Genomic DNA, 58,204 nt, shown 5'->3' on the forward strand with positions numbered 1-58,204 from the left:
AAAGTGGCTTGAAACCACTTTGACCATGTAGTTTATCCCATTTTCCATAGCACTGATGAAGAAATTTGTTCGTAAACACTTAGTTTAAGCCGTGGCACTGTAATGCAGTTTTACATTAGGCCTGAGAAAGTGAGCCTTGAAATGCTGCTTTCTGTGAAATTGCAGACAGAAAGTGGCTTGAAACCACTTTGGCCATGTAGTTTATCCCATTTGCCATAGTACTGATGAAGAAATTTGTTCCTAAACACTTAGTTTAAACCGTGACACTGTAATTCAATTTTATGCTGTATTTGAGCTTCTGTCGCTGAGATAAGGCTGTTTTTTAAATAGCGTGTTTCCTGTGATATTGTCCACCCAAAGTGGCTTGAAACCACTTTGACCATGTAGTTTATCCCATTTTCCATAGCACTGATGAAGAAATTTGTTCCTAAACACTTAGTTTAAACCGTGGCACTGTAATGCAGTTTTACATTAGGCCTGAGAAAGTGAGCCTTGAAATGCTGTTTTCTGTGAAATTGCAGACAGAAAGTGGCTTGAAACCACTTTGACCATGTAGTTTATCCCATTTTCCATAGCACTGATGAAGAAATTTGTTCCTAAACACTTAGTTTAAACCGTGGCACTGTAATGCAGTTTTACATTAGGCCTGAGAAAGTGAGCCTTGAAATGCTGCTTTCTGTGAAATTGCAGACAGAAAGTGGCTTGAAACCACTTTGGCCATGTAGTTTATCCCATTTGCCATAGTACTGATGAAGAAATTTGTTCCTAAACACTTAGTTTAAACCGTGACACTGTAATTCAATTTTATGCTGTATTTGAGCTTCTGTCGCTGAGATAAGGCTGTTTTTTAAATAGCGTGTTTCCTGTGATATTGTCCACCCAAAGTGGCTTGAAACCACTTTGACCATGTAGTTTATCCCATTTTCCATAGCACTGATGAAGAAATTTGTTCGTAAACACTTAGTTTAAAGCCGTGGCACTGTAATGCAGTTTTACATTAGGCCTGAGAAAGTGAGCCTTGAAATGCTGTTTTTCTGTGAAATTGCAGACAGAAAGTGGCTTGAAACCACTTTGGCCATGTAGTTTATCCCATTTTCCATAGCACTGATGAAGAAATTTGTTCCTAAACACTTAGTTTAAACCGTGGCACTGTAATGCAGTTTTACATTAGGCCTGAGAAAGTGAGCCTTGAAATGCTGTTTTCTGTGAAATTGCAGACAGAAAGTGGCTTGAAACCACTTTGCCATGTAGTTTATCCCATTTGCCATAGCAGGCTGACAGAAAGCGTGTTTCCTGTGCTTGTCCAAACAAAGTGGCTTGAAACCACTTTGGCCATGTAGTTTATCCCATTTTGCCATAGTACTGATGAAGAAATTTGTTCCTAAACACTTAGTTTAAACCGTGACACTGTAATTCAATTTTATGCTGTATTTGAGCTTCTGTCGCTGAGATAAGGCTGTTTTTTAAATAGCGTGTTTCCTGTGATATTGTCCACCCAAAGTGGCTTGAAACCACTTTGACCATGTAGTTTATCCCATTTTCCATAGCACTGATGAAGAAATTTGTTCCTAAACACTTAGTTTAAACCGTGGCACTGTAATGCAGTTTTACATTAGGCCTGAAATGCTGTTTTCTGTGAAATTGAGACAGAAAGTGGCTTGAAACCACTTTGCCATGTAGTTTATCCCATTTGACATAGATAAGGCTGTTTTTGAAACATTGTGCTTCCTGTGAAATTGTCCAAACAAAGTGATTTGAAACCACTTTGGCCATGTAGTGTATCCCATTTGCTGAGTAGGAAACTTGGTTGTAAACACTTAGTTTAGGCTGTGGCACTAGGTGCTGGAATAGTTTATCCCATTTGCCATAGTACTGATGAAGAAATTTGTTCGTAAACACTTAGTTTAAGCCGTGGCACTGTAATGCAGTTTTACATTAGGCCTGAGAAAGTGAACTTGAAATGCTGTTTTCTGTGAAATTGCAGACAGAAAGTGGCTTGAAACCACTTTGGGCATGTAGTTTATCCCATTTGCCATAGTACTGATGAAGAAATTTGTTCCTAAACACTTAGTTTAAACCGTGGCACTGTAATTCAATTTTATGCTGTATTTGAGCTTCTGTCGCTGAGATAAGGCTGTTTTTTAAACAGCGTGTTTCCTGTGAAATTGTCCACCCAAAGTGGCTTGAAACTACTTTGGCCATGTAGTTTATCCCATTTTCCATAGCACTGATGAAGAAATTTGTTCGTAAACACTTAGTTTAAAGACGTGGCGCTGGGATGCAGTTTTACATTAGGCTGAGAAAGTGAGACTTTTTTCTGTGAAATTGCAGACATAAAGTGGCTTGAAACCACTTTGGCCATGTAGTTTATCCCATTTGCCATAGTACTGATGAGAAATATTGTTCCTAAACACTTAATTTAAACCGTGGCACTGTAATGCAGTTTTACATTAGGCCTGAGAAAGTGAGCCTTGAAATGCTGTTTTCTGTGAAATTGCAGACAGAAAGTGGCTTGAAACCACTTTGGCCATGTAGTTTATCCCATTTGACATAGATAAGGCTGTTTTTGAAACATTGTGCTTCCTGTGAAATTGTCCAAACAAAGTGATTTGAAACCACTTTGGCCATGTAGTGTATCCCATTTGCTGAGTAGGAAACTTGTTTGTAAACACTTAGTTTAAGCTGTGGCACTAGGTGCTGGGATAGTTTATCCCATTTGCCATAGTACTGATGAAGAAATTTGTTCCTAAACACTTAGTTTAAAACGTGGCACTGTAATTCAATTTTATGCTGTATTTGAGCTTCTGTCGCTGAGATAAGGCTGTTTTTTAAACAGCGTGTTTCCTGTGAAATTGTCCACCCAAAGTGGCTTGAAACTACTTTGGCCATGTAGTTTATCCCATTTTCCATAGCACTGATGAAGAAATTTGTTCGTAAACACTTAGTTTAAGCCGTGGCACTGTAATGCAGTTTTACATTAGGCCTGAGAAAGTGAGCCTTTAAATGCTGTTTTCTGTGAAATTGCAGACAGAAGGTGGCTTGAAACCACTTTGGCCATGTAGTTTATCCCATTTGACATAGATAAGGCTGTTTTTGAAACATTGTGCTTCCTGTGAAATTGTCCAAACAAAGTGATTTGAAACCACTTTGGCCATGTAGTGTATCCCATTTGCTGAGTAGGAAACTTGTTTGTAAACACTTAGTTTAGGCTGTGGCACTAGGTGCTGGCATAGTTTATCCCATTTGCCATAGTACTGATGAAGAAATTCGTTCGTAAACACTTAGTTTAAGCCGTGGCTCTGGGATGCAGTTTTACATTAGGCCTGAGAAAGTGAGCCTTGAAATGCTTTTTTCTGTGAAATTGCAGACAGAAAGTGGCTTGAAACCACTTTGGGCATGTAGTTTATCCCATTTGCCATAGTACTGATGAAGAAATTTGTTCCTAAACACTTAGTTTAAAACGTGGCACTGTAATTCAATTTTATGCTGTATTTGAGCTTCTGTCGCTGAGATAAGGCTGTTTTTTAAACAGCGTGTTTCCTGTGAAATTGTCCACCCAAAGTGGCTTGAAACTACTTTGGCCATGTAGTTTATCCCATTTTCCATAGCACTGATGAAGAAATTTGTTCGTAAACACTTAGTTTAAAGACGTGGCGCTGGGATGCAGTTTTACATTAGGCTGAGAAAGTGAGACTTTTTTCTGTGAAATTGCAGACATAAAGTGGCTTGAAACCACTTTGGCCATGTAGTTTATCCCATTTGCCATAGTACTGATGAGAAATATTGTTCCTAAACACTTAATTTAAACCGTGGCACTGTAATGCAGTTTTACATTAGGCCTGAGAAAGTGAGCCTTGAAATGCTGTTTTCTGTGAAATTGCAGACAGAAAGTGGCTTGAAACCACTTTGGCCATGTAGTTTATCCCATTTGACATAGATAAGGCTGTTTTTGAAACATTGTGCTTCCTGTGAAATTGTCCAAACAAAGTGATTTGAAACCACTTTGGCCATGTAGTGTATCCCATTTGCTGAGTAGGAAACTTGTTTGTAAACACTTAGTTTAAGCTGTGGCACTAGGTGCTGGGATAGTTTATCCCATTTGCCATAGTACTGATGAAGAAATTTGTTCCTAAACACTTAGTTTAAACCGTGGCAATGTAATTCAATTTTATGCTGTATTTGAGCTTCTGTCGCTGAGATAAGGCTGTTTTTTAAACAGCCTGTTTCCTGTGAAATTGTCCACCCAAGGTGGCTTGAAACTACTTTGGCCATGTAGTTTATCCCATTTTCCATAGCACTGATTAAGAAATTTGTTCGTAAACACTTAGTTTAAGCCGTGGCGCTGGGATGCAGTTTTACATTAGGCTGAGAAAGTGAGACTTTTTTCTGTGAAATTGCAGACATAAAGTGGCTTGAAACCACTTTGGCCATGTAGTTTATCACATTTGCCATAGTACTGATGAGAAATATTGTTCCTAAACACTTAATTTAAACCGTGGCACTGTAATGCAGTTTTACATTATGCCTGAGAAAGTGAGCCTTGAAATGCTGTTTTCTGTGAAATTGAAGACAGAAAGTGGCTTGAAACCACTTTGGCCATGTAGTTTATCCCATTTGACATAGATAAGGCTGTTTTTGAAACATTGTGCTTCCTGTGAAATTGTCCAAACAAAGTGATTTGAAACCACTTTGGCCATGTAGTGTATCCCATTTGCTGAGTAGGAAACTTGTTTGTAAACACTTAGTTTAAGCTGTGGCACTGGGTGCTGGGATAGTTTATCCCATTTGCCATAGTACTGATGAAGAAATTTGTTCCTAAACACTTAGTTTAAACCGTGGCAATGTAATTCAATTTTATGCTGTATTTGAGCTTCTGTCGCTGAGATAAGGCTGTTTTTTAAACATCCTGTTTCCTGTGAAATTGTCCACCCAAGGTGGCTTGAAACTACTTTGGCCATGTAGTTTATCCCATTTTCCATAGCACTGATTAAGAAATTTGTTCGTAAACACTTAGTTTAAGCCGTGGCGCTGCGATGCAATTTTACATTAGGCTGAGAAAGCGATATTTGAAATACTGTTTTCTGAGAAATTGTGAACACAAAGTGACTTGAAAACTCCTTGGCCATGTAGTTTATCCCATTTGCCATACTACTGATGAAGAAACTTAGCAAAGAGGGAAATGAAACAAGGAGAGGAAAACAGGCGACACGGTTAGCAAACAAGGTAATGAAGCAAGGAAAGGAAACATGGTAATTAAAAAAGGAAAGGAAACAAGTAGAGGAAACAAGGAGTCAAGGAAAGTCAGTAAGGAAACTTGCAAGGAAAAGAGGAAAGAAAACAACAGAAGTAAACAAGGAGAGGACAACAGTTAATGAAATAAGTTAATGAAGAAAGTAAAAGACAAAAAAAAGTGGCAAAAGGTTTAACAAAAATGTTCGAGATAAGGCAATTACATTTATTCACAGCGCAAAAGTAAACAAAATCCAACTGGCAGAGAACCCCTACAACAGCTTCACCAAAAATAACAGTTCTGTTGTCGATGCCCCAGGTACGGCAGTACCGACTCTCAGTGGCAGCAGCAGCAGCGTGCCAGGAGAAAATCAGAAGAGAAAGAGCAGCAGAGGATCTGGAGTTGATATGCAGCTCCACTGATGAACTGAGGACTCTCAGGTGTGGGTGTTTCAGCAATCAGGAAGGGGCGTGGCAGACCTGAAACACAAACACCCAGCTCTCTTCTAAAAAGAGGCATAATTAAGTCAGGGGGCGTAACAGAAAGGAAACATAGGAATGAAAAAAGGAAAGGAAACAATGGTCAATGAAAGGAAACAAGGGAATGAGAAAAGAAAAGTGAAAAAGGGGCCATGGAGAGGAAACAAGGAAATTGCAACAGCAGACAAATGTTAGGAAACAAGGTAATTAAGCAAGGGAAGGAAACAAGGAGAGGAAAACAGGAGACACAGTTAGGAAATAAGGTAATGAAAAAAGATAGGTATCAAGGGGTCAAGGAAAGGAAACAATGAGAGAAAACAAGGGGTCAAGGAAAGGCAGAGAAAACATGTAAGGAAACGAGGAAAGAAAACAAGGGAAGGAAATAAGGACAAAAGGAGACACGTTTAGGGAACAAGGTAATGAAGCAACGAAAGGAAAAAAGGAGTGGAAAAAATTAGAAACCGTTAAGAAATACGGCAATGAAGGAAGTGAAGGAAACAAGGAGAGGAAAACAGGAGACACGGTAAGGAAATAAGGTAATGAAAAAAGGACAAGAAAAAAGGGTACAAGGAAAGGAAAAGAGGAAACATGTAAGGAAAACAGGAAAGAAAACAAGGGAAGGAAATACGGAGGGGACAAAAGGAGACACGGTTAGGAAACAAGGTATGAAGCAAGGAAAGGAAAAAAGGAGAGGAAAACAGGAGACACAGATAGGAAACATGGTAATAAGCCCAGTAAAGGAAACAAGTGGAAGAAAACAGCAGACACGTTTAGGAAAAGAGGAAATGAAGAAAGGAAAGTAAACATGGAAAAGAAACAAAGGGTCAAGGAAAGCAAACAAGGAGAAGAAAAAAAAAAAAAAGTAAAGGAAACAAGGAAACAAAAAGGAAAATTGGAAAGAAAACAAGTGAAGGATATAAGGGGAGGAAATAAGGAGAGGAAAACTGGAAACACGGTTAGGAAACAAGGTAATGAAGCAAGGAAAGGAAACAAGGGGGTCAAGGAAAGGAAATAAGGAGAGGAAAACATGACACAACATAAGGAAATAAGGTAATGAAGCAAGGAATAGAAACAAGGAGAAGAATACAGTAGACACGGTGAGGAAAAAAGGTAATGAAGCAAGCAAAGGACACAAGGAGAGGAAAACAGGCGACACGTTTAGGAAACAAGGTAATAAGCCAAGGAAAAACAACTATGAGAAGAAAACAGGAGACACCGTTAATAAATAAGGTAATAAAGCAAGGAAAGGAAACAAGGAGAGGCAACCAGGAAACACAGTTAGGAAACAAGGTAATGAAGCAAGGTAAGGACATAAGGGTATGATAAAAAGCAAAGTAAAAAAGGGGTCCAAGAAAGGAAATAAGGAGACGACAACAGGAGACACGGTTAGGAACCAAGGTAATGAAGCAAGGAAATGAAACATGGGAATGAAAAATGGAAAGGAAACAAAGGGTGATGGAAAGGAAACAAGGAGAGCCAACAAGGGGTCAAGGAAAATAAAATAAGGAGAGGAAAACAGGAGATACCGTTAAGAATTAAAGTAATGAAGCAGGGAAAGGAAACAAGGAGAGGAAACCAGGAGACACAGTTAGGAAACAAGGTAATGAAGCAAGTTAAGGAAATAAGGGTATTATAAAACACAAAGTAAAAAATGGGCAAAGGAAAGGAAATGAGGAGAGGAAAACATGAGACAATGTAAAGAAATAAGGCAATGAAGCAAGGAATAGAAACAAGGAGAAGAATACAGTAGACACGGCTAGGAAAAAAGGTAATGAAGCAAGTAAAGGACACAAGGAGAGGAAAACAGGCGACACGGTTAGGACACAAGATAATAAGCCAAGGAAAGGCAACAAGGAAGGGAAAAAAGGAGACACAGTTAGGAAACAAGGCAATGAAGCAAGGAAAGGAAATAAGGGAATGATAAAAAGGAAAGTAAAAAAGGGGTCCAGGAAAGGAAAGAAGGAGATGACAACAGGAGACATGGTTAAGAAAAATAGAAATGAAAATAGGAGACACAATTAGGAAATGAGGTAATGAAGCAAGGAAAGGAAACAAGGAGAGGGAAACAGGAGACATGGTTAGGAAACAGAATGAAACAAGGAGAGGAAATCAGAAGACATGGTTAGGAACTGTCATGGGTAGATTTTCTTTGAACAGACTGTTCACAGATGAGGTTGGAGTCGAAGATCAATTCGTCAGAATTCTTTATTGGACATGCAGCCTGGGAAGAAAATGCAGTTTGCTGGACTGCAGAATTTCTTCGACTGATGAGTATCTAGGTAAGTAAACATATATGATGGCTTCACTCCAGGTACAGACCCTGAAATAGTAGCATTGCATAACTAATAGCAGGTCAGGAATGGCCCATGACAGGGCTTCTAGAAATAAATGAAATTATACCGCCATTAGAGATTATCCTGACCTGATATCGGCGCTGTCGTCCTCCACTCCCCAAATCTGATGTCTACGGTAGATCAGTTTCCCTCTCCTCCGGGTTTCTCAAACCAGGAGATCTTAAATCTGGTAGCGGTGCAGGAGAAGGATGACTGGCCGCGGTTTCTGTCCCGGCCCAGGTTTTGTGACGAGTGAGCAGTGTGCTCTGTCTATCTCCGGTGGGGTTGGCAGAGTCTTCTTCCCAAAGATCTCGCATTGGAGACCTGACAAGCATTCTGTGAGGCATCCGCTTTCACTGGATTCCGCCAGGCTCAAAATGCAAAGATTATTCAGTGTGCTTCGATTTTCCAAGTCGTTAACATTAGCCATAAGCTTGCCATTAGTTTCACTCAGAGTTGAACAAACATTTTCCAACTCACTGACACAGTGATGCCACAGGTCGTCTGAGGCGAGCTCCAGAGATGATAGGCGTTGACCGTGTTCCTCTACCGTTGACTGGACTTGATCAAACTTGATTTCGAGCATGCGGAAATAAGTTTTGAAGTCCGTAGCTAGCGCCTCGTGGTGTTGGTCCAGTAGAAAGTAATAATAAATCTATGCTATGGTTAAGAGAAGGACGTTTAAGGAGTGCAGAAAAAAGTTTAAAGTAGGTAGGAGTGCCTCTAAGCTGTTCCTACTTCATGCGTATGTCAACCGTAAGTCATGGAAATATTTAATTTTTTGGTGAAAATTATTCAGGCAATTTTTTGATCCTTTGACCATGGCAATACCAATATGATAAGATGAAAATGAAAAGATTTGTTTTCTCTCTATGAATATATACATATGTGTGTGTGTGTGTGTGTGTTTGTGTGTGTGTGTGTGTGTGTGTATATGCGTGTAAAAATAAAAACAAAATGCAACAAAATTATTAGTTTTAAGTCAGCTGCGTTTATTTATAATTTGTTGTTTACTTCAGTCAACTGAGATAACAGATAAGTAGGTCTACGATGATCAAACTCATACAATGACAGTTCAATTGTATTAACTTCCTTAACATCATAACAAAATTCCTAATTTACATGCATTCTCTATATTCCTTATAAAGCTAATGTAGTAAGAACAGTTTTACAAGCAGTCAATCTGATGCATACTTCAAATCAATATCACAACACTGCCAGGGGGAAATGTTACTGTCCAGGCCATGAGGCTCTGAGATTGAGGAGAATCAACACATCACATGATGCCAAGCAGTAAATCCCCAACTCATTCAGTGCAGACTTTGGCGGAGGATCCCCTGCACTGGCCCAATCTCTTGTCTCCTCCTCTGACTCTTTAAGGAGAGTCCTTAGCAGAATAGCAGAGCCCACATTAAGACACAAGATGATGCATGCCTCCTTAACACTGTAAGGAGACAGAGATAGCACATTGGAAAAAAGATTATTCATTATGCACCCATAACCAAAGTTATCTTGGGCTCTTAATCTTCCATTGTCTTTTTTGTCATACCTTACCGGTGTTTTCTATTTTGTTTTCTGTTATGATAATTGGTCATTCATTTTTCATTAAAGTAGCATGTTAAGAATAGAGAGCATTTCATTGACAAAAGATAGTTATTGACACTAAAACAACTTTCAAAGTTTCTGTATCACACTTGTGCAATTTGAAATTTGGACAATAATACTTAGAAATCTGGACAATAATACTTAGAAATCTCAAAATCCTGTTTTGTATATAGATTTTTTTTAAAGGACAGCTTAAAGAATATTTTCTTTTTGTCGATAAAGCCCATGGAAAGCAACCAAAACAACAAAACATATCCTAACAACAAATATTTTCTGTGTATCAAAAGCCGGATTGAACTTTTTCATCAGTGCTAGCAAGCTCCTTTGTTGTCCAAAAACTATTAATACTACACTTGTACTGGGCAACATGTTTCTTCATTATGAAACCAAACTAGCTCCAAACCTAGTCTTTGGCCAGACGGGGTATGAAATGCTCAATGGCTTAATTTGAAACGAGGGAATAAATGGTGACTTGATGTGCCATTTGGCCCACGAAAGGTGTAACTTTGATCACTTGGTCAGTCACTCAGCCAATGACAAGCATTTTCATCTTTATGGCCAGCCTCACTGTTGCGGTTGTATCCTACTGGGCTTACACCTTAGGTTAATTCTTAAACTATTGGAGTGCTTCAACCAATCAGCATGCCATCGGGCATACAGGTAGTGCAGCATTTTTGTTAACAACAGATGGCGTAACCCTGGTCATATTAATGTAAAGGGGAAGATCTGCTGCTGGGACATTGAACTTTTTGGCTGTGTTAGACCTTATTGTGTTCTGAAGGAGTTCTCACACACCATTGCCATCATTCTTTACATTAAACCGATAGCCAGGGCTACAGCAGTGTGTGATGTCATCCATGAGACTGTGGCATGAAGGAGGCATACAGTGCTTCAGCTCTACCACCACATGTCTGATCAGATCACAATCTGGCCTTTCTTCAGGCATTCTACAAACCCTATGTGCTGAGGCAGCATGCGACCACCCGCACATTCTGGAAGAGAAAACCTGAGGTCAGCGAGTCTCTGAGGGGCTGTGTTGTTGTGGGCTAACGGGATTGCCGTAGAGAGGAAGGCAAGAGGATTATGGGTAATCTACTTGTATTGTGATGACTGTCAGTCCCTAGCCATGCTAATGGAGAATATGGCCGTTGTTGAATAAAAATGTTCAGTCAGAGTCCGAGTCCGAGTCATAACTTACGGTTAGCGTGTAATTTAAACAATCTGGGATGTAATAGACTGTCTCGAATGTTCCGACTAGAATGTGCTACTGAAGTCAAATGGAAATGGCATTGACTCTGATATCAATAGAATGGCTGAATGCTACATGGACTAAATTACCTTTAGTACGGTCATTGTTGTAAAAGCATGGACTACACTGCTTTCCAAATAACCAGCAAATCACCAGCAACATCAGGATATTCCTCAACCACAAATAGTAAGCTTTCAAGAATGGAGATGGTAGGAGCTCAAGTGTGTGCAATGGGGCCCGAAGAGGAGATTAAAGCAGGTAAAGATGGACTATAAAATGAAGGTTGAGAAAAAATTGCAGCACAGCAACAGCAGAGAGGTGTGGAGGAAAGAATGGTCAGGCACCAGTCGGTGATGAAACAAGGCCTTTGAATTCAACCAGTTCTTTAACCAGTTTGACATGGTGGTCCACCCTACTCCAACTGGTAAAGCCCCATACGTTCCTTCTCCCAACACTTCAGCTGCAGCTTTCCCTTCATCATCTCCCTCAAACTGTTACTCCCCTTATACTATTGCTGTAACCACCCCTCACACCAGTGACCCCCAACCTGAATCCACAGCAGATGAGTTGAGGGTGGAGGTTAAGAGGCTGCATTATGGAAAAGCAGCTGGCCCAGATGGTGTGTGAATGCCGTGCAGCCCAACTGGCTGAGCTTTTCCAAAAGATCTTCCACCTGAGTCTGCAAATGGGGAGGGTCCCGGTTCAGAGGAAAACATCATGTTTTGTACTGGTACCTAAAGTAATTTAGTCTAAGACGACCGGCTAAAATAAATGACTACAGACTGGTGGCTCTCACATCATGCAGACCCTGGAGCAGCTGTTTCTTCGCCTTCTAAGATGGCATGCATAACATGCACCTGATGGATGCGTATTTTAGAAGGTCTAAACCCCTCTTTCAACCAATCACAATTCATAGGGAGAACATTGAGGCAGTGTAGACCTACAAATACTTAGGTGTGCATCTGGATAATTAACTGGACTGGTCTGGTCTATGTGGACTCACTGGGGGCAGTGATGGAGACGAGAATACGGAGGAAGTACTGGTTTTAATGAAGAATACCTGCCAACATCCTCATTTCACTGTGATGCAGGACTGAAACGCTTCGATGATCTTTCTTACCTCCACCCATCAGGCTTTACAACACCTCAGCCAGGGGCTGTGGCTCATAACCTGGACTGTTGCTTGTACTCCTCCTCTCCTGCCTCTTCGCTCTCTCCATTCTGTTGGACTGTGCATCAGATGTGGTAACCTTTTTGTTCCCTGCTGTTTTTGGCCCACAATTGAGTTTTTAATGTTTATTTATTTTATTTTTCTGTATTTTGATTCACATGTTTTTGTGTGAGAGCTGCGGGACATCCCTGTTAGGATGCATAAAGTATCTATGTATCTAACTTTGTATATATGTATGTATCTATCCATCTATCCACCCATCCCATCGATGCCATCCATCCATCTGGTTTTCAAGATATTGATCAATAACATTTACAAGGTGATAGGCCTAGCAGGACATTGGCTATAACTTGTTAATGATTTGTCCAATCATTCTAAATCTTGGTAGATATGTTCAGACCGTGTTTGGGAATATGCATACCAAAGCATTTGAGCTTGACCTATATTGGGAACCACAAAAGTTAATTTCTCGTTAGCGGCAAGACGGATTCCCTTGAAATTCAGTTTGCAATATCTAGGATTCTGGATTCAGCCAATGCATATAATTTGGGAAAAATAGAGGAAAGTAGGCGTGGCTTATTGCAAGAAAAGCTACATTTCACCATCTAAAGTTTTACAAAAATTAAATAAATGAGGTGAAAAAAAGTCATATGGGACGACTGCCGGAAATGGCTGCTTAGCGCTGTGCTCAGCAAAGCTAAGCACAAAATGCCCCTCTAAAAGTACCCTCAAGCATTTATAATAACCCATTTTCAAGTATAATATTGACAAGAACTGCTCAAGAACATGTCTGGTGAAGAGGTAAGACAATCCTCGTGGGGGAAAATGAAGGACGAAAAAGATTCAGCCGCGATGGGGGATACTCTGTGTGATACAGCTATCAGGCTGGCTAGCGTCAAGACCATGCTGCAAGGAATCGTGACTGATATCGGAGGGCTGAATAAAAGTATGGACTCCTTTCAGACGACGGTCCATCACCTCGGGGCTAGAATCGCTGAGGCTGAAACCCGCATCTAGTCACTGGAAGATGGATACAACACAATGGAGGAAACGGTAACTCAAGTTTCAAAAGTTGTGGCACAACTTCAGAAAAGGGTGACCTATCTGAAGGATGCCGGTCGCCACAAAAAATGTTCGTGTAGTTGGAGTTTTGGAACACTCATAAAAAGGGGACATAAACAGATTTTTGTGTACTTTGTTGAAAGAGGGATTAGGTCTGGACATTGACAAAGGCTTAGAAATCGAGCAACCGTACAGGTGTGGGCCAAAGCCGAATCCTGAAGTAAGGTATGGACAGCACATTCTGGTCAAATTCCTACGATTTAATGTGAGACAAGCGGTGCTGCGAACTGAGCGACAGAAGGGAAGTGTTGTGTGGTAGGGAAAGCACATATATTTAAGACAAGGCCTATCCAAAGACACTGTGCACAAGCCCAAACAATATGATTAAGTCAAACACCAACTACGAGCAATGGAGGACATTTTATATGCTATGCTCTATCCAGACACATGAAAATCTCTGTGAACAGTAAGAGTCATCTCTTTACATCCCCCAAGGGGCCACAGGCTTTCTTCTCCGCACTGCATCGATAGGGACATCTATTCATAAGTCCCACATAGCTATTGATTCTATTTCAGAGGAACTTGGTTTGGCAGATATACGGAGGCTTTTGCATCCAAGTAAAGGGAATATACCTTTTCTCAAATCCCTATGGATCAGATTCCAGAATTTATTACTTTTTGATATCAAAACAAATTGTGTCTATAGTGCAACATACATCAATAGGGAATATTGTGATCAGTGACCATTGACCTGTGGACATGATATTACAAAGACTGAGAATAAAATGGCTTTACTCGCTGGAGATTTAACATATTGCAGTTTCAAAATAATCACACTCCTGACTTTATTCGACAACAAATGTTAGCATTTCAGGAAAGCAACCTAAATAATTAGTTTCTCATTGTCAGGAAGGATAAATACCTTAAAGATGATTGGGATACCCCAGATTAATTACATAACATACCTGTTACTTTTGGATTTCCCTTCTCCTCTCCCTACCAGGTTTAATAGAGTCGTGGCTAGCCTTTTATGGAAGGACAACAAGCCTTCTTTCAACAACAAAAAATATACAAGCTTTCCTTACACAGACTGGGGGTAATATACCCTATAGGAATCCTGTCTAAGCATTTACTTGAGACAGTTGGAGGAGAGCCCACTATATTTGTAATTGAAGATCCTTTAGTATGCACTAAAGGATCTTCAATATGGTATAATATTGAAAATCAACAACAACAAAAAATCAATCATGTGGGAAAACTGTGTGAAAGCAGGAATAATACCAATGGAAGACCTGTTTGAAGTGAAAAATCAAATCTCCTTTGAACAGCTAGTATCTAAATATATAAGATATTTTATATACGTTTGTGCCAGTACAGAGTTGTATTACAACAGCAGAGAGAATGAAAAACTTCACGTCTGGTTCTTGCATCCAGGGGAGATGGCATATTTGTGGGATGGTTGAAGGGGGGACATCTAATATTTATAATAAGTTTAGAAAACACCAAACCCTCAATTATGCAGGGTTATAACTTGCATGGGAAAAATATATAGGAGCACCCATTTACAGGGAAGCCTGGATGAAAATAGTACATTCATGGTCTTTTACAGCTCGTGACATGCAGACACCCCTGATTTCATTTAAAATAATTAATAGAAATTAAAACTGCAAGCAGTGATGTATGGGCCCTCGCACCCCATTGCGCTGCCTCCCCGAAGCCGCCTCCCCGAAGCCGTCTCCCCGACGTGCAGCGCGCGAGGGACCGCATATCCCCGCTTCTCGCAAAATAGGTATATAATGTATGGTCTCACCACGCCGGATGTACAGGTATGTCACACGTTTTGTGAGGTTTCAAACATCCCTTGACCTTAAACATCAACTTCCTGTGTCACGGCGAGCGAGCTGTTTGGCCACGCCCACTCGCAAAACACATATCAGATGTATCGTCTCACCACGCCGGATGTATGTCACACGTTTCGTGAGGTTTAAGCAGATAAACCTACAATCAGCAGGTTCTTTCACATACAATTAGTCCCCAACATGTTATCACTAAATATAATATTCCAGTCATACTCTCATTTCTATGACGTTCTATGACTTTCTTGTATATATATATATATATATATATATATATTTGAAAACTTTATATGCAACTGTACGTTTATATATTTGCAAAGCTGTATGTTAAAAAGTTAAAATAATAAAAAGTTTATGTTGGTGTTACTTATGATGACTGACAGACACAGAAAGACAGAGAGACTCACTGTTTGAAGAAGTTCTCAGGTCGTTTGCAGTAGTGACCAAACAGAGGAAATAGGTTTCTGGTCATGTCAAACTGAAGCTGAGCTGCCCCACCATCACTGAAATGATTAGACAGGATCACCTGACAGAGAGCGAAATGGATATATTAATTGTATCGTTGAAGGGGAGCCACATGAATCAGATGCTTAGTGGCAAACACTGGAAATCTTTGACAACAAGGGTATATTAATAAACTGTAATTAATTCTGTAATATTCATTAACCAACACTTTAACTGAAGTCAATTAATTTTAGCATTATGGCACTTATTTAAATACAGCAAATATTGCCCAAACTGCTGCACAACATCAAAGAACATTTCAAAATAAAATACACAATTAAAAAGAAAAAAAAATGTAAAGAAAAATGAAGCCAGAACAACACACAAAAAAATTACCTGCATTCATACTAGATATAATGCTATTTGATGTTGTCATTGATTTTAACAAGCAATGATGATGACCTAATCAGTCAACCAAGAGCAAGGCTTATCTTTGGGAAATTGACACAGCTGTAGATTAACTGCATGTATTTTGGGGTGAACCAAAAACAAGCCATGGCGACCCAAAGCAGAGTTTTCACTCCAACTCCAACGTAGGACTGGTATGAAGGAAGCATTACAGCTAGCAGAAAGGCTAGCAGACAGGAACAGTCCAGGTCAAGAGCCACTGCCCCTGGCTGAGGTGTTGTAAAGCCTTATGGCTGTGGGCAGTCAGGAGTCTGAGCATGGAGAGAAATAGACTGGTACCTCTGATGGTGGACACAGGGAATGACACAGAGAAATACAATGGACCACAGGTGAGTAGAAAGCCTATCCCAGCTGCCTTGGGTGAAGGCGGGGCGGGGTACACCCTGGACAGGTTGCCAGACCATCACATGGCCAACATGGGAAGACAGCCAACCAATCACACTGACATTCACACCAATAAGAAATCACAGTGTGGATAAAAAATAAAGAGAAAAACGGTCGCTTCAAGCATTTTTACTGAGGCCTGACTCCACTTTCCATGCAAATGTGCCAATTCATATCACTGGTGAGTCAAGTCAACTTTTAAGCATGTAGCCAACGTGACGAAAAGGTCCACTGTTTTGCTATGTTAAACTCAATTGACTTATTCCAAAAAATATTACCGTGGGCTGCAATACAAATTAGTGACATGTAAAATTCCATCTAAATATGCTAAAACAGTTGGAGACAAAAACAAAACTTGCTCTGATATTGGATAAAGCAGACATGTTTTGGTGGTGTATTGAAGAGACTTTTCATTATTTTGATTGACTTTTTGCAATACTTGTGTCAATAGGTTTAGCTTAACTGCTGGCTGTAGTTCTGTAGTGAATTCCACTAGCTAGTAGTTTTACAGTTTCCAGGAATTTAAGAAAATTGTAACTGATTACATTTGGAATTGTTATTCGTGTTTTTACCAAAGTACTAGCTCTCTTAACCATTTCAAGTGTTTATGAATAAAAATTTGATTGCCAGATTGAACTGCCTATGTTGTACAACAGTTTTTGAATTGAAGCACGGAAATTAATTCATTAGCTTTATTGTGAGATCAGTAATGCGTATAGGATTAGCATTAACCTTATTCATTGGTCAGTTTTTCTCTTTTAGTGGCATTCTCTTAAGACGACCCTACAATTCAGAGGAGAACTCGCAGCGATCAGACTTCAGAGATTCAAAAGACAATTTTGGAGAGTCCACAGAATCCCTTTTCCAGTGCATGATAGAAAGCCCAGCCCACAAGATACTGAACCTTTTTCTTACAACAGGTGGCCTTGAACTAAAAAAAACCTCTACGGTATCCCACATCTACAATCCTGTTTCCAAAACACAGTGTTATCTTGTAAGAGGTGATGCAAGTGTTAACATGTTTGCCTGCTTGTGGTTCCCAGAGTTTCCAAAAGTAAAATGGGAGGCAGATCCTTCTGTTTCCAGGCTCCTCTCCTGTGGAACCAGCTCCCAGTTTGCGTTTGAGGGGCAGAAACCCTCTCCAGCTTTATGGTTAGACTTAAAACTTTCCTTTTTGATAAAGCTTATAGTTAGTGCTGGCTCAGGTGGCCCTGAACCATCCCTTATTTATGCTGTTAAAGGCCGAGGCCACTGGGGGACCTCATGATGCACTGAGCTTCTTTCCTCTCAAACTCTATAACTCATATCTCACCATTACATCTCATTAACTTCATGCTTTTTGTCTCCAATAGTTTTTGCTTATTGTCTTTTGTCTCCATTCAGTTCTTTCGCTCGCGTAGTTTCTGTTCTTTCTTTTGCAGATGTCCCGCCATGGAGCTGCATGTCTCTGCTCTGTGATTGTCGTCTCCACCAACAGTTCTTCTCTTGGATCTCTATGATGTCCTTTTCTCAATCTCTGCTCTCCTCTCACCCCAACCGGTCGAGGCAGATGGCCGCCCACCTCTGAGCCTGGTTCTGTCGGAGGTTTCTTCCTGTTAAAAGGGAGTTTTTCCTTCCCTCTGTTGGAGGTTTTTCTCCCTTAAAGAGGAGTTTTTCCCTCCTAGCTTACGTGGGAATTGTTGAATTGTTGGGTTCCTCTATATAATGCTGTAAAGTTCTGTTGTAAGGACTTTAATGTGTTAAGTACCATGAAATAACCCGTGTTGTGATTTGGCGCTATATAAATAAAACTGAATTGCACTGAATACGTCAAGTGCATAGGATTGAACTATACACTTGGATACAGTTCTGGAGACAGAGAACTTGCATACCACTCCTACACTGGAGGGAGAACTGTGATTTCTGACAAAGACTTTGAAAAATAGCCTTCATGGTTTTTTGTTGTTGTTTATTTTGTTTGTATTTTCTAACTGAATGTTTTGGATGCATCTATATTGCACTTTAAACTTACCGTGGGCCCCCCTGGCTTATTACTGATTTAACTTTCAATACATGCAGTTAAATCTGCAGCAGTGTCATGTGTTTCTGTTTCATTATAATCCTCTCAATTTATGGAATTATGGAAGGTCTACTGTGAGATAAAGACACAAGGAAACCTCTGCAAGAAGACCATTGAGTGTGTTCACTGATCACAACCTTTAACAAAAATAAGTCATAAGTTGGAAGATAGACAAGTGGTTAATCATGACCCTTAAATCAAATAATAAGAAAAAAGGTTTTCTTCCAATGAAATAGCTCAGTTATGAACTTCATGACAGGCATGTTACATTATATATTTATCAACATCCACTAATATTAGTTATTACCTTAATTAACATTTAAACTATTATTAAATGTAAAGAAGAAACAATGATGAAAAGTTACTTAATACTTATTATTGTATCAAATAATAGGTAATGAATTCTTATAACTATTTACTCATGTCAATAGCATATTAGTAAACTACCAGATAATAAAAACAAAGTGGGAGAAGTCACTGGCAATCCAGCAACAATCTAACAAATTGGCTTCTATTAAATGTAATGCATCAAGTATATCTTTTTTTATACAAAAAGCTGAAGAAAATATAATAGCATTGGGCCATTTTGAGTTGATGTAATAACATCACCATAAACCTACATTATGTTCTTTAAGACAGTTAGTTTTCAGTCACAATAGCAGTGTGACACAAGGCTACAGTAAAGGAAGGCTTTTGAGGTTATTTACATTGTAATTCCCAGAGGATGTAGTTGTGGTGTGCTCCAACAGCCAGAACGTAGCATCTCTGAGGCCATATGACAAAGTCAGTTAAACTGCCAACGATAAGCTGCAATTGCAGGGAGAGGCACATGGCCTCGAGATTTAGGGCATTTCAATGTCTACTCTTGGGGGATACTCGTATACTATGGGCCACTGTGTAATCTTTGAATAATATAAGCCATCCCCAGGGAGCCTACCGTTCACATGTTTACATTGAAATTTGTGGTTAGTACACCATTGTTTCCAAAAAAGTAGGGATGCTATGTAAAATTGTGTGTATAAAAACAGAATGGTATGATTTGCAAATCATATTTCTTTAAAAATGGACCCAAGACAACAAATCAAATGTTGCAACTGAGGAATTTTAGTGTTTCATGAAAAACATATGCTCATTTTGAATTTGATGCCAGCAACAAGTTTCAAAAAAGTTGTGACAGGGGCATGTGTTGTAAAACATCTTCCTTTAACAACAAACATTTGGGAACTGAGGAAACCAGTTTCTGGAGTTTTGGCCTTCCCTGAAAAATACATTGTCTGGGTGGCAGCATATGAAAAAAATCTGAATATATCGTTCAGCATTAATGGTGTCTTCCAAGATGTACAAGCTACCCATGCAATGTATTCTCATGCATTCAGTGTTTTCCCGGGATGGAGTTGTTTCAGCCAAGGTGAGGAACACTGGTGTGGTGTGTGAAAAAAATATTTGTTTGAGTGTGTGCACGTGAGAAATAAATCTTACGCAAGTTCAAAAATGGAATAAAAAAATCTGTATAATGACTTGACCATAAATTTACCCAAATCAAGATGACCGTTTACATCCATCTGTCCTCAATCATTCTTCCAGTTCTTCATTCTTAACTGTCCTTTTTTCCAGAATTAATTTTCATCACCTTACACATCAATGATCACCTTTTGGTTTTACTACAATACTTTGTTTGGCATCATGTGCTTAAACTTAATTTTGAGTATTTTTTTGGTGGGGGGATCTTCAATTCAGTTTAATGTCCCCTTAATAGCTGCTCCTGTTGGTTATTTTGCAATGAGCATTTATATTGGAAAAATAAACAGGATCATTGACATGTGAAGTCATTTTAGTGACAAAAACAACACTGAAAAAGACTTAAGTTATTGAATATTTTTCCAACTAAAGAAATCCTTAAAAATTATGCAAAACCTTATTTTTACAAACTGAGTCGTATATCTTTGCCAAAAAGGGATCATCGATGTGTGAAGTGAACATTACACCGATCAAATATTTGTAAATGTATTTCTCTTTACTTCGGTGTTTCACTTTGTTGACGGCCTCTGACTGCCAACTGTACAAACACATATATGTTATCTGTTTAGCTCCGAGGACGGTCCGTTTTGATTAAAATTAGGTTGTAGTCTGTGATTGTAGCTTGTTGTCTACCTTCTTGCGGGAGGAATGATATGTTTGTGTTTTAACAACTTTCAATTTACCTGTTATTGATTCAGGAAGTTTTAACCTGCTTATATATTTTTCATCTTTACCAAAGTTATGTCTCCTCGTCCTACTGTCAAATGAGTGTGTTTGCTGTGCGACACACACCTGAGGCTGCAGGAATGTTTTCTGTTTGGTGAATAATAATGTTAAAAACACGATTACCTTCGCTGCATTATTGTGGACGTCTACCTGCTGCTGGCTGTGGTCGTTGTGCTCTCATTATGAGCTCAATGCAAACTTTGTGCTTTACTCACTGGTGTGTGAATTGACCTGCATACGATGTGTCCATTGTGCAAAATAAGGCAACTTTTGTTTTTGAAGGAGATGAGACAGCGGTGTCTTCTCTCCTTAAAAGAAAAAAAACCAAGTCACAGCAGAGAGGGTGCCCAACTGCGAAATGCATATAGGGGAAAAACTGGTATACCAATATTGGCACAGATGCTGGATTTAGAACTTTGCACTGAAAACAAGCTGAATGGTCCCTCTCCTTTTTAGCCCAGAGGACGCGGAGTCCAAATTTGGCTTTTTCAGACAACAGGAGTTTTCCTCTTCCTAAATAAGCTCGGGCCCAGAGAGGGTGGCGGCATTTGCGAATCATGCTTATATATAATTTCTTCTTTGCATGGCAGAGTTTTTTTTAAATTACATTTGTGGATGCAGCAAGAAACTGTTTTTACAGTCAATGTTTTTTTGAAGCTTTTCTAAACCCATGCAAGGATTTCTACAACAGAATTGTGTCTGTTTTTTAATGCAGTGCCACCTGAGGGCCTGAAGATTTTTTATTACACAACTTTTTCAATCTTTTGTTGCCCATGTCCCAACTTTTTTTTAAATGTGTTGCTGCTGTCAATTCAAAATGAGCATATATGTTTCATAAAACAATACAATTTCTCAGTATCAACATTTGTCTTTGGCATATTTTCAATGAAATGGGTTTACATGATATGCAAATAATTACATTCTGTTTTTAATAACATTTTACGCAGCCTCCCAACTTTTTTGGAAACAGGGTTGAATGTTCTGCCATTGAAACACAAACAGTGAGGTGAGGTGTGGTTTTAGTGAGTATTAAGCTCTTACATCTTGGTAGAGAAGATTGTCAAGTCTCTCCGCCAGGCCCTGCCAAGCCAGTTGAAAAAGAGACAGACTCAGGACCTGCTGAAGGTTCAACAATCTGTCTCTCACACATAGCATCATGGGGCATGCAGATGTAGACAGGGACATGGTAGACTGGTCATGCTGGGATGGCAGGGACAACCACCTAAAGGAAAGACAGAGCACAAACAAGACTAAATAACAATAGGGTCTTTGCCACCGCTTGGTGCTCTGGCCCTAATAAAGAATACATTCGTGTAAACCTTATATTTTTTGGCAATCCTGTTCAGTGAAAATAGTAGAACAGAGACAGAGACAAAAGCTGGGCAATAAAATAGGCAATGATCTTTTAGATTTCAGATCTTCTTACCCTTTTATCGCAAGTCATCTGTACCTCTTAGTGCTAAATCACAGTGATCTTTCACCATCTTAAAAAGTGTTGTATCTTCTCCTACAAGTTTCGATTAGGGTTTTAGGCAGCATGCATCTGAGACCAGGCCTAGATCTTACGTAAACTAGATCTTGGAAATTGAGTCAACTGGTCACTAAGCTAACCTCAGTTTTAAATAAAAAACAACCACATTAGCAATCCAGTGCTTCAAATTGGCAAATAATAGCTTTAAACAACATTAAACACCAATAGGCATTCAAGTTTGAAGGCGAGAGGCGACAAATACATCTGGTGAACTACAAACCATTTCTTCAACCACCATAACCTAATGGACATAATACAGAACAATAGATGGGTCAAACATTGGCAAAAATACATCCCTTACTTTTCCAAAAGGGATAAGGGATGTCAACAAATCAGTCTTGGCCAATTTAAAATATCTTTTAAGAAGAAGCAATAATCTATCTTTTTCACAATTTCTTTGCTTTACTCTATGACATACCAAAGGCAAGCAGGTATACTTTAAGAAATTAGATTGACTGGTGACCATCTGTACCTCAGCTGAAGAAAATAAAGCTAGGCTTCCTTATTTTTCTTTCTCTCTCCCTATCTCTTTGGACAGCTGCCATCACCCACTGGTATTTATTGAGTTGAGCTTTCTTTTGTTTTCTCACTACTTTTATGATTTACTGAACTAAAATGTTACTTTAAATTACCATGCTTTAGGAAGCCCTGAGATACTGTGTTCACAAGAATAGCATGGACACATGAAGGGACCTACAAACAACTCAGAAACATAAAGCATATGTTGCCCCTGTAAACTCCATGTGCCCCTGGCCACAGAGGCATAGCAATTTTCTTCCTCAAGAGCCTATTTCTACCCTGTGTGAACGTTACATATTTGTAATTATATTAATTTCTTACATTTAATTTATTATCAAATATTTCAAACAGTGTTGTGCTTCATCCTCCATAGCTGGTTAAAAAGCTTTGAGATACTTTTAGTGCTCCTTGGAATAAACTGTAGATCATGCACTACAATCGGTAAAAAAAATATCTACACAATATTGTAGGGTGGCCCATGGTGTAGTGGTTAGCATTATCCCCTCACCGTGAAAAGGTTGTAGGTTTGAATCTGGGCCAGGGCCCATCTGTGTGTAGTTTGCATGTTCTCTCTGTGCCTGCGTGGGTTCTCTCCAGGTACTCCTGCTTCCTCCCACCATTCAAAAACATGCACCTCAGGTTAATTGGTGATCCTACAAATTGCCCTTAGGTGTGAATGGTGTTTTTCTACAAGTGTTGGCCCTGTGATGGACTGGCGACCTGTCCAGTATGAACCCTGCCTTCACCCAAAGTGAGCTGGGATAGGCTCCAGCCCCCCGGTGACCCACTTCAGGATAAAGCGGGTATAGATAATGGATGAATGGATGGACAAATACTTCAAACAGTGTCCTGCCTCATCCTGTCAAAAGTACATTATCTGTTACGGATACTTGTTTCAGCCGAGCACTCATCTCATCCTTAGTTGGGAAATGTTGACACTGAGAAAATTTATTGTTTCATGAAATATATATGCTCGTTTTAAATTTTATGCCAGCAATACATTTCAAAAATGTTGGGACAGGGTCTTGATTACCACTGTGTTGCACTTCTTCTCACCAGTTCTTTTTGCAACACTCTGTAAAAGTTTGGGAACTGTGGAGACCACTTGCTGGAGTTTTGAAAGAGAAATGCTGTCCTATCCTGAGATAGGATTTCATCTGCTCAACAATTCAGGGTCTCCTTTGTATTTTTCATTTCAAGACGCGCCAAATGTTTTTAATGGATGATACGTCTGAACTACAGGCAGGCCAGTTCAGCACTTAGAGCTATGCAGTTGAAATACGTGCAGAATGTGGTTTAGGATTGTTTGGTTGAAATAAACAATCTTCTTCCCTGAAAAAGATGTTGTCTGGGTGGCAGCATATGCTGCTCCAGAAGCTGTATATATATATATATATATCATTCAGCATTAATGTTGCCTTTCCAAATGTGCAAGCTACCCATGCCATGTGCACAAATGCACCCCTATACCGTCATGGAGGCTGGCTTTTCAGCTGTGCATCGATAACAAGCTGGATGGTCCCTCTCCTCTTTAGCCCAGAGGACATTCATGATTTCTTAAGAACAAATTTAAGAAAAATCTTAAAACGATATTGGTGAATGATGCCTGCTATTCTTAGATTGTTGCACCAGTTTCCCATGCAGTTCTTCACAGAGTGGCGAACCTCTCTCCATCTTTACTGCTGAGAGACTCTGTCTCTCTGGGATACTCTTTTGAAACCCAATCATGTAACTGATCTCTTGCCAAATAACCGAATTAGTTGTGGGATGTTTTATCAGTTGTTGTTTTTTTGTGTTACAGAACTTTTCCAGTCTTTTGTTACTGCTGTCCCAACTTTTTTGAGACGTATTGCTGCCATCAAATTCAAAATGAGCACATATTCTTCATAAAACAATAAAATGTTGTCTTTGGTCTATTATTGATGTTTTACACAGCGTCCCAACTGTTTTGGCAACGGGGTTGTATAATAGAGTTATGTCCTCTAAACTGACATTAAGAAGCTTTACAATATCAGTTAATATAGAATGTATCCACAGGTTGATGTCTCACCTGTCTTGGCAGTATGGTTTGGCTTTTTCTGTGATTTCTCTCATGGTCCATTCTAGCAATCTTCCCAACATGTCTCCTTTCAATCGATCCAGCAATGCCAACAGACCATCAAAGAGACAACCCTCCAGTGAAGCCAGGCGACCCATCTCCATCATGTCCATGCCTCCCAGTGCCATTTCCTCACTGAGTGAAACTGCTGCCTGCTGCAACTGCAAGAAAAACTGAAGACAGAAAAAGCCCATGTTAATCACACAATGGTCAATGACAAGGGAGGCTGTGGCTCAGACGGTAGGGTGGGACGCACACTAATTGGAAAGTTGGTGGTTCGATCCTCCTGTCCACATGCCTAAGTGTCCTTGAGCAAGACACTGAACCTTAAGTTGCTCCCGATGGTGTACCATCAGTGTGTGAATGTGCTCCTGATGGCAGCACCTTGCATGGTGATCTGTCTCATTAGTGTGTGAATGGGTGAATGGGAAAACCATGTTAAAGCGCTTTGAGACCGAAAGGTGATTAACATAAAAAATATTTGTAGAAAAACATCTCTATATCCTTCAAAATAAGCTTTAAGATCCTGGTAAGAATGAGATTGCTGAAGTCAATGAGATGCCACTAACTTCTCAAAGTCAGTGCCAATTGACTGGATGTGATGAAAACCCTCATAGGGCCTGATTTACTAACATCTGAAATAAAGGGTACTAAATTGCATGTTAATTCCAAAACTTTATACGTTTCTTTTTGCACCTGTTTTGCAAGTGATTTACTAAGAGTGATTGCGTCACTGATATCAGGTGCAAATTGCTCTATTTAAATAAGGGGTTTGCATTCCAGCCTTGAAAAACCAGAACGCCCACAAAAGGAAATTGTATCCCATTGAAATGAAAAAATATAAATTGTCTATAACAAGAACAAAATGCTATATAGATTATTATCAGCAAGAGAGTCAATGTGGGAAAAACAAAAATATCAACAGGTGAAATTAAGAGAAGATGGCAAGATATTAAGTGCAAAAAAAAGCTTAATAACAAAATGTCAGCAGGGACAGTGGGTGAGATGACTTTAACACACTGAGCAGCAGATCTAGCTCTTTCTGTCATGAGCAGGTGACTTGGTTTCATTCAGTGCCTCGTAAGTGCTACAGCCTACCTGTGAATTCTGCGGAACAGAGCATTCAGGACCTGGGACAACTCACCTGAAAAACGGGACTGGGATATCCCAGCAGCAATATATACAGTATGCTGGAATGACCCAGAGGCAAGAAAATGCAGAGTCCTAAGAAGTTTTGCTTTTGGTGGTATTGTGTGGCTCCTCCTTGTCGTTGGCTGTAAATCAGCTTTCAGTTCATTTAAAAACTCAAGAATGTCATCGCTGGACAGTCTGAATATTTTTTGCCTCTGACATTAAAAATGTTTCTCTGCGTATTCTTTGGTTTCCCCTGCATCTCCTTCTCACCACAATAAGAGTACCTGTTCATCTGATTAATACATGCCCTTCAGTTGCACTAAAATACACATGCAATCACTTCTCCTATTTCTACTTTCAGGTTTAGTAAATATCATTGCAGGTGCTAAATTGATTTATCTACATTTCCCTTCGCAGTATTTTGCACGTTCAAATAGAAACGCCCAATATTACATATGCAGTCGGGCAAACACACAGAATAGACATCGTCTGTTAAATTGCACCCCAATATTAAAGACTCAATCTTCACAGCACATTGTTAGTAGATTAGGTGGACATTATTTTCCTGGTGGTGTGAGGTTTGAATGTGCTTTTACACACGCAAATGTTTAGTAAAACAGACCCATATTGGCTTACTCTGAACCACATCAAGGCCTACTCCATCTGCTTTTCCAGCCACTGCAAGAGCCATCTGCAGAATGGGACTAAATGTGCTACTCAGCTGTTGCTGATCAATTCTGTTACTGAGCAGGATATACAAGGATCATTCAACTACTTAATACTTAATTCTGATTTAACATAGATTTAATAAGCAATTGTCGGATAGCATAAAGTAGTAAAATTATATTTAGTAACTACTCATTATATTGTGTTAGTTTACTTAGGGTTGCAAAAAACAAATAACTAATCAGTTACCTACACAGTATTGAATTAGTGTTAATTCGTTTTTGCTGCTTAGTCGCATATTGAGTTTTTCAGGAACAACTTGTGAACAAAGTAATTGTTTTATGTTCCATTAATACAGAGTAGTGCAGTGTACATTGAAAAGCGGCTGTTTGGCAGTATGAATGTCTGGCTTGTGGTATTGCTGTGTAGCTTTCTTGAGAGCAGCTCACTGCGGACGTAGGTCAAGAAGCGCTCGAACTACATTGCCAGACATTTTCATTTTATGTAATTGTATAATTTAATGGAGGAGATAGAGAGGGTTCACCATCGGCATGTGATGTCTCTCTGACCTAAAGAGGACCATGGCCAGGTTGAAGAAATCGGTGAATCTGTGTACTTTTCGCTAGTAATGATGTTAACAGAGCTCCCCAACAACAGGTCATGTAGCAGGGTTCAACGTAACATTTTTTTTGTTGAGAGATCTCAGTGTTTCCCACAAGTTAACAATAAACTTGTGGTGGTGGGTGGAGCGACCTGTGACTGATGTGTATACAGGAACTTGTAGTTTAGAGGGGCAGAGTGTAACCGAGATTATTTTCTTTACCTATAATTTTCAGATGTCCCCTAAATGTCTCATACAGCATGAGTAGACACTAGAATTGAGGTAGACAATGCAATTTACTGATGTTCCCTAAATGCCTCACAGGTGTAGATGCCAGTTAGGGAGCTGCGCACAGAGACGCGTCATGACGCGCCAAAAACCCATTTTGGGTGTTACCTCACCCGCTACTTAGTTAAATTAGCATGCACACTGTGGATAAATAGTGGTGCCGTAAACCATCACGACAACCTAAATGGCGAAGTATTTGCTCTTCAACAGAACTGCCAAAAAAACATTCTTAACTTACAGTCACCAACACAAGTTAGTATAGACATCTTAGCTCCCATAGACAACTCAGCTTCTGACTGCTGTCAGTCAAACCCACCAGAGTCCTGACCAGCTCCCTTTCTGTATCTGTTAAACTGGCTCCCCACAGGGGAGGATTTTCAGATTAATTTATGACACTAAAATGCCCAAAACTTTGAACCGTGTCGTGATTCACATTAGTCAAATAATGCTGTATTCAGGAGAGGTCGAAAACAGGATGATAATATGTTCAAAAGCATATGTCTGCATACCGAGTTGATGTATGCTCCACTGTTAGGGTTGCCAGTGGGCGGGGGTGTGAAGGTGGGGCACTTCGTCTCCCCCACATGTATTTCAACGAATCATGTCTATTTAACGACATCATTTTAAACGTGCTCTCACTGTAGACTGATTGATAAATTGATAAATTGGTTTGGGTTTCATGGATATGTGACCCAATTGAGAACCTTCCCGTCTTGGCCACATTCTGCTGGTGCGGTGGCAAAAAGTTAATTGATAAGAGTAAAATCATTTTAAAAACTCACGCACCACATTATCGCCCCAGTCTCCCAAGATGGTAGAAATGTAGTTGACCGCATTAAGGATGGCACAATAACGGACACCCAGCGGGCAGCGAGACTCCTCCTTCATCACCTGGAAAAAACAAAAACAATGTGAACCACCTTTATCTCATTCATTCATCTCCGGCCCTTTTCCTTTAAAACCAGAGCATTATTTTGACCCAGAATTCGACAATAATTACACAAACCACTGGACAAAACTAGAGAAGCAGACTTAAGTTACATAGTTTGGACTCAAGTTATAAATTTGATGACTTTAAACAACTTGATAAACACTAAAAAGACTTACAACTCAAATTTAACTTTAACAGAAAAACAACTGTTGGGAATCACTGACAATACAATGAGCTAGAATTGCAAGCAATTATAACGTGGTCTAAGAACCCCCATGCACCTGGCATTTTTTTGTTGTTCTATTAAATTTACCTGGGTGAGTCGTATGCGGAAGTCATCCACCAGTTCTCTCTGCAGTCCCAAAAACTTCAGTTGCGCAGAGGGAGAGGGCAAGGCTCTGTAGCGCTCTGAGTGGAGCAGGAAGACAAAAAACACAAAAAGTTTTATGTTTGTGTATGCCTTAAAGGTACCATGTCATATTTTCAACCACTAGTAAAGTTATGGAGTAATGTCAATATGAGAAGGTCCCTGTTTTGTTTGTATCTCATGAATGCATACAAGGTTTCACATTTACATCTATTAGTGTCCACAAAAAATGTGATCTCAGTGACTTTGACCATGGCATGGTAGTTGATTCCAGATGGGTGGTAAGTAAATATTTGGCAATTCTGCAGATAAAAATGCGTTGTTCAGATTTTAGAGTAGAATGGCCTGACTGGCTTGAGTTGGCAGAAAAACTGTGGTGACTCAGATGGCCATGCTTTACAACTGTGCTGAGCAGAAGAGGTCGCAGAAAGCACAAGGCGGCCAAACTTTAGGTAGATGATGTGAGCATAGGCTCAACAAAACTGGTCCTATCTAATCTCTGTTTCTCGGTTTTTACTGAGGCTGCAGATGGTTGGCTCAGAATATGGTGTCAACAGCATGACTCCACTGGCCCTACCAACATTGTGTTAACAATCCAGGGTGGTGGTTTCCACACCTCCTTCATTATAATTAAATCATTGTTTGAATTCTGCAGCCTTCGTGAGTATTATGTGAGCCATTGGCCACTTTTGCATGATAATGGATCATGTCCCAAACAAACGTTATCTCAAACTAGTTTAATGAACATAATCAGTTCAGTGGATGACATACAGTGGGTACGGAAAGTATTCAGACCCCTTTAAATTTTTCACTCTTTGTTTCATTGCAGCCATTTGCTAAAATCAAAAAAGTTCATTTTATTTCTCATTAATGTACACTCAGCACCCCATCTTGACAGAAAAAAACAGAAATGTAGAAATTTGTGCAAATTTATTAAAAAAGAAAAACTGAAATATCACATGGTCATAAGTATTCAGACCCTTTGCTGTGACACTCATATTTAACTCACATGCTGTCCATTTCTTCTGATCCTCCTTGAGATGGTTCTACTCCTTCATTGGAGTCCAGCTGTGTTTAATTAAACTGATTGGACTTGATTAGGAAAGGCACACACCTGTCTATATAAGACCTTACAGCTCACAGTGCATGTCAGAGCAAATGAGAATCATGAGGTCGAAGGAACTGTCCAAGGAGCTCAGAGACAGAATTGTGGCAAGGCACAGATCTGGCCAAGGTTACAAAATAATTTCTGCAGCACTCAAGGTTCCTAAGAGCACAGTGGCCTCCATAATCCTTAAATGGAAGAAGTTTGGGACGACCAGAACTCTTCCTAGACCTGGCCGTCCAGCCAAACTGAGCAATCGTGGGAGAAGAGCCTTGGTGAGAGAGGTAAAGAAGAACCCAAAGATCACTGTGGCTGAGCTCCAGAGATGCAGTAGGGAGATGGGAGAAAGTTCCACAAAGTCAACTATCACTGCAGCCCTCCACCAGTCGGGGCTTTATGGCAGAGTGGCCCGACGGAAGCCTCTCCTCAGTGCAAGACATATGAAAGCCCACATAGAGTTTGCCAAAAAACACATGAAGGACTCCCAGACTATGAGAAATAAGATTCTCTGGTCTGATGAGACCAAGATTGAACTTTTTAGCGTTAATTCTAAGCGGTATGTGTGGAGAAAACCAGGCACTGCTCATCACCTGCCCAATACAATCCCAACAGTGAAACATGGTGGTGGCAGCATCATGCTATGGGGGTGTTTTTCAGCTGCAGGGACAGGACGACTGGTTGCAATTGAAGGAAAGATGAATGCGGCCAAGTACAGAGATATCCTGGAAGAAAACCTCTTCCAGAGTGCTCTGGACCTCAGACTGGGCCGAAGGTTCACCTTCCAACAAGACAATGACCCTAAGCACACAGCTAAAATAACAAAGGAATGGCTTCAGAACAGCTCTGTGACCATTCTTGACTGGCCCAGCCAGAGCCCTGACCTAAACCCAATTGAGCATCTCTGGAGAGACCTGAAAATGGCTGTCCACCAACGTTCACCATCCAACCTGACGGAACTGGAGAGGATCTGCAAGGAAGAATGGCAGAGGATCCCCAAATCCAGGTGTGAAAAGCTTGTTGCATCATTCCCAAGAAGACTCATGGCTGTACTAGCTCAAAAGGGTGCTTCTACTCAATACTGAACAAAGGGTCTGAATACTTATGACCATGTGATATTTCAGTTTTTCTTTTTTAATAAATTTGCACAAATTTCTACATTTCTGTTTTTTTCTGTCAAGATGGGGTGCTGAGTGTACATTAATGAGAAATAAAATGAACTTTTTTGATTTTAGCAAATGGCTGCAATGAAACAAAGAGTGAAAAATTTAAAGGGGTCTGAATACTTTCCGTACCCACTGTACGTGCTCTCTAGATCTAAATGTAATAGAACACCTTTGGGAAGTCGTAGAGCGGGAGATTTGTAGCACGAGTCTGCAAAAATTATATGATGCGATGATGTCAACAAATCGTAAAATCTTTAAGTGCTGTTTCCAATATCTTGTGCAATCCATGTCATGAAAATCGGCTGTTTTGAAATCAAAGGGAGGCCCTAACCAGTATTAGTATGGTGTTCCTAATGAAGGGCCTGATTAGTGTGAATGATGCAGGTTTCAAAACTTGCAAAAAAAAAAAACGTTTTTGGAATTTTTAACTGTATCCAGATATTCTTTTTATCCTTTAATCATTGTTTAGTGAAATATCATTCTCGTCAAGTGAAGAGTTATTTACAGTTTATCACACCAAGGTGTCTCAAACACTCTCCGTACTTGATAAAATGAGTAAAATGAGAGGTAAAAAGTTGCTGTCCCACGTCCTGTGGCTATTAAGACTAGTGGTGCAATTAACTGTCAAGTCTTGCTATTAAACACAAATAACAAAGCGTTTTGTCCCTGATTTGCTGTTATCAACACAAGTTTGTTTGCCTCCCACAGACAGCCTCGGCGCCGGCTGTTGAAAGTCAAACACGCATCGAGTCCCAACCGACTGCCTCTCTGTGGGTTTGCTTGACCACACCATTCTTCCCAGGGGTGATTTTAGATGGACTTTGTGACACTAAAGTAACCCAAAAACTTGGCACTGCGTGGTGATTCAATTTAGGTCTGGCCGTCCAGGCCTGCTAAAATTCAAATGCACTGGTACAACCAATGAAAATGTTTGGTTGTACTCGAGCAACCAAAGTGGTCAAGTTTAGGAGTCATATTTTAATGGTTCATGTTGTGCTATCGTGGAAGGCTACTTTGACTTTACAATAGACACACTATACACACTATATTATTTTTTTCAGCCCAAAATATGACAAACTCTGGACATTTAATATTTCTCCTCTTTGTCCATGGGCACTTTCTCTGACTTTCTTGATTTTGGAATATGGGCTATGACGTCACATCTATCTCATATGTCCACAACATAAGTGTGATGATCAATTGTGCTGACAACTTTGGACTAAACAGAGCTTTGAAAAATTTGCAGAGATGACTTTTACTAATAAGTTACACAAGTTTCTTGAGGAATTGTTTCAGCCCTACACTACACACAGGTAGTCATACTCATTCAGTTGGTCCAGTTTTAACTGTTTCTCCCAATCCTTTTCCTGATGCTGGACTAGCCTAATATTAAAATATTACATCCATGCAAGTTCATACTGAAAGAATTAGTCTTACCAGTGATGACCTGTAACAGAGTCATGAAAGTCTCAGCGCAATCTGGAGCCTTCAGTTCATCCATATCACTGATATCTTTATACTGAGAGCTCCAAGCTCCCTCAGCTGACAGCATGGCATCCATCTTCTCCACTGCCACTGTATGAATACATAGATATATTGGGACATTGCAATTTCACTATTCTCAAACAATCCTCAAAAAACCATGCAACCACAAGTCCAAAAGTTGTGACTTGTAGTACGTTTGCATGGAATAGCATATTGTGTGAAATCCTATCTCTGTACTAGTGCCGATCTTTGGAATTGGATCAATTTTTAGTTTTGTGGGTATCAGCTTGTGAGGTCCCAAACTCTAAAAGGGTGAGCAATCATTTGTATTTAACGGTGTCAATTATAGTGGGTCAATTAATGTGTTAGAATGATAGTGAATGTGTGGTTAAAATGAATGTAGTAATTGTAAACTAAAGCAAGTGCTTCTATGAGGATATACAAGGAAATAAAAAATGGCCAAAGGCCACATGTTATGCATATTGTTTAGCATCTGTCAGTTCTTTTTGATGGTATATGGTTTTCTTGGTGGAAAAAAAGAGGCAATCTCGATGTAGCCTACAGGTTGCTTTCAGTGTATGTGTGTACACAGAAGGTTAGCCGTTTAAAAGTTCTTCAGGTCAAAAATGAATTGAAAATTCTGATGCTAACTTACAAAGTTCTTCATGATCAGGCTCCATCTTATCTCAAAGAGGTTCTTAAATGATATCATCCAAACAGAGGGCTTTGCTCTCAGAATGCTGGCCTGCTTATGGTTCCCAGACTTTTCCAAAATAGAGCCTTTGGCGTTCAGGTTCTTCTCCTGTGGAACGAGCTCCCTGCTTTGGTTCGGGAGGCACACAACCTCTCTAGTTTTGAGATTAGAATTAAGACTTTATTTTTTGATAAAGCTTATATCTTAGTTAAACCTTAGCTATGCTGTTGTATGTCCAGGCTGCTGTGGGTCTTTCCATGATGCAGTGAGCTCGCTCGCTCCTTCCTTCCTTCCTCTCTCTCTCTCTCTCTCTATCACTCTCACTATCTCTCACTCTCTATGCATTTATATGGCACCATTACATCTTGTTAACTTAATGCTCTCTCTCCCCACCATAGTGTGGCATGTTCCCTTGCTTGCGCAGGTCTGTGCTTTCTTTTGCAGATATCCCCGGCTCTGGCGCTACATTTCTCTGGTCTGTGATTACTGGCCCCACCAACATCTCATTGTCCTGGATCACTATGCTGTTCTTTTCTCTTTCTGCACTCCAGTCACCCCAACCAGTTGCCTCCCACCTCTGGGCCTGGTTCTGTCTAAGGTTTCCTCCTGTTAAAAGTGAGTCTTTCCTTCCCCCTGTTGGAGGGAATTCTTCCTGTTAAGGGGGGTGGGGTTCCTCCCAACCGTTCCTTGGGTTATGTGTATAATGCTATGAAGATTTGTTGTGAGGACTTTATAATGTTAGATAACATCTGTTATGATTTGGCACTATTAATACAAATGTATTGAATTGAACACAATAATAATAATAATACAAATTACATGAAAAAGACAACTAAATTAACTGAATTACAGTAAGTAGTTGGATGTGTGGAGGTGTCATGACATAAAGAAACAGCTGATATTTTAAACAAAGATGATCATAACTGCACTGACATTAATACAAGAGGTTTGCCATGCCACAGTCTTTCATCTTCCAGCAGATGAGACTGACCTGAATGCTAGTTGTTGCTATAGTGTTGTGGCTTAAAGAGTGGAGTATTCCTCCCTTGCCACTGAGCTTGGAGTGGTGTGGTTGACACAGTAAAATTGATGAGGGCTTATTTTTAGACAAATATAATTTATGTAACATCAACTTAATAATACTGACTAAATAATAATGGCGTGAAACATAACATTGCTACAGTCATTAATGTGGTACTCTCATGGTTAACTCACTCTTCTTCTCCACAGTGAGCCATTTCTGAAGGATTGCATCCTCAAGCAGGAGATGAAGCAGACCAGGCAGCACTGCTGGGAATGACTGGTTGCTTCGCAGCTCTTTCTCAAATTGCAACACCTCCTCCACCAAGTGACAGAATAGCACATCATCATACAGCAGCCTAGAAGCATCACTGGCCACCTTCTCTTGGACGAGAGACAACAGGCCTCGACACAGTTCCACCTACACACAAATACACATATTATAAGATAGATTGTTAGATAATTAGTTTAAACTTATTAATCCTTTATGGCAGATGTTTCCCTCATAAATGCAAAATGTCAAAAATCTTCCCCAGCTTTACTGGGTTTTTGGGTGAATTTAAAGAATATGTTAAGACTCTCAGACTTATAAATACTAAAAAGAGTAACAAGACTGTCCAACTGTATAATGCACTTCTTGAAGAGAAATAAGATTTCTTACTTTTAGTTTTTTCATCATAATTTCACATTAATTAATAGAGTTTATGTATCCAAATCCTTTTCCCTTTCTTTTTCATTTCTATGTTATTCAGTGTTTCCCCTTCCCATTGTCTTGGGAGGGCGGGCCACCCTGCCACCCCCCCCGAAAGAAACAAAATACAAACTTACTCATAGAAATACAGTTACTACCAATATCTACTATTTATTGACTTAGTTCCTGTGCATCCGTTTCATTTCAGCTCTGAGTGAAAGTCGCTCAAGCATCTTTCTGTCACAAAAGGGTCTAATTTGTCTGTTTCTCTGTGTCTGTGTTTCAAGAAACACAGGCTGAGCCTCAAGTTGACGCAGCCTACTATAGTTACGTGACAGTAAAAAAGTGTGATAAATGGACAAAATTAAGCTATCAATGGACAAACCTCAACCTCAAACTACTGAAAAAAACCGGAATATCAGCAATTTATAAATTGCTGTACAGAAAATAGTAAGGATGCTAATGAAACACCGTTATTTATTATTTTACTTGCTTATTTAAATGTACATTCTCGATTCTCTGTAAAATATTATATTGAGCTCTTGTCTGTGTTGTTTGTATATTTCATTTCTGTTCAATATAGTTAAAAAAACAAAACAACCTCTGAACAAAAGAGATACTATAAAACTATTCAATAATTTCAAACTTATTCAGTGTCACAGAAACATCAACAGTTGGTTATTATACAAGACAAAAATCAATTCATATATCAATGATCTTGTTTTTTCCCCCATAAAAATTCCTTGAAATTATGCAACAACACATTGTCAGCACAAAAAATAAATACATTTCTGAACTTTGTTTTGTAGTATAACCAACATTTATTGATGTGTAAAGTGATATGAATGACAGCTGACGGATGTAAACGGGCACCCAGTGGGTGATATGGGTCAAACAGAAAATAATAGATTGTTAGTCAAATCACATTTGAATTTTCAGATTTTATTGTAGATGGGTGGTTTTTGATATATACTTTTTGTTCAATAAATGTCAATACTTGTTGAAAAGTTGATAGTTGTATGTTCTGTAATATTATATATGTTACCTCGACAGACTTTTTTCCCTGCTCATCACTGTGTACACATGTACTGTACAATATGTACGTAGGCCTTAAGAGCCCTTCTGGTGCAGACAAATATGTACTAATTTTGAATTTGATACCAGCAACAAAGATTTCAACTACGCAAATGTTCAGGGTCTCCTGTGTTGTATTATTCATTTCATGATATGCCAAAGGTTTTAAATGAGTGATAGGTCGGGGGCCTCATTTATAAAACAGAGTGTAGGATCCATACTAACAGTATATGTGCGCAGAAAAGGCAAAAATGGCATGTACAAAAAATCAGATTTATAAAACTGTGCACATGCACACCCACACGCAATGTTCTCTTTATAAATCACAATCCATGTGGAATTGTGCGCATGCAGATTAGTCTCATATTCTGCCTCATTTACATACACATTCAACCATAAGTGGTGAATGCAAAACACATCATGAAGGTTGACGCAGCCTTGTGGTTCAGTGGGTTTTTTTTGGTGAATCGTGCCAGCAACTAAGAGGAAAGCAGGAAAAGGAATTTTTCCTACACAAAAATGGAGGTGTTTGTGGATGAGGTGGAGGATATAAAGCTCATAATGTTTGGTGGTCACAGCCGAAAGCAAATACAGTGAGTAGCGACATGCTGCAGTTGCAGTGATGGCAGTGCCACTGCGGTGTCTGTATTACGCTGTGCTCTGTGCACCCGAGAGCGCAGTTGTGCTAACAGCTCTTCAGTTCTTTAGCCTAACGTTATTTGATGTTATCTTGAATTTCTACACAGGAAGATGATGATCAGTTTGCCATGTTATCAAGGTGAAAAGGATGGACTATATTCAGGCTTAGTATCGAGTATAATTTCCTGAAACTGTAAGATGCCGGCAACGTCCTGCATTTCATCAGCTGCAGTCCTCCACGACTGACCAGGAGAGTCAGGCCAGCGCTCCAGGGGAACGTAATAGTGAGATAGTGCGCATAAAATAATGAGCGGAATTTAGATTTGAGAGGAAGATTTGCTTCTATCAATTACAAGTGGAATTACAATGCTGGTTTGATTTAAATGATAGGCCTACAGTGGACCTTTGCCTATATAACATGTGATATGAAGTGTAATTAAATTTCCAATAGTGCCTCCTTAGAGCTGGCACTCAGAGGGATATACACAGCCACTACCGAAGTCACGGTAAATTCCCTTGGCTGTTTGACCGGCCTGCATTTCACCACCTCACCGTATGTCTCCAAACGTGCTTACGGATGAGTTAGAGTTGGCTTACACGTACTTATCACGTTTGTTTTTAGAAATCCCAAGTGTTGCATGGGGAGTAGCGTACGCCTCTTTAAGGCTCCGTTATAAATGAGGCCCCAGGACTGCAGGCAGGCAAGGCCTTACCTGACAAAGACGCTGTATATGCTGCTCCAAAACCTTTATATATCGTTCAGCAATAATGGTGCTGTCCGACATGTGCAAGCTACCGATGCCATGTGCACTAATGCATCCCCACACCATCACGGATGCCTGCTTTTGAACTGTACATGGATAACAGGCTGGGTGGTCCCTCTTTTCTTGAGCACGAAGGATGCTGCATCCATGATTTCCAAAAAGATTTTTAAAATTTTGATTTGTCAGACAAGAGGACAGTTTTAGGACTGGCCTCAGTCCATCTTAAATGAGCTCAGAGAGGGCGGCAGTGTTTCTGGATCATTTGTGGATGCAGCGATGATGTGTGTTCACAGACAATATTTTTTGGAAGTGTTTCTGAACCCATGCAGTTTTTTCCACAGCAGAATTGTTTCTGTTCTTGATGCAGTGCCGCCTGAAAGCCTGAAGATCACGCCCATCCAATATTGGTTTTCAGCCTTGTTCCTTGCATACAGAGATTTCTCTGGATTCACTGAATCTTTTAATGATATAACGTAATAATGTAGATGATGAAATCCTTAAATTCTTTGCAATTTTAAATTGAGTAACAATTATTATCTGCCCACGGAGTCTTTAACTGCATCTCATGGATGCTCTTTTTAAACTGTTATGTTACTGACCTGTTGCTAGTTATCCTATTTAGTTGTGAGATGTTCAACCAAGTGTTTCTTTTAGCATTACACAACTTTTCCACTCTCTTTTAGCCCCTATCCCAATTTTTTTTTAAATTATTTTGTTAGCATTAAAATAAAAAATTAGCATATATTTTCCATAAAACAATAAAATTCTCATTCTGTTCTTATTTTGTTTTTATTTACATTTCATTATGTATTAATTTGTTCACACAGTGTCCTAACCTTTTTGGAAACGGGGTTGTAAATATCTTAAATATTGGCTCTCTAATGACCACATATTGAATATGCAATTTGCAAAGAAAAATGTACTAGTCACTGAAATGGCCTATTAAAATGTAGGTAACATTCAGGCTCTCCTGAGGTGCAGTATAAAATTGAGATGAAAGACTTTCCAAACAGCCAGAGAAACCTCTAAAATAATAATAATAATAATAGTTTATGTCGTGCACAGACCATCATTGTGTCTACTGCAACACACTGCTATTCTAAATTATTCTGTTCTTTTCAGCAAGGAAAACAGGAGCAAGTTATAATCATGATGAAATACAAAAGTGAAAAAGAATACCCTTTTGGTCTACACTTATTGAGAGCCTATTATAAAACAACATACCCTGCCATTGATATTCCTGCCGGCTCGGTCCAGGATAGGTTGGATCTTTTCCTCCATGAAGGTTGAGCTGTTCCCCATCCACATCAGAACCTGTGTCAGGTACCACTCTGGCTGAAAAATGCACAGAAGAAGAGTTTGAGATTCTGAAACTTTGAAAGCAAATTTTCCGCTGACAATAATATTTAACTTTGTTTAAGTTTTACACATTTTGTTCCATTTTATTTTAGAAATATTTTAGAAGTTCTTTAGAAAAAAACATTACAAATCTCCATAACATCCCGATATTAAAATATGCTGGAAAACTTGCAGAGTATGTTCAAAAACTTTCTCAAAGAACAGTCGGGTTATGGCAAAAAATAACTCCTTCAGAGCCTTCTTCAACCAAGTTAAAGTGCAAAAGTCTCTGTTCCGAACATCCCCAAACAGGGGCAGAGGTTGATATAGGGGAATAATGTAATCTTTTCAGAAAGTCCCTCCTGGACGACAGTCATAATGCTGCACTTTATTGTACACAATTTAGAAATAGAATGGAATTTAGAAATGTCATTTCTCGGCCCCTTTCTCATTTCAGACGTCAGTGGTGAGCTCCGACTAGTTAGTTACTATTTGAAAGTGGGTGAATGTTGAATTTGTAGTCTCAGACCGATGCAGACATCTGTGGGAGGGGTTTTCCAAAATGATTCATATCTGACAAGCAACTCTGATGGAGAATACTGACACGTTTACACCCCCTAACTTAGAAGTAGAAGCACTTTATACCTGGTTTAACAGTTATTCAGAGGTGAGATGCTTGATTAGGATATAACAGCATAGATTAGGTCTCCAAAATCCTAGAAATGCAAGTTGCTCTGACCTTGCAAAAACATATAAAGGCTATACATTTCCTCAGGAACTAGTGGATTTCCTTCAGATTTTTATTGGATGTTCTAATACAGCTTTTATGTGGTTTAATGTCTTTTATATCTGATGCCCTGCCATCAACTATGAATTGAGCTTATCTTTTCCTCCTACTTAAAAAGGAAAAGATCGATGGTAATTAGTGGTGTAAAAACACCAGGGTTTTGGCCAGCAGAATGTTTGGAGAATGTTTGCTTGGTATTATCTCTGCAGATCAGACTGGTTTTGTGAAAAATTGCCATTCTTGGTTAATAGTCCAAAGTCTACTAAACAGTTTATCCTACTCTAGAATGTGTATTACTGGATGCTAGGGAAATTTGGCTATTACCAAACATCTAAATACATTAAGCACGCCACAACTCGTTACGTTATACTCATGCTCAAATAAACTTTCCAAATATTAAATTAGATCAGCATTATAGTTGACTCTGATCTGAAAAGTCTAAAAAGGCATAAAACGAGCAAGATCATCTTTTATCTTAAAAATAAATCCAAAATCAGTGACTTCATGCAGAAAGCCAACCTGGAAAAACTCTTATCACTTTATTTCTAGCTGAGTTGCCTGTTGCAATGTTCTTTTGAGAGGGCTCCCCAAAAAGATAATCAAAAAGCTTCAGCTCAATCTAAATGCAACTGCTAGAATTCTTACAAGGCCCAAAAAGACAGGCCATATCACTCTGATTCTTAAGTCACGACACTGGCTTCCTCCCAGCCACAGAATAAAATAGAACAAAATACCGCTTGTTTATATTGTATATTAATTGATGGAGTGGGACCAAATACATTACAGACATGTCAACTCCCCATGGCTAGATTTAAAAAATAACCATTCCGAGACCATTTGAGCCGAGGAAGTACAAGGCCGGCCTCAGATTGACCTCAAAAGGGATAGCTGATGTCTTTCGTCAATACACGTGGTTGAACAAAGATAGGCAAAGATGTTCAGAGATTTAAAAAAACAAATCTCAATTTCTATTGTGAACATAACCCAATTCAAGTTTTGCAGCATGATAACAGTATTAAATTTAAAGCAGCAGCAGCTGATGTAATTAATGCAAGTTAGGATAATTTAGAGTTCATCATACCATCCCCAAAAGCAGGGAAGGGTAGAGAGAACACACAGAGTGCTAAGAAAAAAAACAAAACAATGCATGGTCTTGAGAATGTTCAGCTGAGACCGGCTAACTATGTTAAGCTTCGTCAGTTTATTGTATTGTACTAAATGAAAACCCCAAGGCGTTTTTACACTGGATGTGTCCATTTCAAGGATACTATAGTAGGGCTGCGCAGTATGTAGTTTCCACAATATATCAATATGTCTTTCTTCAGGTTTATGGAAAATGACTATTTTGTTTATATTGACTTACCAATGGTCAGAAAGGTATTTTAATACGTGTCCTTATCTCTTCCTACCTCCTACACTTGTGGTTTTGAGTCATAGCCCATTTTATGTATCATTATTTGTCTTAATTAAAATGTTCCAAAACTGCATTTTTATATCAAAAGAAAATATAATTTCTACCCGTCACTTAGGCAAATTAATTTAGTTGCTTTACTCTCAAATGTTACGCAGGAAGAACTGAGGCATGATGGGAAATACTTATACATTTTGGTGGAGAGGAGGGGCCCAAACCCGGCTTCTCAAGCTGTAGCAGTTAACGGTCTGTTTTGGTTTTTTTTTGAGGAGCTGCGCTTCCAATTCACTGAGCCTTGCCTCCATCTCGGCAAATAAACTTCATTAGATCTGAACAGCTTGTAAACAGCTGAGGTCAGCGAGAAAATCTCTAAACGAAGCAGAGAGCTGTGAGTGCGTGAGCAGAACTAGCGTACATTTAAATTTACAGCAGGTAATTAACTGCTGTGATGAAGAAGAGGGCAAAATTAACTGGATTGAGAGGGCAATGACACAGCTGTGCTGTAAACTGGAAAGGAGACAATATACTTCCTGCAGCACGTCAGTCTGTTTGATGTTGAAAACAACTGACGGAGCATCTCAGAGAAACACCCGTTTCTTTTTACGAGAGGCTATTTACTTCATATAATTTTACATTTACGTTTTGCACCGATATATTTTCAATCAGGAATGAAACCATGCCTTTGTATTTTATAATACGTATATATAAGGTATATATAATATCAATATATACGTCTTACAACACCACTCAGCCAAAATATTTCAGAATGACTTGTGGTCCATATCGCCCCGCCCTACAGTATAGGATAATTACTAGTGTAATCAGTCGCATCTGCACAGAATAAAATTGTTCAACATCTCAGATCTCATTCATATACCAGAAATGGAACACCTTTGTTGCACTATGTTGATGAGAGTGACTGAAATCCATACTTGGATAGTATGTCACAATGCGGAACCTATAGCAATTACATAACAGCACGACGAGCTGCTTATACAGTGAACCCTCGCTATAACGCGGTTCACCTTTCACGGTCTCGCTGCTTCACGGATTTGCATCGTGCATTGAAATCACATTACGACTATATGTAACGTAGATATATTTAATGTCCAGTTCTATCTATTTCAATTGTAAAATAAACGTTACTACTTCACGGATTTCGCCTATCACGGTTTCTATTTGGAACGTAACCCCCGCGAAAAACGAGGGTTCACTGTATTTCCAATGTTCAGTTCATCATTGCCCCAAACAACTGGGAAAAAAATTACTCTTCTCTTATATCTGTCTAATACATAGAGTAACAGTCTGCAGTTGTTGGTTCTTGAACAAAGAATACGGAGAAAATTACTTGAATCTGGAATGGTCCGTTTTTTTATTGATTAAAAATATCAAGACAAAGTATATATCAAAGATATGAGATTGAATTAAAGCAAGAAAATAAACATTAGAAACCCAAACTGGACAAAACAACCACCAAAGCTATTAACCCTTCCCTGATGGGCTCCCTGCTGTTTTGAACCCCAGATGGACGTAAACACCGTTTGTTTCCTTACAGTTTTGGTTTGCATACAGTTGATCCTCGAAGACCTTTAGTCCTACTTTCTAGGAAAGGGGGAACTGAAAGGGCAGTTGCCAGCATATGTTTCCCATGAAACTGTAGTCGTATTTGAATATATTTGTCATCAAAGAGCAACGAGTTACAATTATGAGTTAATTTTTTTTCTCCTTGCTACAATTATATATATGAATAAAAGTTGTTTTAAAGTGGTGTGTATAAACTTTTAACTGCAAGTCTGATCGTTATGGCTGTCTGCACGTTTGTATGTGATGGGTGCTGAGTGTGTAAGAGACCTTGCTGAGGGTGTTGGTCTGCCGACTCCCATAGAAGTGGTATTTGAACCTCCTGCTGAGTGGCAGCAGCATGATCTGGATGGGCAGACAGAGGGGCGAAGCTTGCGACGGAGGTGTGTCTGAGGACAAAAGCTGGGTAGAGGGTGGACCTTCACAAGATGCCAAAGCCATATGCGATATGAGGTCATCACTGGGAAGGAGAGTTAAAGAACCAAGCACATGCAGTTTTTCAAACCCACATTGTTTTAGGTTGGAATCTTGTTGGGGACCTGTATCATGTCATTCTGAGGACAATGCATGTCTGTGTAGTAGGATATTTTAAATTAGGACTTAAATGAGATCATCATCCTTAGAACCAGACTCTTGGTGTGGCTAGAGACGTTTCCGCCAAACTATATAGAATGTTTGGAACAAAGGCTATGTAGAAGTTTCGGTACTTTTTATACACGGTCCGCTCTTTCATATTATTATGATGTTTGCTATATAGCAACAATATATATATATTAAAGTATAGTGTTTGTACTAATCCTTCAGTTTATCACGAGAAAAAAATCATATTCAAAATAACATTTGAAGATACATGGTTTTCACAGGAGAGAAAGTGTATGAAAAACCGTAGTCTTAAAGTAACCAGTAACTAAAGCCGTCAGTCAACTGGAGTGGAGTAAAAAGTATAATATCTGCTTGTGAGATTTAGTAGAAGTATAAAGTTGCATAAAGTGGAAATAAACCAAGTATTAATACTTCAAATTTAAGTACGGTATTGTGTGAATGTATTTATTTACATTCCACCACTGATTAAAACAAGAAAGTAGCAGGAAAAAACACTGAGTGGCTGACAGATTTTGGAATCCACTATGCTATTAAAATGCTATAATGATGCCATTATGCTATAAAAGCATGCAATAATTTCTCTCTGGTCAAACCAAAATAAATACATACTGTGGACCCCTCAACCAAATCTTAAATGTGCATTTAATCTCATGTGAATTAATTGAATGCAAATTTAAAACAGTGGAGCACAGGGCAAATAGTGGAAAACATGTGGCTTATACAAACCACAGTGCCCTCCATATCAATAAAATGTGTTAAAGACAGAATTTGTGTGGGTCTCGATACACCTATATACACCTTTGGATGGAAGGATACGTGGTCTGCAGGGCAAGCAGCTGCGTGACCAGAAGCTCCAGCTGGCTGTTGACCTCCTGACAATTGGCACTGGGTGTCAGTGACTGAGTAGGTGGGGAGATGATTGGCCAGTGAAGTTGAGTCAATATTTTCTCAAAATCACTTTGAAAAGAAATAAAGAGAGGGAGGTTTAACTCATATATTGAGGTTAGGTTGATACAGTGTGCATTTTTTTCTTTTTTCCTGTGCCACATTTTGGCAGAAAGTTACATAAAAAAAAAACCTGTAGGGAGAGGGGGGTTGAGTGGAGGTCATGTATACCTGGTCAATCGGCCCTTGATGATCTTGTGCCAGAAGCGAAGTGTTTCTTGGAGGAAGTCTCTGAGGTTAGAACATGTGGACTGGCTTAGTTCACACTCCAGTGCCGCCATGCTATCTACTGCCCTTATGGCTTCCCAGACACTGCTGGTCATCAGACACTGCTGGACTGAAGCACTGCAGACAAAGACAGAGAGAACCCCATTAAAGGTCATATTAAAACTCAGCACATCCATCCTAGTTTCAAATGCTGATAGGGGTAATGCTGGTGACACAATAGTTTTGCTTGTGAGAAAAACCCTCTCAGGAGTATGAATGTTCAAAGACCAATAGTAACCTTCCATTGTTTTGTTTTTTGTATTTTTGTATGTATTCCTCATTTCACCTAACTTTAATGAAGGAACAAGTCTGCTCTTAGAGACCAGCTATGGGAACGAGTTCAAGCAGTTCAGTGGGCATCATCTATTCTTTTTGATTGCATTTGTGTCATAAGAATTAAGTGTATATTGTTCATTCACATTTTCTCTATACCAAGATTCAATTAACTTGCCACTGAGTCTTATGCATACTGTACTATAGCTCTCATTGAGAGTGCATTGTGTCTGTTCTAAATATAATACTTGGATGTCAAACATATTTCACAGTGCATGTCCGGTAATTTCAACATGCAGAGTAAGTGTCAGTGTTTCCGATAGGTGGAGAATTTACTTGTGGGGGTTGGGGTGCGGGTTGGGGGTCAATAGCAATAGCCCTTATCGGTACAGATACTCGCATCTCCATAAACAACATTCAACAATTTTGTATCATTACTTTTTTTGTAATTTCTGCATGAGTTTCCTGTATATACAGTGAGGAACAGGGACGGATGTACTGTTTTTAATGACACTGCCAATTGATATAATACTCTGATGACACATAACGTTCTTGAGTAGAAAACTGCAGCTGAATTGTTTTAAACAGGACACTTCATTGACAGTTACTACTGTGCAGTAGTTTACTTGCAGCCCCCACATCACTAATGACCCACCCACATCACCGATGATCTGCACACATCACCGACGATCCGCACACATCACCAATGATTCGCCCACATCACTAACGATGCACCCACATCACTAACGATCCACTACATCTCTAAAGACCCGCTCACATCACTAATGATCCACCCACATAATTAATGATTCACCCACATCCCTAATGATCCACCCACATAACCAATGACCCACCCACATCTCTAATGACCTGCCCACATAACTAATGACCCGCCCACATAACTAATGACCCACCCACATAACGAATGACCCGCCCACATAACTAATGATCCGCCCACATAACTAATGATCTGCCCACATCTCTAATGACCCACCCACATCACTAATGATCCAACCACATAACTAATGATCCACCCATATCTCTAATGACCGGCCCACATCACTAATGATCAACCCACATAACTAATGATCCACCCACATCGCCAATGACCCACCCACATCACTAATGATCCACCCACATAACTAATGATCCACCCACATCTCCAATGACCCGCCCACATAACTAATGATCCACCCACATCTCTAATGATCCACCCACATACAGTGGTGTGAAAAAGTGTTTGCCCCCTTCCTGATTTCCAATTTTTTTGCATGTCTGTCACACTTAAATGTTTCAGATCATCAAACAAATTTAAATATTAGTCAAAGATAAGTACACACAAAATGCAGTTTTTAAATGAAGGTTTTTATTATTAAGGGAGAAAAAAAATCCAAACCCACATGGCCCTGTGTGAAAAAGTGTTTGCCCCCTCCTGTTAAAACATAACTTAACTGTGGTTTATCACACCTGAGTTCAATTTCTCTAGCCACACCCAGGCCTGATTACTGCCACACCTGTTCTCAATCAAGAAATCACTTCAATAGGACCTGCCTGACAAAGTAAAGTAGACCAAAAGATCCTCAAAAGATAGACATCATGCCGAGATCCAAAGAAATTCAGGAACAAATGAGAAAGAAAGTAATTGAGATCTATCAGTCTGGAAAAGGTTATGAAGCCATTTCTAAAGCTTTGGGACTCCAGCGAACCACAGTGAGAGCCATTATCCACAAATGGAGAAAACATGGAACAGTGATGAACCTTCCCAGGAGTGGCCGGCCGACCAAAATTACCCCAAGAGCGCAGCGACGACTCATCCGAGAGGTCACAAAAGACCCCACGACAACATCCAAAGAACTGCAGGCCTCGCTTGCCTCAGTTAAGGTCAGTGTTCATGACTCCACCATAAGAAAGAGACGGGGCAAAAATGGCCTGCATGGCAGAGTTCCAAGACCAAAACCATCGCTGAGCAAAAAGAACATTAAGGCTCGTCTCATTTTTGCCAGAAAACATCTTGATGATCCCCAAGACTTTTGGGAAAATACTCTGTGGACTGATGAGACAAAAGTTGAACTTTTTGGAAGGTGTGTGTCCCATTACATCTGGCGTAAAAGTAACACTGCATTTCAGAAAAAGAACATCATACCAACAGTAAAATATGGTGGTGGTAGTGTGATGGTCTGGGGCTGTTTTGCTGCTTCAGGACCTGGAAGACTTGTTGTGATAAATGGAACCATGAATTCTACTGTCTACCAAAAAAATCCTGAAGGAGAATGTCCGGCCATCTGTTCGTGACCTCAAGCTGAAGCCAACTTGGGTTCTGCAGCGGGACAATGATCCAAAACACACCAGCAAGTCCACCTCTGAATGGCTGAAGAAAAACAAAATGAAGACTTTGGAGTGGCCTCGTCAAAGTCCTGACCTGAATCCTATTGAGATGCTGTGGCATGACCTTAAAAAGGCGGTTTGTGCTGGAAAACCCTCCAATGTGGCTGAATTACAACAACTCTGCAAAGATGAGTGGGCCAAAATTCCTCCACAGCGCTGTAACAGACTCATTGCAAGTTATCACAAACGCTTGATTGCAGTTGTTGCTGTTAAGGGTGGCCCAACCAGTTGTTAGGTTTAGGGGGCAAACACTTTTTCACACCACTGTAACTAATGATCCACCCACATCTCCAATGGCCCGCTCACATCACTAATGATCGGGGTCTGGCTTCTTCTCAACCTTCATTCACACTCCTCTATCATGTCACTCTCTATTGGTGTCTGGTAACGAATTAAAGTCCCCATCCCTTTACCCCCATTTACAATACCTGAGTTCCTCTATATATTGAAGGCAGCGTAGGTATTTCACGTGTCTCTCTATAGTGTTGACTTGGTTACGTGTGTGGCCAAGATTATCCATCCAAGGCTGGGCCCCCTGTAGGTCCTAGGTGACAGAAAAATTCTATGTCAGACATGGTTTTCATTCATAAAATCTGGACTGTTACTTGCTTCGTGTCCAACAAAGAGTCACACACATTGTTATTATTCAGTAATGATTCTTAATGCTTACACAATTTTTGGCATCTGACATTCAAGAGCACTATTATATTTTAAGTAGCAAAAGTGTTAGAAGACAGTAATAGATTGCAAACTAATGGCATTTAGCATTTTGTAAATAGTAGGATGACCTTGCATAGATGAATATGTTTTTCTCATATGAACCACACCACAAGAGGATAAAAAGGCCAATTTAAACTCTAAATACTCTCTTGTGTTTTGTGGAGTCATAGTGACCATGACCTTTGACCACCAAATTCGAACCAGTTCATCTTTCAGTCCATATGAACATTTGTGATGCATTTTTAGAAAGCAGCCATGTTACAACAGCAGGTTGTTCACACAATTCACTGCGGAAACATTTATGTATGTAGTAGGGTGAATCAATAAGTTCCGAGACTGCTCCTGTTGCATGTGAACAGCACCATGATGTGCACGGAGCAGGAGGACGATATAACCCTAATGACTAAGTGTTACAAATTTTGTCGCTTGATCAAAGTCAGCTCCTGAGTACACACGTTTTTGTGAGTGCTGGTTTGGCACATCTGCTATTTCTCCATTGACACGACCAGACGGTACACATCAGATTTTGTGTCAAACTCTAGAAATCTGCAAGGGGGACTCTTAAAATGCTTCAGGAAGCCTATGGCAATGAAGCCATGAGCCTGGAGGTGTTTTAAGTGACCTTCAAGTTCCCATGTGGGGTATAAATGTTGTATCACAATGCACAAACTGTAACATGAAAGGGAAATATTTAAGGACCCTGCTATGTAAAATGACCTGAGATGAAGGCGCTATAGAAATGAAATTTAATTAAAAATGAAAGGCAGGCACATTAAGATCAACCGTTGTTGTGAGCACCCACAGGCTACGGTAAATTGCCATTCCATCCTCCCACCCTGCAGTCACCGGTTGTTCCCGCTGACCCTGGAGTCAGTCAAAGCAGGTGTGGAGGCATGAAAAAAAGGCTATTAAAATAAATAGGCTAACATGACATAAGAAAACCATCTACTTTACAATAAATAAGAATAATACATATGTTTTGTTTCCTTTTGAATTGGAAAATAAAGCCGAATGAAAAAAATATATTATTGCTGTCTTCAGAAGACAGAACAAGAATTGAATTTAAATAAAAGTTCAACTTTGGCGCATTTTTCTCAACATAATTGCACTCAATTCAAATTTGAGCAGTGCAGTGCAGGGTGGAAGGTGAGTGTTACAACAATGTGAATACAACCGGTCAGGGAGTATAAGGTAGAAAAAAGTTTCACACTGCCATCTAAACTTGTCTAGCCTGGTGTGACTATATGGGCCCGGGTACCCTCCATAGTGTATCGTTTGCGGTCGCTCCATCCTACTGGGCGTAGACCTCCCGTTAATTTTAACCAATCAGCATGCGCCGAAACCAGCAGACACTCTGCCACTGCTGCACCTGCCTATAGCCCGTGTCCACCGAAGCGTTATTCCCCGAGTGCAGCACATTTTTTTTCAATTGTTTTAATAAACACCAGCAGCTTGACGAGGTGCTGAGCGTTTATTCTGCACTGAACACTTATAACGTGCAGTGATTTTTTCTTCCGGTCAATGAGGGTCGAAAAAATATTAGCACTGCGCTCGTCACTGTCACCAGCCATCCAATCACAGTGAAGAAGGGGTGGCACAGACAGGGTTAACCACAGACACTGCTCGCTGATTAGTCCGCCCTTCAGAGTGGCTACTCAAACGCTAAAACGAGCCGACTTCCCAGACGGTTATCACAGCAAAGAAAACTGAAGCTGTGAGCGACAGTCGGCGTAGCCATGCTAAAACTGCAAAACAGTTACTAAAACTTGTCAGCATATCTATGTAATGAACAACATGCCAGCTGTAACTCTTACTCTTGGTTTTTGGGTCAGCCATGAGTAAGGCAGAGTCAGGCAGAGTCAGGCACTACCCAGAGTGGGCGGCTGTGGCTCAGATGGTTTAGTTTATCCACTAATCGTAAGGGTGGCAGTTCATTCCCTGGTACTCCTGTCCACATGCCAAAGTGTCCTTATGATTTACCAGAATGGCAGCAGCCACTTGAAACTGAGCTGTGGAAATTCCAGTGGAAACTGGGCACATTTTTTATCCAACTATTTTTTATGTCAATAATAAATTATTGAGGGGAAAAAAGTATATTGAGACTTGGGTTCCACAGTGGGTTAACACTAATAAGGCCTGGAAAACACTGCATGCGTGTTACCTGTTGCTACACGGCGTCACTTCATTTTGCCGTCCACATTAACGGATTATAGCTGCCGCACTGCCCACCGAGACACGCGTCACACCTGCAGTACAACGCTTCGCATGTGCGGCACGTCATTTATGAAATCGAACCAACGTCTAGTTTTAACATGTGCTGCACACGATTCCCAGCTAAAATACAGATATATACAGGGAAACGATCTGTGATCACATTATCCCGTCTCGGTGTGAGTGCCTGTGTGTATAGATAGATACAACTTTAATAATCTCACAGTGGGGAAATTTAGTCGGCACAGCAGCCTAGAAACACAGTTAGGAAAGGAAAAAAAAATAATAAAAAAGGTGCACACAATAAGAAAACAATTACGTATGCAATGAAATAAGATAGATCAAAAGATTTTTTTTTTTTTTTTTTTTTTAGAAAAAGTAAGACCAATGAATAAAGACACACACAAATATACACAAAAAATAAATACACACATCCGTGTGTCTCGCTATGACACAGGGTAAACAAAACAAAAACACGCGCCAGCTTTTTGGTTACAACTCATCACTGGTCAGACTTCAAAAATACGATAGCGAACGCCATTATTAAAGAGAATCTCATTTACTCAGTGGAAGGACCATGAATAACATGCAGCAGGTGTTGATAAACATGGAAGCAAAGCAGCAGCTAAGGCACAGGGCAGGCAGGCAGCGTTTTTCCAGGCCCAAGGACTGTATTGACACCAGTATCTGCGATGACATCTCACCCAGTCACAATCAACATCCCAGATAACTCCAGGGGACTTGAATACAATTTGTTACAGTCAGAACAATGTGACCCTGAAGGTCATTTCCAAAAGACTCAAAGAAACGTCATGATCTTGTCTAACTACAGTCTATATGTTTTCAAATAGAGACCTAGTATTTCTTTTGCTGCTTTCTTCATAGTGTCTCTACCTGGTGCAGCTTGTTGGAGATAAGTTGCTCTCTTTGCAGCAAGTCCTCCAGCGAACATTGGGCCTCCTCAGCAGCAGACAGAGCTGCAGAAACTTTAGGCGGCATAGAACTGGATACAGTCAAAACCTGAATGGAACAAATAACAGAAACATTGTTCCTATTAGAAACCGGAAAAGGACATCCATCGCACATTGGGGCGGCACGGTGGTGCAGTGGTTAGCACTGTCACCTCACAGCAAAAAGGTTCCGGGTTCAAATCCGGTCCTGGGCCTTTCTGTGCGGAGTTTGCATGTTCTCCCTGTGCTTGCGTGGGTTCTCTCCGGGTTCTCCGGCTTCCTCCCATCATCCAAAAACATGCACCTCAGGTCAGGTTACCTGGCGCCGCGCTAGTGGCAGCCTGCTGCAGCATCTCCCCCCTGAGAGCCCCCCTGCTGTAGTGAAGAAATTTCCCCTCGGGGATTAATAAAGTGTATAAAATCAAAAAAATCAAAAAATCAAATCAAAAGTACTGAGTTCACTGAAGTTATTAAAATTCTTGTCTCCTTCTAGAACCAAATCACATAATGAAAGCAATGGTCAACTTGTTTTTAAGTCCTCCACTCAAAAAAAATGTTTGGAGTCTTTGTCACATATCTTTGATGTTTGAGCTTCACTGTACAGATTATTGCATGAGGGCAAAGTTTTCAAATTCTTCTGCTGAAAGTGAAACAATTTTCTGAGTTTATCTCAGAAAATTGTTGTACATGCGAGCGGGATTTGTGACATCACGAGTGTTTGTAATATATATATGTATATACATGTGTATGCAATGATTTGCAAATCATGTAAACCCCATATTCAGTAGAATACTTCAGCTCAGGCTAAAATCTAGAACACGTTTTACTGGCAGTAAAATGCGCAAAAAAAATAACGTTGTTCGCTTGGCACTGTACATTTGGTTTCTTTCAACTGTCCTCTTCACCACGGAATATGAAGATGCGACCGGAAGCGTCAACAACGACAGGGGCTGTTATTGCACGTTTCCCAGCACATAAAACATTCGCCGCTGGGCGGTAAACACGCAGTTCAGAAACAATTCCCCTCATTACAGAGATGTTATTAAAACAAGGCATGTTTTCCTTCAACGAGCAAAGCGATCGCCTTCAAATTCCCAGTTTCCAACATGGATTGCTATGATATTGAAGGTCTTTGTTATGTAAAGTATGACAAAACTTGTTTACCTGTTCCTCCAGTACGCCGTTTTCCTCTCGGAGTTTTTCCAGCAGGTCGCCAACGTTCTTCAGGGATTTCAGGTCGCTACCGACCTCTTTCTCCAGGAAGTCTACGACATCGTCATGGAGTTCCTCTGAGAAAGATGTACTACCTTGCCCGTTTGTGTAAACAGAGTTTAACAAATGTTCATTCGCTTGGTTCATTGTGTTTTCCTGCGATACAGCTATGAGCGCCGCCATGTTTTCCTCTCCGACGCTGTCAACCAACTTCCTCGGATGACGTGCGGGAGGGAGGCGCTCGTTTATTGTCGCTGCATAATCCGTGGGCGGGCACTTGCTTTCGGCCGTATTAACGCGGCGATAAATGCACACATTTTATTTTAAACCTCTTCCATGTGAAATGTCAAATAAAGTGAATTTGCTGCTATCTCTATCTACTGTTTTTTTGTTGCACGCTTGTTCCACAAACACTATTAAGGGGTGCAATGGGGTTAAAAACAAGGACATCCTTGTCTACAGATGTCACGTATGCACCAGTCTTCTTGATTTTGCGTCTTCGTCCTCTTCTTTGTTTTACTAGCGGACTGCACACTAACGTAATGCATACCGCCACCTACTGTACCGGAGTGTGTAACATCATGACTTTATGTCAACGTTATATTCTTGAAATTAACCTGGTTACGATTAAATATCTGAATAAAGCCCTTTTGAGCTCTGGTTGTTTGTCCCCTGCCTCTAAAAGCCTTTTGGGACTCCGCTCCCTTCCCAAACCTGTCACTCTGCTCTTCAACGTTTCTCTTCTCACACAGAATTCCCTGCATTCTAATAGTACACGTTCCACAATCTCTTTGCAGTTACAAGTCACACATTTATCTGTTTCTGTCTTTTTCATTCCATATAAGGTAGAATTGAGTCCTGTATTTTCCAATCTCAGTTTAGAATAATGACTTCTTTCTATGATTATGCACACTAAGAGACTTTTGAATTTTATAATAATGTCTACCCAGTGCGGCACAGTCAAGGTTACAGGTTCAATTCCAGGCTTGGGCCTTTCCGTGCAGCGTTTGCATGTTCTCCCTGTGCCTGCGTGGGTTCTCTCCAGGCACTCCAGTTTCCTCCCACCATCCAAAAACATGTATCTCAGGTTAATTGGTGATTCTACAAATTGCCCTTAGGTGTGAATGAGAGCGAGAATGGTCTTTGTTTCCGTCTGTCTCTGTGTTGGCCCTGTGAACCTGCCCACGGTGAACCCTGCCTTTGTCCAAAGTTAGCTGGGATAGGCTCCAGCCCCCCTGTTCAGATTAAAGTGGGAATAGAAAATGGATGGGTGGAATAATAACTTTAAAAACACACTTTCCTCAACGTTGGCGGACACGGTAACTAGTCGCAGCGGTGGCAGAGTGTCGGACGGTTTTGGTGCGAGCTTCTTGATTAAAATAAACCATAGGTATTTGCCCAGTAGGAAGGAACGTCTGCAAACTAATCTTTATGGAGCATCCTCAGACCCATATCTTCACATAGTGAAATTGGGTTCTGGTTCGCACCAGGCTAACTATACCCTGGTGAAGTAATTTACTTCTGAACTCCCAAAATTCTAATTTTTATCTAACAAACTTTTAGCCGGTTTATCGGCAGCTTAATTACCCTCAATTCCAAAATTAACAACAAAGGTGAACATCTCTTGCAAGTTGCGGTACATTAAATAATATCATATACACCTCAATAAGAAAGTCCTCGAGTTGCCTGTCCTGATTTTTTGTAGCACCAGAATTTGAACATAATACAACTTTAATAGGTTTGACCTCCTCCATCTGCTGGAGACTGATGAGTATTATAGAAAACTATAACCATCACTTCCTTCATATTGAAAGTCTTTTCAATTTCATTACTTACTTTTACAAGAGTAAAATTCCAGCCCACACCACATTGTAATATTAATTTGTATGCAATACTGTCTTTAATGAATGAATCACAACCACCTCCTTGATTATTTGCTCTATTCTGTCTGACTGAAATGCATCTTGATGTCTAAATGTGGTCTCAGCCATGTTTCATATGGTAGGTAGGTAGGTATATACTTTATTAATCCCCGAGGGGAAATTTTTTCGCCACAACAGCATACATACAGGAGCAATAATAGAAACAATAGAATAAAATAATAATAGAATAGAATAATATAATAGAAAAGCAATAAAATAAAAAATATAAATATAAAATATAAAATGCACAGTACATACAGTATATATACAGTACATTAAATATCTATATATATTATATACAACAAACCAATAAACACAGTCAACATATATATATATATATATATATATATATATATATATATATATATATATATATATATATACGGTACAGTATATATCTATATATATAATATACATATAATATACAAGCAACCAAGAAACACAGTCAACAGTGTTATTGTACTGTGATGGATTTTGCCAGAGGTGAGTTATTGTAAAGTCTTATGGCAGTGGGCAGGAATGATCTCCTGTATCTGTCCTTGTGACAGCGGAGCTGGAGGAATCTTTTAGAGAAAGTGCTCCGCTGTCCCTGCAGCAGGTGGTTGAGAGGGTGGACAGGATTATCCAAGATGGACAATAGTTTGATCAGCGTCCTCCTCTCCACCACCTTTTCCAGACTATCTAGTTTGTAGCCGATGATGGAGCCGGCCTTCTTAACCAGCTTGTTGAGTTTGTTGGTGTCACCGGCTCCAATGCTGCTCCCCCAGCAGACCCCAGCGAAGTACAAAGCACTGTCCACAACAGACTGGTAGAACATCTCCAGCATCATGCTGCACACATTGAAAGATCGAAGTTTCCTCAGAAAAAAGAGTCGACTCATCACCTTCTTGTAGACAGCATTGATGTTGGTCTTCCATTTCAGTCTGTTGTCGATGGACACACCCAGGTACTTGTACTCCTCCACCATGTCCACCTCCTCTCCCAGAACTCTCAGCGGTTGTGGAGCCGTCGCCTTCCTCCTGAAGTCGACCACCATCTCTCTGGTCTTGGCCACGTTCAGGAGCAGGTGATTTCTTCCCGCCCACTCCACAAAGTCCTCCACTACTGCCCTGTACTCATGCATATTATATCAGCTTTTGTGATTTAGATCTTTGATTACCTTCTTAAATTCTTGTCTATTTGTTATTAGGCTTCTGGCATTTCACTGAAAAATGCAAATTACTAATTTAATCGCTAAACCATTCACATGAGAATAGATTAATCATTTCTTGTACTGTTTTGCATTTGTTGCTTGAGATTCCACGGTGCTCTTTTGCCGCTTCCACCAATGTTTCAATTCTCTCAGTCCTGTTACTTTGCTCTATTGCCACATACCACTACCTTGCATATAAATGTCACAAAATTTACTCGGTCCACTAACATGGTTGCTTCTTTCACTCTGCACTTGTGGGAGGTGACATGTGGGCCTATCTGATCCATCTGTCTGACTCACCCATTCTGTGACATTTAGAACACCTTAGAACTGAAGTAACGACCTTACTGGATAGGTGGAAAAAAAACCTAGCATATGGGTGACTGTCATTCACAAACCTGATGGCCTGTGGGAAGTTTTTCCAGTCTTGTGGTCCTTGCTTTCACACTCCTGTAGTGTCTTTGATGGCAGCAGTGTGAATAGGTTATGTTGAGGGTGGTTGCTGTTGTGTGTTAGTGTTCATATAGAGGTATTTGAAACAATAACAATATTTTTTTGAAAATATGTAGATATGGTCGTGACAGTTCAATCCTTTGGTACTCAATGATTGCATGTGAATTAAAGCAAAATGCAGGCGGCTTTAAAGATTAAATCAGTCCAAGCGACCAGGGTTCCTCCTCTGGATCCCTGGTGCTTGGACTGGGGAGAGAGTGGTGAACAAGTGAGTCCACAGCAGGTGGAGAGTGAACATGTGCTTCCCCGTGGAGAGTCCCCGGGCTCCACGTCAGCAGGCACAGTCTGAGTCGAGTAGGTCAGCTGGCAGGTGAGCCATGCAGGCAGTCTTTGTGAACCGCTACCGGATTTGGAGGAGAGTCTCTGATGATCTCCGTGGATCAATGCTGGACAGGAGGCAGGGTTGACTATGTAGATCCTGAGGTCCGACACAGGATTACCAGCGAAAGATGTCAACCGGTAATCTCCGTGGCTTCAACGCGGGATTTACAGGCGAGTTGAGTCTGGTGATCTCCGTGGATGGACGGAGGACGCTCAACATACTAGAAAGTATGTTGAGCGTCCTCCGTGACGGGAGATCTGGTGATCTCTGAGGATCTACGCAGTAGCTCTCTCTTGGGTGGTCTCCTTTGACTGACGCTGGATACAGGTAAGTTTCAGAGCGAAACACAATCAGTCAGACAGGCACGCTGGTGGAACTGCAGTAGGTAGAAGACAGATATAGGTCAGAAACAGAAGCAGCGTGACGGGAGTCACACTTACAATGAGCGCTGCAGCGTGGTACCAGACGAGCTGATGGAATGGACTGACAAAGGTGGAGTGCAGAACTGGGGTTGATATACTGATAGGCAATGATTAGTGGGATTGGACGCATCTATGCCAGCTGATCAGAGGAGTGGTACTAGGAGGTGTCTGGAGGCAGGCATTGGAAGAATCCAAACCCTCCAGACACTGACCAAAACACAAATCACATGACAAACCAAAACAAACACGGGGAATGACATACAACACATAAGGAAGGGTGATCGGGGGAAACAGAGAGAAAAATACACAGGGAAAGGCACGGATCCTGACAGTTGCGGGCCCTCCTGTTGACCCTGGTCTAGTAGGTGTACTCTAGTGGTTGGTAAGGCTGTTCCGGTGATGGTTTGGGCTGTTCTCACCACCCGCTGTAGAGCCTAGTCAATGATTACAGACAAAGCTTCTACTCTTTCTCCATTTCTTTTTGAAATAATGTGTTTGGCATTCAGCAAGCATTTTTCCTCCTCTCAGTTCAGCTTTAATATCCTCATTAGTGACAGACAGAGGGACTCCTGATATAACTCCTCTGTGTTGAGAAACTCAGCCAGGTACATGGGTTTTAACTTTTTAACCACCTAAGGTGTTTATTTTCAGTACAGCATGTTGTTGTTCTTTACTCAGTGTGTGCTTGTATACCCTTGTTATTTAAGTACTTCGCAAACTTCCCTTCAACCTCACACAATAAATGAAGGTGCTATTCTTTTCTGTCAGGAGGCCACCATCACATTGCCATCAAAACTCAGTCCTGCTTGGTTGATTTGGCAAATGTTGGGCTGGTTAATTGCCAAGCAGTTAACGAGTCCTGAAAAGCACATGCACAATAAAAAGAAAAGAAAAAAAGAGAGCTAGCACTCTTCAAGTCATTGAAGAGTAACTAACACTACTTCCCACACATAGTGTTAGGCCCAATACGTTTCACTTTGTACATGTTTCCATTAGGAAATATCATCAGGAAGCACTGCATATACGTCCATTGTTATGCAGATGACATGCAGCTATATCTTTTTATAAAACCAGATGGAACAAATCAGTTAGTAAAACTTGAAGAATGTCTGAAAGAGATAAAGGCCTGGATGGCCAACAATTTCCTGCTTCTAAATTCAGACAAAATGAAAGTTATTGTACTTGGTCCTAAATACCTCAGAAACTCGTTCTCTAATCACATAGTTACTTTCGATGACATTGTCCTGGCCTCCAGAACCACTGTGAGGAACTTTGGAGTCATCTTTGATGAGGATTTGTCCTTTAGCTACTATATAAAGTAAGTGTCCAGGACTGCCTTCTTTCATCCACGCAATATTAATAAAATCAGGAAAAATCTTCTTCAGTGTGATGCAGAAAAACTCATTCATGCATTTGTTACTTCCAGGCTTGATTATTGTAATTCCTTGTTGTTAGGATGTCCAAATTACTCATTAAACACCCTGCAGTTGATCCAAAATGCTGCAGCAAGAGTATTGACGGGATTCAGCAGGAGAGATCATATATCGGCTTCCTGTTAAATCAAGAATGGAATTTAAAATTCTCCTGCTGATTTACAAAGCTCTTCATGACCAGGCTCCATCTTATCTCAGAGATCTTATAGAACCACATCATCCGGACAGAGATCTTCTCTCTCAGCCTGCTTGTGGTTCCCAGAGTTTCCAAAAGTAGAATGGGAGGCAGAGCTTCAGTTTTCAGGCTCCTCTCCTGTGGAACCAGCTCCCAGTTTGTGTTTGAGGGGCAGAAACCCTCTCTAG

The 58,204-nt window shown here is 40.1% G+C and overlaps 1 protein-coding gene across 1 annotated transcript; it reads right to left on the reverse strand.

Moving 5' to 3' along the window:
* Positions 1-9,010: 9,010 nt before the first annotated feature.
* On the reverse strand, positions 9,011-52,242 carry rint1 (RAD50 interactor 1). The gene is made up of 15 exons (XM_069716119.1): positions 51,990-52,242; positions 50,770-50,895; positions 47,373-47,488; positions 44,191-44,364; positions 43,891-44,031; positions 42,742-42,931; positions 38,579-38,689; positions 34,382-34,607; positions 32,425-32,562; positions 28,666-28,760; positions 28,208-28,312; positions 24,685-24,905; positions 21,626-21,806; positions 15,393-15,511; positions 9,011-9,486 (listed from the first exon to the last, which is right to left on the reverse strand). The coding sequence occupies exons 1-15, from the start codon at positions 52,218-52,220 to the stop codon at positions 9,273-9,275; spliced, it is 2,388 nt and encodes a 795-aa protein (XP_069572220.1). The 5' UTR covers positions 52,221-52,242; the 3' UTR covers positions 9,011-9,272.
* Between the last annotated feature and the right edge of the window lie 5,962 nt (positions 52,243-58,204).

The sequence above is a fragment of the Brachyistius frenatus genome, unplaced genomic scaffold (assembly GCF_029030835.1).
Source record: "Brachyistius frenatus isolate BFR_SWC_R1_liver_20210118 unplaced genomic scaffold, ASM2903083v1 Contig_152, whole genome shotgun sequence".
Lineage (NCBI taxonomy): Eukaryota > Metazoa > Chordata > Actinopteri > Embiotocidae > Brachyistius > Brachyistius frenatus.

Excerpts from the sequence above, each read along its gene's own strand:
- rint1 (XM_069716119.1), bottom strand. The coding sequence starts at position 52,220 with ATGGCGGCGCTCATAGCTGTATCGCAGGAAAACACAATGAACCAAGCG. Across the intron at positions 44,032-44,190 it reads ATCAAGGGCCGATTGACCAG|TGATTTTGAGAAAATATTGA; the intron begins GTATACATGACC and ends TTCTTTTCAAAG. Across the intron at positions 24,906-28,207 it reads GAGACTGGGGCGATAATGTG|TTTTTCTTGCAGTTGCAGCA; the intron begins GTGCGTGAGTTT and ends TTCTGTCTTCAG.